Source organism: Sus scrofa, chromosome 6, assembly GCF_000003025.6.
Source record: "Sus scrofa isolate TJ Tabasco breed Duroc chromosome 6, Sscrofa11.1, whole genome shotgun sequence".
Taxonomy (NCBI): domain Eukaryota; kingdom Metazoa; phylum Chordata; class Mammalia; order Artiodactyla; family Suidae; genus Sus; species Sus scrofa.
In genome coordinates, this window is record NC_010448.4 from 58,842,020 (window position 1) to 58,894,232 (window position 52,213).

The 52,213-nt window shown below is 56.9% G+C and overlaps 4 protein-coding genes across 12 annotated transcripts; 2 read left to right on the forward strand and 2 right to left on the reverse strand.

Annotated features, from left to right (window-relative positions):
- CDC42EP5 (CDC42 effector protein 5) lies at nt 10,407-15,603 on the forward strand. The gene is made up of 3 exons (XM_021094975.1): nt 10,407-10,942; nt 11,185-11,341; nt 15,071-15,603. Exon 3 carries the CDS (start codon nt 15,071-15,073, stop codon nt 15,530-15,532), a length of 462 nt encoding a protein of 153 aa, XP_020950634.1. The 5' UTR covers nt 10,407-10,942; nt 11,185-11,341; the 3' UTR covers nt 15,533-15,603.
- LENG9 (leukocyte receptor cluster member 9) lies at nt 15,606-18,452 on the forward strand. Of its 2 annotated transcripts, none has more exons than XM_013998767.2 (2): nt 15,606-16,282; nt 16,378-18,452. In XM_013998767.2, exon 2 carries the CDS (start codon nt 16,499-16,501, stop codon nt 18,095-18,097), a length of 1,599 nt encoding a protein of 532 aa, XP_013854221.2. In that variant the 5' UTR covers nt 15,606-16,282; nt 16,378-16,498; the 3' UTR covers nt 18,098-18,452. The 2 variants fall into 2 exon arrangements, with proteins under 2 accessions (XP_013854221.2, XP_003127477.2); XM_003127429.5 differs by having other exon boundaries at nt 16,440-18,452.
- LENG8 (leukocyte receptor cluster member 8) lies at nt 18,174-29,119 on the reverse strand. 5 transcript variants are annotated; one of them, XM_021094969.1, is made up of 16 exons: nt 28,774-29,119; nt 27,071-27,163; nt 26,281-26,455; nt 25,943-26,044; nt 25,237-25,347; nt 24,200-24,452; nt 23,896-24,034; nt 23,533-23,721; nt 22,909-23,187; nt 22,682-22,822; nt 22,277-22,562; nt 21,681-21,782; nt 21,511-21,579; nt 21,234-21,363; nt 20,943-21,150; nt 18,174-19,441 (listed from the first exon to the last, which is right to left on the reverse strand). In XM_021094969.1, the coding sequence occupies exons 2-16, from the start codon at nt 27,106-27,108 to the stop codon at nt 19,279-19,281; spliced, it is 2,385 nt and encodes a 794-aa protein (XP_020950628.1). In that variant the 5' UTR covers nt 27,109-27,163; nt 28,774-29,119; the 3' UTR covers nt 18,174-19,278. The 5 variants fall into 5 exon arrangements, with proteins under 5 accessions (XP_020950628.1, XP_020950627.1, XP_020950626.1 ...); XM_021094968.1 differs by having other exon boundaries at nt 23,896-24,037; XM_021094967.1 differs by having other exon boundaries at nt 18,174-21,150.
- TTYH1 (tweety family member 1) lies at nt 28,773-49,581 on the reverse strand. 4 transcript variants are annotated; one of them, XM_005664828.3, is made up of 14 exons: nt 49,304-49,527; nt 46,305-46,483; nt 44,293-44,404; nt 43,333-43,553; nt 40,071-40,166; nt 38,531-38,603; nt 38,080-38,155; nt 37,525-37,580; nt 37,264-37,356; nt 36,944-37,036; nt 35,077-35,219; nt 34,903-34,948; nt 34,208-34,288; nt 28,773-31,260 (listed from the first exon to the last, which is right to left on the reverse strand). In XM_005664828.3, exons 1-13 carry the CDS (start codon nt 49,427-49,429, stop codon nt 34,250-34,252), a joined length of 1,353 nt encoding a protein of 450 aa, XP_005664885.1. In that variant the 5' UTR covers nt 49,430-49,527; the 3' UTR covers nt 28,773-31,260; nt 34,208-34,249. The 4 variants fall into 4 exon arrangements, with proteins under 4 accessions (XP_005664885.1, XP_020950630.1, XP_005664884.1 ...); XM_005664827.3 differs by lacking the exon at nt 28,773-31,260 and adding an exon at nt 33,726-34,064 and having other exon boundaries at nt 49,304-49,523; XM_021094971.1 differs by having other exon boundaries at nt 34,903-35,219; nt 49,304-49,581.

Here is a 52,213-nt window from a genome sequence, read left to right on the forward strand (position 1 = left end):
AGGCTCCATTATGAAGAATTCACCGCACAACACAAATCACTCCTGTTATTGTCTCCGTTCATTATTTTGTTTGTTTAGGAAATTTGCCAAGTTGTGCAGCCTTTACCACAATCCAATTTTAAAGCGTTTCCACCATCCTCCCCAAACCCCCCCACACCCATTCCACCGAGTCAGTTCCCTTCCCTGCAGCTATGTTCCCACTTGACTTAAGGACCCGAGACTTGGTCCCAGCTTGCTCCGTGTGACACTGGGGGTCAGAGCAGGCTGCGGCCCCCAGGGCATGTCTGTTTCAGGGGCAGCTCCCCCACTGCCCAGGCCACTCTGGGGGGACAGCAGGGGCTGGGAGGGAGGCCCAGGCTGGGAATGACCCCGTCACTCTGGGGACAAGGAGAGCAGGAGTGTGTGTGGGCAGGACTGCTCCGGGCTGGTCTGAAGGCAGCTGCGAGTCCCCCTGGGATTGTATGGGGTGAGGGGTGCACGTGCAGAGCTGCAGTGGAGGTGAGGGCTGAGGGGGAGCTGGGGCCCAGAGCCCAGCAGGGGAGGGTCCCATTGTCCAGGGCGAGTCCTCCATGAAGCAGTCCTCCCTGGGTTTCTGTGTATTTCCACCTTCATCCCTGCTCATTTCCTTTTCTTGGGGACGGAGGCCCTGGAAACCCCATCTGTCTCATCTAGGCTGGGGGCAGGGGAGAGGGCTTGCTGCCTTGAAAGGGGATGTTGGCCTCCCCTTCAGCAAGACGCCCCTAGAGGCAGGGCACTGTCAGAGCTCACTTGTTTGTTGTCATTTTCTTTATCTGGAGGTTAAATATGGTTTGAGGAGATGCATAGAGCCATCAAGTAGACAAGGTGGGCTTGTGATGGTTAATTCTATGTGTCACCTTGGCTGGGCCATGGTCAGATATGTTGTCAAACATTCTGGATGTTGGTGCTAGGGTGTTTTTGGGTGATACTAACATTAAATCAGTGGATTTAAAAAGGTTTTTTTTAATATATAGTTGATTTACAATGTCCTGCCAATATCTGCTGTACAGCAAAGTGACCCAGTTTTTATGTATATACACATATATATGTATATATATGTATATTCTTTTTCTTATATTATCATATGTTCCAAAAATCACTGGATTTTGAGTAAAGAAAAATGCCCTCTGTGATGTGGATGGGCTTTATCCAGTCAGCTGATGGCCTGAATTGAATGAAAGAATGACCTCTCCTGATCAAGAAGAGATTCTGCCAGTCAACTCCCTTGGATTTGAACTGCAGCATCAGCTCACCTCATCAGCAGTCTGCAGCCCACCCTTCAGATTTTGGACTTGCAAGCCTCCATAAGTGTGTGAGGCCAATTCCGTAACAGAAATTTCTTCCCACATATGTATACACGTGCTGTTGGTTCTGTTTCTGTGACAAACCCTGACCACACAGTGGGTGCGGTGCTTCCTTTGGGGGTGATGAAAATATCTTGGGACTAGTTGACGGTGATGGCTGCACAGATTGTGAAGGCACCCATTCCTGCTGAATTATACACTTTCCAATGGCTAATGGTCAGTTTTATGTGAATTTTACTGCAATAGGAAAAAGAAGTAACATCTGTAAAGTGGGCAGCATAGACCTGACATTTCATGAGTACCTAAAATATACCTATCTATAAAAGACAATATTCTGATCAAGCCAAGTCTAGGGTGTTTCCACTTTTTAAAAAAAGTTATTGAAGTACCTTTTTTCCCCCTAACTACAGCAGTTTATTTAACTTTGTTTTTCAACGCTAAGATTTTCCTTTTTTCTTTCTTCTTTAATTTTTAAAAAATTTTATATATAATTTTTTTCCATTATGGCTGGTTTACAGTGTTCTGTCAGTTTTCTACTGTACAGCACATAATTGATCAACAATGCTGTGGTAATTTCTGCTGTATAGCAATGTGATTCATTTACACACACACACACAAACACACACACATACTTTTCATATTCTTTTCCACATAGCTTATTATGGAATATGGAATATAGTTCCTGGGCTATACAGTTGAACCTTGCTGTTTATCCATTCTATGGATAATAGTTTGCACCTGCTAGTCCCAAACTCCCAATCCATCCTCCTTCTTTGGCAACCACAATTCTGTTCTTAATGTTTGTGTGTCTGTTTCTGTTTCATAAATAAGTTCATTTGTGTCATATTTTAGATTCCACATATAAGTGGTATCATGTGGTATTTGTCTTTCTCTTTCTGACTTCACTTAGTATAAGAATCTCTAGATCCATCCATGTTGCTGCAAATGGCATTATTTCATTGGTTTTTATGGCTGAGTAGTATTCCATTGTGTATATATACCACATCTTTTTAATCTATTCATCTGTCAAAGGATATTTAGGTTGTTTCCACGTCTTGGCTGTTGTGAATAGTGCTGCACTGAACATAGGGCATGTATCTTTTCAAATTACAGGTTTTTTCCTGGTTATATGCCCTGGAGTAGGATTGCTGGATCATACGGTGGTTATATTTTTAGTCTTTTGAGGAACCTCAAAGTGGCTGAATCAGCTTACATCCCAGGGGTGCTTCCATTTTTGCTGTCTCTCTGCTTCCATCAGTGTAGAATAGAAAAGACATTGTCTTCTCCAAATTACAACTGGTCCGTCTGATCCTCATCTGTATATTAAGCTTCCCTGCCTCCTGAGCAATTGTGGCTCCTTCTCTGGGTGGCCTCAACACCCCTGGTCCTGTACCTAACACCCTCCCTGTTTCACTCATCAGGACCCAACCCCAGGAAGGTGGGTTCCAAGGTTGCTGTCCACGGTGCTGATTGTGACTTCACAGTTGGCTCTGGTTTCAGCACCATGGTCAGAGTCTATGGGGGCAACACAGCCTCCACCACTTTCTGATATCTTAGTTGCTAAGTTTGTGTCCGTCCAGCTCCCGTGTTTGGTCTTCCTAGTCAAATGAAAGATACTTAGAGCCTGAAGGTCGACAGGAAAATTACAGGGGATGGCAGTAGTTGACAGTGATTCAAACTCCCTTCACAAGCTGTGCATCCTGAATAGAAATAAAATTCAGAAGCTCAGCTGTGAGCTGTGGTGTAGGTCACAGACACAGCTTGGATCCCGCATTGCTGTGGCTGTGGTGTAGGCTGGCAGCTGTGGTTCTGATTCGACCCCTAGCCTAGGAACTTCCATATGCCTTGGGTGCAGTCCTAAGAAGACAAAAGACAAAAAAATTCAGAAGCTCAGGATGTTGGCTCCACAGTCAGCATCACAACCACTGGAGCAACCTGTCTAGATTTAGGGGGCTAAATTGGTGCTGTAGCCACTGACCTACACCACAGCCACAGCAATGACAGATCCAAGCCGTATCTTCAAACTACACCACAGCTCACAGCAACACTGGATCCTTAATCCACTGAGTGAGATTAGGGACTGAACCTGCATCCTCGTGGATACCAGTCAGATTTGTTTCCCCTGAGCCATGACAGGAACTCCTCAAAATCCTCTTGGTTGTTGGAAATTCTTCCTGATGGCAAAGCCTGAACCCTGGGTCCCTGCCACTCCCCACCTCCATCAGCATCCTCTGCTTGTACCCCTGAGCTCCTGGGAAAATTCCCACAGCTCAGTGCACAGGGTACCCTGCTTAGGACCACGACTTGCTGTGGCCTTGGGCCCTGCCATGTGGACTCAGTTTCCTCATCTGCTCATGGGGCAGAATAACAGCACCTACCTCAGTGGTTGACACAAGGGCTAAATGAGATAATATGTGAGAAGTGCCCTGAACAAGGTCTGCACACGGCAAGTGCTCAGTAGCCCTTGTCCTGCAGTCCATCTGGGGCTCAGATCTGAACCAGCTTCCCCTTCCTTCCCAGCATGGCTGAGCCAGGGCTTCACCTCCTGCACCCCCGCCTCTACCTTCCCCAGATCCAGGCCGGGGGGTGAGCCTCACAGCCCCCACCCTCTTGTACACCAGCTCAAGCTGTGGTCACCCCTCCACCAGCTCTCTGGATCCTTCAAGAGGCAGCACTCCCCCGCCCAGGCCAAACCCTCCTCCAGTGCTCTAAACCTCAACTTCCCAACACCTGGACCACTGGCCCCCAGTGGCTATTTCCACGTCGAATGGATTAACATTAAGTTCAATAAAAAATTTAGTTTCTCCACAGTTTGGGTGGTGGTGGGATGCGCTGGAGGTGTGGGATGGAAATCCTATAAAATTGGATTATGGTGATCATTGTACAACTAGAAATGTAATAAATTCGTTGAGTAAAAAAAAATTCTAAAAAAAAATTTAGTTTCTCCAAAAAAAAAAAGGGAGTTCCTGTTGTGGTACAGCGGAAATGAATCTGACTAGGAATCATGAGGTTGCGGGTTTGATCCCTGGCCTCACTCAGTGAGTTAGGGATCCGGCATTGCAGACGCGGTGTAGGTTGCAGATGCGGCTCGGGTCGGGCATTGCTGTGGCTGTGGTGTAGGTTGGCAGCTGTAGCTTCAATTAGACCCCCAGCCTGGGAACTTCTGTACGCCGCAGGTGCAGCCCTAGAAATTAAAAAAAAAAAATTAGATTATCAGCCCCACCCCCTAGTTACATGTCAGGGGCTGCTGGACAGTCACAGCCACATGTGATTACTGTACCAGACATTCCCATCTTTCCAGAAAATTCTGTTGGATGGATCTTTGCCTTCCCTGCCCCTGGGGGATCCTGTCCACCATAGAACGTACCCCTGTATTGTCCATCTCTCCTCTGTCAGGGTCGGCCTGCTTGAGTTCACATCCCACCTGCACAACTTTATAGCTGCATTAGCTAAGTTACCAAAAAATTTAAAATCGACCCCCCCCAAAAACCCCACCCCCTCTGTGCCTCAGTTTCTCCATCTGCAACATGGGACTGATAATAACAACTCCCCCATCCGTAGATTTATTCCAAGTATTAAATGAGGTTACATATGGAATGAGCTTAGAGCAAGTCCCAGAGGATTCTAAGCACTGGATAAATATGAGATGCTATTACTATTTTTTTCTTTTTCTTTTTTCCTTTTTATGCTCTCACCTACAACATAAGAAAGTTCCCAGGCTAGGGGTTGAATTGGAGCTATAGCTGTGGGCCTACACAACAGCCACAAGAATTCCAGATCCAAACTGCATCTGCAACCTGCAGCCTACACTGCAGCTTGTGGCAACACTGAATCCTTAACCCACCAAGCAAGGTCATAGATCGAACCCGCATCCTCATGGAGACTATGTCAGGTTCCTAAACCCACTGAGCCACCTTGGGAACTCCCACAAGCCTCCTTTTTTCTTTTCTTTCTTTCTTTCTTTCTTTTTTTTTTGGGGGGGGTTGTCTTTTTAGGGCCATACCCACAGCACGTGGAAGTTCCCAGGCTAGGGGTCGAATCAGAGCTACAGCTACCAGCCTACACCGCAGCCACAGCCACATAGGATCCGAGCCACATCTGCAAAATACACCACAGCTCAGGGCAACATGGGATCCTTAACCCACTGAGCGAGGCCAGGGATCAAACCCTCATCCTCATGGATACTAGTCAGCTCTGTTTCCGCTGAGCCACGACGGGACCTCCCAAGCCTCCTTTCTAAATCTGTGCATAGTAACAATGAATGATCCTTAAAAGAAACTAAGTGGGGAAAAGAGGTAGCCCAAAATCATCCAGTAAAAATTCATTTGTATGTTTGAAATGTGTTTTCTTAGAGTACTGCCTAGATCAGCTCTTAACCAGTGGCAACATCCCCCCCTACAGGGGACATCTTGGAAATATTGTTGCTTGTCTAAACCCCAGGTTGGGGTGGTATGCTCCTGGCATCCAGCGGGTGAAGCCTTGGGGCACAGGACAGCCCCCCACCACGACGATCTAGCCTCAAAAGGCAATAGCTCTGAGGTGCAGCAACGCTGGTCTCTGCATTTGGAAGAGCCCAGCCCAGTTGGAAGGTGTGCACCCCAGACCAACTTCCCGGGGACTGAATTGGCCAAGGTCATCAAAACGTTTTTAGGTAGAATTTTCCCCCCTCTCTTCACTAGCAGGATGGGTTTAGGTATCCCCGATGTAACTAAAAACTACTTCCTCAAAAAAGAAACAAAATAGCAGTGAATGTACCCAAACCAAGCAAAGAAATAAACTCCTTCTCTGACCACCCCCCCAATCTCTCCCTCCAGGTAACCTGTCTTTCCTTCCCTTCCCAGTTGACTCCTGAGTTCTCTGCACTTTCTCACCTCCTCACTTTCTCCCTGGCCGCCTCCCACTGCAATCTGGCTCTGCCCAGCCAGGAGGCAGTTCTCTCTCAGGACTTCCATGGTGCTTGGCTTGTTTTAAATCTGGTGGATTTGGGGAATGAAAATTGGTACATGGAGTTCCCGTCATGGTGCAGTGGTTAACGAATCCGACTAGGAACCATGAGGTTGCAGGTTCGATCCCTGCCCTTGCTCAGTGGATTAAGGATCCGGCGTTGCCGTGAGCTGTGGTGTAGGTTGCAGATGCGGCTCGGATCCCGTGTTGCTGTGGCTGTGGTGTAGGCCGGTGGCTATAGCTCCGATTAGACCCCTAGCCTGGGAACCTCCATGTGCCGCAAGAGTGGCCCTATAAAAGGCAAAAAGAAAAAAGAAAAGAAAAAAGAAAATTGGTACGACCACTACGGAATACAGTATGGAGGTTCTGAGGAAACTAAATATAGAACTACCACATGACCCAGCGGCCTCACTCCTGGGCATATATATCTGTACAAAACTTTCATTCAAAAAGATAAATGCACCTGTATGTTCATTGTAACACCAATCACAATAGCCAAGACATGGAAACAACCTAAATGTCCATTGACAGATGAGTGGATTAAGAAGATATGGTGCATATCAACAGTGGACTACTACTCAGCCATAAAAAAGAACAAAATAATGTCATTTGCCCCAACAAGGATGCACCTAGAGACTCTCGTACTAAGTGAGGTAAATCAGAAAGAGAAAGACAAATACCGTATGATATCACTGATACCTGGAATCTAATGTATGGCACACATGAACCTTTCTACAGAAGAGAAACTCATGGTCATGGAGAACAGACTTGTGGTTGTCAAGGGGGAAGGGGAGGGAGTGGGATGGACTGTGAGTTTGGGGTTAATAGATACAAACTAGTGCCTTTGGAGCAGATAAGCAATGAGATCCTGCTGTGTAGCACTGGGAACTATATCCAACCACTTGTGATGGAACATGATGGAGGATAATGTGAGAAAAAGAATATGTGTATACATATATACAGGACAGGGTCACTTTGCTGCACAGCAGAAACTGACAACTTTGTAAGTCAACTATAATACAAAAATTTTTTACAATCCAGTAGATTTTTTTTTTTTAATCAGACTTGGCCTGCTTCTGAGACTTCAGGGAGGGGACCAAGCATCCTCCCAGGGCCTCTGCACCCCATCTCTCTTCTCCTCCTCCTCCTCCTCTTTGTCTGGCTGCTGCCAGGACCTGGTCCAAGTTCCTTCCACTCTTCTCATCTCTCAATGTCACCCTTCCCAGGCATCTGCTCTTTCCACACTTCGATCCAGAACCAGCTCCATAATGTTGGGGGTGCATTACAAGTGAAAATGGGGGGTTCCTTTTTCAAAATCATCAATCATTTCAAGATAGAGCAAATCGTTACACCAAGCACAGGGCCCTTCTGAGCACAGGGACCTGAACAACTGCTGAGGTCACTCACCCATGAAGCTGGCCCTGCGGTGCTCTCCTCTGGCTTTAGTCTGCAGCATCTCTCACTTGCTGCTGCTCCTCTCAGGCTCTACAGCTTGGTGGTGCCCCCCCGCCGGCCCCCGCTCCACAGGTAGACAGAATGCACTTCTAAGAATGCCCAGGCATGAGTCCCTAAAACCTATGAATATATATCATGTAGCAAAGGGACTTTGCACGTGTGATTAAAGTTAGGCTTAAAGAGTTTCCTTGTGGTGCTGCAGGTCAAGGACCTGGTGGTGTCACGGCAGCAGCTCAGGTCACTGATGTGATGCAGCTTCGACCCCTGGCCTGGGAACTTCTGCATGCCATGGGCATGGCCAAAAATAATTTCAGGGTGTTTTTTCATAATAAAGTTAGGGGAGTTCCCACTGCAGTGCAGCAGAATCAGTGACATCTCCTCAGTGCCAGGCCACAGGTTCGATCCCTGGCCCAGTGTGTTAAAGGATCCAGCGTTGCCACAGCTGCAGTGTAGGTCACAACTGTGGCTCGTATCTGATCCTTGGCCTGGGAGCCCCATATGCCACAGGGTGGCCCAAAAAAAAAAAAAAAAAGGAAAAAATAAGTAAATAATACACTTAGGAATCTTAAGACAGAGAGGTCGTCCTGGCGTGATGGTTCATTTTACATGTCCGCTTGGCCGGGCTGTAGTACCTGGTTCTTCCACCAAACATGACTCCAGGTGTTGCCAGGGAGGTGTTATGGAGGTGTGGTTGACATCTATAACCAGCCGACTCTAAGTAAAGGAGATGACGCTGGGAATGGGGGTGGGCCTCACCTAATCCGTTGAAAGGCCTTAACTGCAAAACGGAGGTTGCCATGAGGAAGAAGAAATTCTGTCTTAAAGACCACCAGCATCAGCTCCTGCCTGATGGAGAGTTTCCAGCATGCTCTGCAGAATTCAGGCTTGCCAGCCCTTGGCATTGTAAAATCCAATTCCTTGACATAAATTAGATATATATATTTCACTTGAACTTATAATACAATATATAACATATTAGGATACTGTATACACTATTCATATGTAATAATATGTTAATATATTTTATTGCATTCTGCATTTAATATATAGTGTAAATTGGAGTTCCCGTCGTGGCTCAGTGATTAACGAATCTGACTAGGAACCATGAGGTTGCGGGTTTGATCCCTAGCCTTGCTCCGTGGGTTAACGATCTGGCGTTGCCGTGAGCTGTGGTATAGGTTGCAGACACGGCTTGGATCCTGAGCTGCTGTGGCTGTGGTGTAGGCCGGTGGCTACAGCTCCTATTAACTCCTAGCACCTGGGAACCTCCATGTGCTGTGGGAGTGGCCAGAAAAGACAAAAAGACAAAAAAAAATATATATATATATATATAGTGTAAATATATTCTAATATACTTAAATTATACATCTGAAATCTTACGTTGTAGGTAGATTTTACATTCTAAGTTATATGTTTCTATTTATACCTGCCCATATCTTTACATGCATTTCTATTGTTCATTTTACATACACACACGTGTTCTTTTTCGGATTCTTTTCCCTTATAGGTTATGACACAATATCCACTATAGTTCCCTGTTCTCTGCCATAGGTTCTTATCATTTATCTGCTTTATCTGCAGCAGTGTGTAGCCGTTGATCCCAAGCTCCTAATGTGTTATCAAGGAAGGCATTAACCCACATCTATTACCAATGTATGTACAGCTGTATCACCTCTATTATCCAGATGGGGCCTGATCTAGTCCCATGAGCCCTAGAAGCAGCGGACCTTCTCCGGCTGGAGGCAGGAGGAAGTGCCACAGGCCTGCAAACCGGGGAGATGTGCAGCATGAGGAGGGGCTCAGCCCACCGCTGCCAGAGGAGAGACACATGGAAAGTAGCAGGAGGATGCAGGCGGCATCTCGGAGCCAGTTAGCCCCCAGCTGGCAGCTTAAGGGGCACAAGATTTCCTTTTGAGGTAATGAAAGTGGTTTGGAATTAGATAGAGGCCGTGGGTACACAACGTTGTGGCTGTACTAAATGCCACTTTAAAATGATTAAAGTGGGGAGTTCCCTTGTGGAGTAGCAGGTTCAGGAGCTGGTGGTGGCACCGCAGCAGCTTGGTTGGTTGCCGCTGCGGCGTGGGTTGGACCGCTGGCCTATGAACTTTCGCCTGCCGTGGGTGTGGTAAAAACAAAAAACTACCTTGGTGACCAAGTTTAGGGTGATTATTCCCCCACCTTCCCTTTTGCCTTGTATGTGAGTCCCAGGCTTAGTCCAGTCTGGCTCCTGACTGGATCCTGGAAGGAACCCTTTACCACTCAGACCTGACTCTGTTATTCCTGCTCAGTACCCTGCCCTCACCAAAGAACAAACCCCAAGCTCCCCGTGGCTTTCCGGCTGAACTCTCCAGGCACACCAAGCCCCATGCCATGCCTTAGTGCCCTCCGCTCCACCCTGAAGCCCAGCCTGCTCTGGATAGACTTCCTCACCTCCTCAGCCCCGGGAACTCCCACTCCTCCTTGGGGATTCAGTTCAGGGTTTAAGCCACACTTCCTGGTTATCAGTTAAACTCTCTCACCGTCCCAGCAGCAGCTCACAGCCGAGCCAGCCTCCTTCTGGGGACCCAGCTCTCTAAGGTCAGGACCCCCCCACCCTGGCCCCCAAGAGATCCTCCTAACACTCTAGTCTGACTCTGCTTGTCACTGCCAGGCACACTCGGTGATGGAATGACCTTTCTAGGGATGAGGCACTCCAGGCAAGGACTTCCATCTCGGGAGCTCTGCAAAGCAGTGGGGAGGCGGCCCCTCTTAGTTCACCTCCGTCCTTTGGCTGGTCTCACTGCCCGACCTCAGGCTCTCTCTATCTCCAGCTGGCTCTCTATCCGCCCCCACACTCCCCCAACAGCTGCAATCTGGAAGAAATTACTCTTCAAAACAGCCAGACTTCCCCAGTTTCAGGAAATTCCAAGCTGGCAGGGGGAGGGGCCGGGCTGGGGGGCCGCCCTCCCCGTCCATCCCCCACCCCCTCGGCCTGATCTCCCAGTCCCAGCCTCTTCCGGCCCCCACACTCAGCCAGGAGGGGCCTCAGTGCTTCCACAGCTGCTCTCTGGCCCTTTAAATCCTAGAAGCAAACTTTTGGGGGAAAAGGACGGCTGGGAGGGGCCTGCACCTTAACCCTCCCTGCCCAGGGCGGACGGAGCTGGACGGAGCGGTAACTCTGCTCCGGTTTGGGCTCCTACCATGGCCCCCGAGAGGGGCTGACACTTCCGTTCCTGGTGCAGGTAGAGGAGGGACTCGATGCCAGGGTCTGCCAGGGGTGGGTCTTAGACCTCTGGGTCTGTGGGCGGAGGGACGGGGACCTGGACTCCTAGGTCCGGCGAGGGAGGGGGGCTAGGACCCCTGACTTCTGGAGCTAGGACTCCAGCAAGCTCAGAGGGGGGAGGCCTGAGGAGGTGGCACTGTGGTCCCGGACACCTGGGTCCTGGATCCCCCGCCCGGTTCCGCATGGCACTTCCTCTGCCAGGTGAGATCCCCGCCCGGAGGAAGAAGGAAGGCGCCGACCTGGGACCAGGAGGCGGAGGCAGGCTCCGAACCAAGGAGAGGTGGCCGGGGTTGGGGGGTGGTCTCGGCTTGAGCCTGAGCCTGAGCGCACGCCTGCCCGCTTCAGCAAGGACTGCGAGGTAAGGGGCAGTGGTGGCTTAGGGTCCCTGGTCAGGTCCGGAGGAAAACGGTACAGACGGCCAAAGGGGCTGCGGCCGCTGAAATCCAGGCCTCAGCCACGTGGCCTCAGGAAGCACGCACTGGAGCCCCAAAGGGATCTGGGGAGTCCCCCCGCCCCGTCGGGGCCCCAGCCACCCAGTCGCCTCTTCCAAAGGGCTGAGAACCAGTCCGGCTGGATCTGGAGGGGTTGTTCTGTCTAGGCGGGGCAGCGGTGGGCCAGCTGTGCCCCCCACCTCTGCAGCTGGAGCCTGGGCAGGAAAGGGGCGGGGGGCGGATGGAGGCGGGAGGAGGGCAGCTTGGGGCGGGGGGGGGGGGGGGGGGGGCGGTGCACGCGCAATCGCCGGGTCCCGGTCCCATCCTCGCGCCTGCTCTCTGCTTCCTTTATGTTTGTCGCAAACAACAGCCCCTCTGTACGGAGCTTGGCCCTGTTATGGACTTTTTCCAAGCATGACCTCATTGCATGGAGCACACGCAAGGGAGATTAGAAGCGTCTATTTAAGAGGTCACGGAGGCTCGCAGGAGGGGAGTGACGGGCTCCGATGGATTTCCAAACCATGTCTAACTTATTGTTCTCATCTGGCATGGAAAAAAAAAAATGTGAAGCAAACACAGTCAAGGATGTAGGAAATCCCTGGCCTTGATGTCAAAACATGATTTTTTTTCCCAGAGGTCTGCCCACCTTGTCCTCTGGGGGCTGTGAGCAATATAATAGTATCCCTTGACTGGAGTTGGTCCGCCTGGGTTCCAACATTTGCTGCTGTGTGACCCAGGGCAAGTTCCTTCACCTCTCTGTGCCTCAGGCGCCACCTACGTGTATAAGACAGACATGGTAATGACGGTCTTGTGTCACTGGGTCGTTTCAAGGAGGAGATGAGTGTGTTCATTTGTGTGAAGAAGCACTGGGGTCCCTGCCTAGCCCAGAACAAGTGCTTAAAAAAAATAAAATGTCAGCCTCATGAGTGTATTCTAAAGACACCCCCCCCCCGTTTTATTGTCTTTTGAGGGCTGCACCCGCGGCATATGGAGGTTCCCAGGCTAGGGGTCGAATCGGAGCTATAGCTGCTGGCCTGCACCATAGCCACGCAGGGTCCGAGCTGCATCTGCAACCTACACCACAGCTCACAGAATCGCCAGATCCTTAACCCACGGAGCAAGGCCAGGAATCGAACCCGTGTCCTCATGGATCCTAGTTGGGTTCATTAACTGCTGAGCCATGATGGGACCCCTGCAAAGAGGCATCCCAATTCGTGTTTTTTGGAGGAGTGGACTGAGGGTTAAGGTTGAGGAAGTTCGGGGTCCCACAGAAAGGAAATGGCAGCCCTGGTGTGTTCGATGTAGGAAACCAGCATCTTAAGGTGCTGCTAAGCGCTGGAAGTTGGCAGTGATGTCATCGTGGGCAGGATGTGGGACAAGGACGGGGGCAGGTGGGCGGGTGGGGAGGAGAGGCAGGAGCCGAGAGCTGTCCAGGTAGGCGCCAGTTCAGTGGCAGCAGGCAATGGAAATGATAACTCTGGGCTCTGGAGTCTGCAGAGCTTGCTTTGTGACCTTGGGCAAGTCACACACCCTCTCTGAGGGTCCATTTCCTTCTCTGGAATGTGGGAGAATGACCCACGGTAGGACTCCACTGAGCATTTATTGAGCATCTGCTGTGTGCCTGGTACTGTGCTAAGACTTTGCCTGGGCAACATCTCGCCAGTTGTTGCCAAGAGACAATGAATTATTAGATGGGCATCATTTCAGTGTAGAGATGAGGAAGTGAGGTCAGAAAGGTTAAGGCATTTGCCCAAAGCCATACAGCAGTGGGCACAGACAGATCCAAATCTGGGCAGTGGCTTTCTGAGTTCTGCGTGTTTCACCTATAATTCACTGCTGAGGGAGACGGGATTTTTTTTTTTTTTTTAAATCATGGATTGAGATTGACTAATGAGCAGAGGTCACAGCATTTAAAAAGTAATAAGAATAAAATAATGTTGAAACTGTTCAAGGGTCTAGCATGTGATTAGAGTAGGTCTAAATTCCTAAGGTGTTTTGTTTTCTTCATGCAGGGTGTGAGGGCAGGGGTGGGGAAGGCATGGTGGTTGGGTGCCAGATTGCAATGAAATATGATTTATTCATCTAGGTTGCGGTCAGAGACGTTTGAGAAACACTAAAGGTGGTAAATCAAGACTAGTTTCATTTTCCTGGAGAAATAAATGTAAAGAGAGAGAGAGTGTGTGTGTGTTTTTGTGTGTGTGTGTGTGTGTAGGGGAGGGGACAGCCCCCAGAATACATCCGGCATTGGTAATTATTTCAAGAGCTTGTGGCTTTAATTTTTCTCCACATTATCACTGATGCTTCCCAGGGTGCCAGTTACTCAAAGGACAATACTGGCTGCTTTGCCTGCCCCATGGCATTTCATCAAATCTAAATTTTATTCCACAGCTTTCTTTGGGGACACATTCCCACCCCCCCACCCCCAAAGTAGCACTATCAACTGGCTGGCATTGTTTCAGCGCTTTCTTTGAGTGTTTCTCTGTGCCCTGCAAGGAAGGTAGTGTTATTTTATCCATTTCCCAAAGAGAAAACAGAGATATGACATAATTTCTCCAGTTCAGAGAGTGGGGCTTCAATTCTAATAGAAAGGTGTTTTTTCCATTATAATAACAGTGACTGTTCAAACAAAAAATATGAGGTTATCAAAGTCCCTCCCAGAACTTCCATGGAAACAGCCAGGTTCCAGGATATGGGCAAAGGTTGGCAGGCATATTTATTTACCATAGAGTCTGGTGCAGTCGTGTGACTAAAGGGTGCCTAGGTTACAGTTTATGAACCATCAGCTTAGAATTTATGCCATTCTTGCCATGTTTTAACATAGGGAAAGTTGCATTCTTCTTCTTATTATCATCATTATTTTTTCAAGAAGTGATACCTGATGTTGTTTCTTTCAAAATCAGATAATTCAAATTGTATAGTTTTAAATTTTTTAATTCGTTGGCCATGTCTGTGGCACGCGGAGGTTCCCAGGCCAGGGATCGAACCTGTGCCGGGACGGTGGCAATGCTGGATCCTTAACTGCTAGGCTACCAGGGAACTCCTTTTTAAATTTTTTAAATTTTAAAAAATGTTTCGTCAAAATATAAAATGCTGTGCACGTGTACAGATTTCCCAGGCCTGCCCCAAACCTCTTGAATTAGAATCTTCAGGCCAGCCTACATTATGGCCTTTGTGTGTCCTAGGCAAAGCTTTCATGGAGATAATTTTGTATATAATTATATTTTGTGGCTGCTTTGGTATAAGGACAAACATAACCCAGACATTTTAAATTCAAGCATGCGAACGTGTGAGGGCCTCTCAAAGTATGGTGGGCCCCGGGCACTGTGTCTGCTGCCTCTAAAGGGACAGGCTGGACAGGCTGAAGTTTCTGTCCCGTCTGGGAAGCAGTCTGAAGTCTGGGTGAAGCATGCTGGCTCTTAGTGGAATCAGCCTAGTGTGATGTTCAAGGGCAGACCTAAACTTGAGTCTGAGATTGCAGTCAAGCAGCTGGGACCTTGGGCCTCTGGGAGCCTGTTTCCCCACCTGCAAAGTGAGAAGAATCCCACCACCATCATCCTGTTTGAAGGGCGGGCTCGGCCCAGGGCTGGGAACTCCGCGTGCCAGGGGAGCGTCCTCCCGGGAGAGGGCGCTCTAATCTGCCCCCTTCTGCCCCTAAGATGCCGGTGCTGAAGCAGCTGGGCCCCGCGCAGCCCAAGAAGCGGCCAGAGCGCGGCGCCCTGTCCATCTCCGCGCCCCTCGGCGACTTCCGACACACTCTGCACGTGGGACGCGGTGGCGACGCCTTCGGGGACACGTCGTTCCTGAGCCGCCACGGCGGCGGGCCGCCCCCTGAGCCCCGGGCACCACCTGCGGGGGCCCCGCGCTCCGCTCCGCCGCCCTCCGTGCCGCAGCCGCCGCCACCCGCCCTCCGCGCGCCTGCTCCTGCCGACCCGCTGCTGTCCTTCCACCTGGATTTGGGCCCTTCCATGCTGGACGCGGTGCTGGGCGTCATGGACGCAGAACGCCCGGGCGCCGCTGCCGCCAAGCCCGACGTGGACCCCGGCTCAGGGGCGCAGCACCCCAGGGCCCGCTGCCTCCCCAATGCGGACCTCGAGCTGGACGACGTCATCGGCCTGTAGGCTCCCCCATTCCCTGCGCCTTTACTGTCCAGCGCCCCACGTCTTTATACATAAACCGACAAGGTCTGTGCCGTTTTGTCTCTTTACTTTGCACATGGGAAGGGGGTGCAGGCTGGGGCGATGAGCCGGGTGTGTCACGTGGAGTTCTGGTCTCAGCCAGGTGGAGGGCAAAGGATTGGCCCGGTGTAGTGGAATGCGGCCCCTTTAAGAGAGCCGGGGGCGGAGTCCCGACCTGCGCCGGCTCCCACAGACTCGTTGGTTTCGGCAAAGCTGGCGGCGCAGCGCTGCCTGCCTGACCCAGTCCCCCGGCCTGGACTGACTCACTCCGCATCCCCAGTGGGCCCGCCCAGGCGGGCTGCCCTTTACCCTGGGAGCGGCCTACGGGAAAGTGGCCGGGAAGAGGCGTGGTCCCCGTAGAGAAGGGACGCCCCCAAGATGTAACAGCCCGAGGGCTAAGGCGGCGTCCCAAGTCCGGGTTACGAAGTTCAGTCTGAGCCTGCAGGCGTCCGGTTGTCCAGCGGAGGGCGCAGCCCAGCCAGGGTCCGGAGGGGCGTGGCGGTACTTGCAAATCATTAGGCGGGGGCGGAGCCAAGCTCGCCTGCGGCCCGGAGAGGGCGGGGCGGCACCTTGAAAGATTTTAACTAGAGGCGGTGCCGGGTTCTCTAAGGCGCTCGCGAAAGGCTCGCGAAAGGCCCAGAAGAGGCGGGGCCGCACGTGTACGGTGTTTCGGCTGGGGGAGGGGCCGTGCCGGTAAGTTGTTTGGGCTGGGGGCGGGGACACAGGTATAAGTCTCGGGCTGCGGGACCGCGTCGTGGAGGTTTTCCTACTCGCGGTGTGTTTTTCAGGTCCGGGCGTAGCCCGAGCTCGCCAGGGACGTCACAGCGGGGCCTGGTCTCTGTCCCTCCAGGGCTGACCCCGGTCGGAACGGCCTGAGCCGGGCGAGCGCGACAGCAGCACCCCACTCCCATGGCGGCGACCGGAGAGTCGGAGCTGCCAGCGGGGGCCGCAGTCGCGGAGCCCGCGCCGTCGCCGGCCTGCCGCTTTTTCTTGGAAGGTCGCTGCCGCTTCGGTGCCCGCTGCCGCCAGCCCCACCCCGGGGCGCCGGCGCCATCGCAGCCTAGAGGCGAGGCTGAAGCCGAGGGCAGGGCCAAGAAGCCGCCGCTGCGCACGGCTGCGGCCGTCATCCAGCGCATCCGCTGGGACCCGCGCCTCGACCCGGCCGACTTCTCCGTGGGCTACATCGACCGCTTCCTGGGTGTGCGCGAGGAGCCCTTCCTTTCCTTCTGCTGGGACGAACCTCTGGCGGCGCTCGGGCCAGGCGTCCTGGCGGTACCGCAGCACCGGGTGCGCTACTTCCGCTTCCGCGGCAGTCTGGTGTGGGACCGCGCCTCGCGTACCGACCTCGTCTTTGGCTCCGGCTTGGCGACGGGCCGCGGGCCCACCATCCTGGACGCGCTTGACGGCGGGGACGCGCACGAGACTGGGTGTGCGAACGGCGGCGAGAACGCTCACGAGGCCGGAGGCGAGAGCGACGGCGGGGGCGCGCACAGGACTGGGTGTGCGAACGGCGGCGAGGACGCGCACGGGGGCAGAGGTGAGAGCGACGGCGGGGGCGCGCACGACGACAGAGACTGGGCCGGGGACGCAAGTGACGGCAAGAATGCACATGGAATTTTAGACGCGCTCCGCGATAGGGACGTGGACCGGGAGGGAGATAAGCTGGACGGCGCTGCCGTGACTCATCTTGGCACTGTTACAGGAAAGCGCGTACAGTCAGTCTGCACGGGACTCCAGGACGGTGGAGGCCCTGAAGCTGGGCGCCTGGCGCTGGAGGGGGAATTAGCAGCGAGAGCCCAGGAGCAAGAGTTGAGTGAGGAGCTGCCCTTTGTGGCAGCCCCCGGAAAGCCTTCGGAGGAAGGCCTCGTTAAGACGCAGGTGGAGTGGGGTCTTGGGGTCTGGCCCGCGGACAGCGGATTGGCCAGGGCCCTGGGCCCTCGCCAGCCCCGCCCCACGCACTTTGTGGCCCTCATGGTGTCAGAGCCTGAGTTGCAGGCCGGGGTGGCCGAGGCCCAGGAGGAACTGGTACGAGCTGCACCGAATTGCGCGGCATTCGCAGTGCCTTCTCAGGCCCTGCACCTGACGCTGGCCCTCCTGAGGCTGGCGGGCCCCGGGGAGGAAGCGGCAGCCGTCCACACCCTCAGAAGCGCCCTCGCGGCCCCCGGGCTTCAGGTCCCTCCAACGTTGAGGTTTAGGCACCTGGTGCTCTTGGGCCCCCACGTGCTCTGTGCCCCCCCCACCCCCTCCTTGGATAGCATGGCCCAAGAGCTGAGCCAGAGGCTGGAGGACGAGGGGCTGAGGCTGGTGCAGCCCCTTGGGGGCCTACACCCGCACCTCACGCTGCTCAAGGTGCCCCAGGGTTCCCAGGTCTGCCTCCCCAAGCCCGGCTTCAGCCCAAGGCAGGAGCTGGGGAGCCAGCCCCTGAGGCACCTCTGCCTGTGCCGTGTGGGGAGGGCAGGGGCCGCCTACCAGACTGTGGCTGAGATCCCTCTGGGATCTCAACCCTGAAAGAAAAAGGGGCCAGGACCTGATCCGCCCAAGGAGATCTAGTGCAAGGGGCAAGAACCAAGCGTGCACGCCCGCACTCGCTCTCTCTCTTTAATTTTGGGTCTCAAGCTTCCAAATGGCGCTCAGTGCTCCAAGGAAAGAGTGAAGGAAGGAAAGGGGAGGGGAGAGGAGGGGAGGGGAGGCAGAGGAGGAACATCTGGAAAAAAAGCAGCCTGACAGTCCAGCTGTTCGCAAACTCATTGCACATCCTCCAGTTACATGGCAGAAGAGGGAGGGAGGACGGAAAAGAAAAGGGGAGGAAGAAAAAAAATAACTTAAATAAACACACACAAAAAGAAAAGAGGAGGAAACATGACGTGAGCTGGTGATCCATGAGGCAGGGCGGGAGGGTAACCGTTTTACCTGTGCTGAACCAAGGGAGGAGCAGGGGAGGAGGGGGAGGGAGGGAAAAAAAAACCAGAGAAACATTGGGGGTAGAGGGAGAAGGGGACACGGAGACAACTCAATACAACTGCAGACGAGGCGGCCCGGCCGTCAGGTCCCGCGATGGCCTCCGGAGTCCTCAGTGCAGCATGGTGGCGTGGATCTGGTGGTGGAGAGGTGTTGGCATTTCTGGGGTCGGGGGCCGAGGGCAGGGCACAGTCTCTACGCGGCTCCCCTCGCCCCAAACACTGAGGCCCCGGAGGGCTGGGCAACAAGAGTCTGTGGTGAGGCAGATGGGGCGGCGGGCGGCGGGCTGGTGTGCTGGTGCCCCCGCCGCAGGCGGGCACGGGCGGAGCGGCCTGTCCTCTTCCACTGGCCCCCCCGGCATGGGATGGGCCAGGGTGCCGGGTCGGTACCGGAGTACAAGCTCGAGAGAGAGAGAGAAAAAACACTGAGACAGCATTAGTGGAGGTGCAAGGCGGACACAGAGCAGCCCACAGACCCTGCCCCCAGCCCTCCGCTGCCCCCCCAAATCCCATCCCATCCCATCCCATCCCTCTGAGGCAAAAAATAAAAATGTAGAAAACATCTCTGTACAGACTCCCCGGTGGGAAAACGGGGGCAGGGGTGGTGGCTCGTCCTGGAGCCCAATCCCCACAAATTAATTTACAACCCAAGTCCATGGCTCAAAAACAAAATGTGCCAAGGCGGTGCTGGGGGGCTGCAGCCCTGCCCCCCGCCCCCGTCGGCGCTGGTGCTCAGAAGGCTGACAGCTGCGCCAGGCTGAGGCGGCAGTCGATGCTGGAGTTGTCCGGGCCCGTGTAGGCCAGGCCTAGGGGCTCTAGGAAGGCCCGGCAGGCGGCCTCGCCCTCGAAGGCCAGCTCGGCCTGCAGGTAGGAGACTGGCAGCGCAGGGCGGAAGCTACGGAGACAAGAGGAGAATGCGATGAGGCGGGCGGCGGACTGGGGAGCGCCCCACGAGCAGGGAGTGGGTGCCCCCCCATTCAGGTACCCAAAAGGTTTCCTCAGCACGTTACCTGCTGACCCCACCACCAGCCCACAGCCTCCCCACCTCGGGCTCGGGGGGGCCCGGGGTGGGGTTGGGAGCCCCAGCCCCGGCTGCGCCCCCCCTCGCCCTCACTTACCTGTGCAGGGGTGGGGGGACCGGGAGGAGGGACTAGGAGGGAAGGGCCCCGCCAGCTCTTCTGCTGGCTGGGGCCTGGGCAGACCCTCAGAAGAAGGCCCACTGTGACCGAGGGGCAGGGGACAGGCACGGGGCGGCAGGGCTGACGGCTACCCTGGGGGACCTGGCTGGTCGGAGGCCCAGCCGGCGCCGGGAATGAGCTCTTCCAGGTGCCGCAGCATGAACTCCCTCCCCACCTCCCTAAGCTGTGCGGTCCTACCTTTACAGACCCGAGAACAAAGCCACTTGGCCAGTGTCGCCTGGGCAGTAACTGGCAGAAAGTATTTGAACCAGTCTTGCCTCAAGCCTAAAAACACTGTTGCCACCCTGGATGTCCCTCCCGGGGGGGCATAGGAGAGGCTGCAGCCCACCCTGCACCCCCAACTCCGAAGCTGGCCCAGGCCCAACCGGCTCTGCCCAGGAGAAGTGGCACCACCTTCAGTGGCGGGAGGAAGAAGAACACAAGGCCAAGGGCGTGAAAAACAAGGAGAAATGGTAACCTGTCCGCTATGGCCCCGGGAGCAGCACTCGGGGCAGCCAGGGTCCCCTCCTGGGTCCTCGGCTGGAAAGCAGGTCCCATACACCCTACCCCCTGTTTGTGCCCCACTCCTTCCCCTCCACTGCCTGGGCCCCACTCTCCCTTCAACATTCAAGGCCCCTGGGGGAGGCCAGGCGCACCCGGGCTGTGACGCGGGACGCTGTGTGCTGCCATCACCTTACCCCGGGGCGCCTCCCTCCCACCATAACAGTGAGCCCACCCCTTGTGGTGAACGGAGGGCACCCTGCTGAGTGCTGTCCGGGCCTAGCTTGCCCCACGTCACGCCTGCTCTCGGAGGAGCTCAAGGGGACCGGGTCCTTGACCCTCTGACCACAGCTGCCGAGGGTAGGGCCAGCTCTGCTGGTTGTCCCCAGAGAGCAGGGCCCAGTGACCGGAGAGGAAAGCGGGAGGGGAGGCCGGAGCAAGGAGACAACTGGGGTCCAGGTGATGCGAGCAGGGGGACCCACGAGCCCTGAGCGAGAGAGTGACGGAGGGAGGGACACAGAGGAGGGCGGTGTGCAGAAGAGCAGGAGGCCTGGCGAGAACGGCAGAGTGTGGGAAGGTGACCCGGGGAGCGAGACCGGGGAGGGGAGCTGGAGGCCTGGTGACCCCTGAGGGCAGAGCAGGGGAGAGAGGGAGGGGGAACGAGGGCGGCGGCTGCCGCAGAGCAGAGGGACAGCAGGGAAGCTCGGCTTCACATACGTTTTGATCATAGCCTTGAGGGCAGCCTTGCGCTCCCGGTCTGCAAACTTGTCCACGAGGTAGCCAGACATACAGGGCGCGTGGGAGTAGAGCCGGAAGAAGCGGTGGTAGTTGCCCAGAGCCCAGGCGGCCCGGAGTGCCAAGGCGTGGGCCACACAAGGGTCCGCTTTCAGTTCCCGCGTCAGGTAGGCCAGCTCCGTGGTGATGTCTGCGGCCACAACAAGGCGGGGGTCAGCCGGGCCGGACTCGGGGGGCCTGTGGCCGCCTGACCTGCCGGACTGTGCCTCTCACCTCCTGAGTTCTTGGTGAAGATGTAGTAGAGGATGCGGTAGGCAGTGAACTCGCCCACGTTGCCCGGCAAGTTCTCGGCGTACAGGGACTTGAGCTGCGTCTGGCACTGGTTGAACTCTTCGTGGTCTCCCTGTGGGCGGGCGAGGGGGGGAGCAGTGGGGTGAGGGGGAACGGGGCGAGGGGGGAAGCAGCGTGGTGGTGGGGTGGGGGGCGAGGGGGGAGCAGAGCAGCACGAGGCCAGCAGGGCGGGGGAGCCGGGCCGCGCCAGCCCACTCACCTTCTCCAAGGCGATGCGGGCATGTGTCTCGTACACCTCCACCGTGAACTCAGTTCGCACACCTTGCACCTGAGGGCAGGCCAGCGGCCGTCACAACCGAGCGGGGGGCGGGGGGGGGACGGGGGGGAATCCACCGAGCGGCCTCCGGCCCCTCCCGGCACCCGCCTCACCGTCAGGTCCTGCCGGATGGACTTCATCTGCTCACAGGCAAAGGCGTAGTCCTGCTTCTCCTTCCAGTGGGACTTGACCATGCACAGCGACTTCTTCAAAACCTGGAAGCAGGTGAACACAGGCTCTGTGTGACTTTGCCACAAGGACAAGGACCTGCTCCAGTTCCTTCCATGCACTCGTTCTAAGAGGAGGGCTGCGACATCAAACCTGATGCTCACAAGAACCCAGAACAGACGCATCAACAGCCCCAGGCCTTGGTCTCCACGTCAACACGTGGCCGTGTGTGGGCCTGGGGACGCCGGGCGTGCATGTTCCAGGGTCTCACAGGCCCTGGCCTGGGAAAGTGACATCGCCCTCCCCACCTTGTTCGCAGGAGGAAGGCTCAGAGGCCAGCCAAGCCTCCCGAGAGGGCCACATGCCCTCGCCGTGGCTCCAAAGCCTGAGTCCTGGGGTCCAGTTCCCCTCGAGTCCCTGTCAGCCACAGCCCCCCACACCCCGCACAGAGCTTGGGGTCTCCCCCAGGCCGGCCTGCCTGCACCTCCTCCGCCTCTGCTGACCTCGCTGGGCCCCAGCCTGCCTGCCAGGGGGCACTTACGGACACGGGGCGCACAGTGGACGGGTCTGGGGCGCAGGTGAGACGCAGGTAGTGCTTGGTGATGTCAGGGCAGGTGCCCACGATCTGCAGCTCCTGCCAGTCGGGGTCGGCCCCGCTGTTCTCCAGGCTGCCCATCTGCAGCACCAGGGGCTCCAGGCGCAGGCGGCGGGAATGGCCGTGCTGGAAGCGCGCCGCCCGCTTCTGCTTCTTCAGCTCGCGCTCAGGGTCCTCGCACTCCAGGGCCGCCATCTTCTTGCGGCTGCGCTTGGTGGGCGCTAGATCATGCCTGGGGAGGGACGAGGGGTCCTGGGCTGGGGGAGGTGGCACAGCGCCCGCCAGCCTCAGCCCCCGGCCGCGCCAGTGCTCCCACGAGATGCAGCCTCCTCCCTGGTCCCCCAGGCTCACCTCTTCCCACGCTGCGCCCTGCCTCGGCCCCGGTCCATGTGGGCCCCCCGGCCTCCCCGGCCCTTAGGGGGAGGGTTTCTGCGCCCCACGGGGTGACACTCATTCCCTGAGTAGGAACTGTCGGAATCCGAGTGGGAGTCACTGCAGGGAGGAGCAAAAAGGTGAGGCCTGAACTGGCGCCCCTGATGCCCAGACCCCGCCCCCCCCAGCCCCGGGAGCCTTGGCACCTGCGGCGGAAGTGGCGGGTCGGGGACCGGGAGGAGGAGCGGGAACGCGAGTCCGTGCTGGAGGAGGAGCTGTGGTCCTTCATGAAGACATTGCGGTTGCCGAACTTGGCGAAGCTGCTGCCCCGGGCTCGGCCAGCACCCCCAGCCCCGGGCGTCCCTCGCTGGGACTGGGCACCCCCGCCCCTGGTTGCTGAGCCTGCCCCCCTCGGAGAGTGGAGGCTGCTAGGGGCCTCCCACCGCTTCTTCTTGGGGCTTTCAGCCACAGGCTCCCGAGTCAGCCTGAGGATATAGCAGGGCAGGACATCACCAACCCGGGGCCCTCAACGTCCCCAACACCTGCCCCTGCCCCTGCCCTGGGGACGCACGAGCTCAGAAAGGAGGCACTTACCCCGGCAACTCAGCTAATGTGATGACGAAATGGGAGGCAACCCAAGGTTTTCTGGGCCTAGAGCGCACTCTCAGCTGCGGCGTGACTTGCCTCCCAGCCTCCACAGCTCTCATCCCCCCCGGATCCCATCCCTGGGCAACCCTGGGGCCTCGGCTCCAGCCTCCCAGCCTCCAGCACCCAGGCCGGCTGCGGCCCCCGGCTCCCCGCACCTGCCTCTGGCCCCCGCCCTGACTCACCCTGGCAGGGGCTCCCGGCTCCAGTCGATGGTGTAGGCCGAGCCGTCCTGGAGCCGGGCCTGCAGCACCTCCTTGAGCAGCTTCTCGGTCCGGTCCTTATCCTCCTCCGACTCGCAGGCCGTGAAGCAGCGCTCCACATACTCCTTCATGTCCTGCGGCCAGTCGTCAGGCTTCCCAGACAGGTGCCCCCTGGGGGAGGCCGGGTGTGCATGTGGGTGGGGGAAGCACCCGACAGCGCTCGGAGCCGGCCCCCACCACCCCTCCTGTGCCCTCGGGATGAACGCCGAGCCGCAGCGTGGTCCCGTGGGAAGAACCACTGTCCCCTTCCCCAGGGGCTGGGGCGGGACAGGGGGTGGCCCTCACCTGTGGTTCTGGGCTTTCTCGGGGTTGGGCTGGGGGCCGAAGCCGCCGTGCTGGCCCTCCGCGGTGGAGCTGAAGGTTTGGCTTGTGACAGCAAAAGGCCGTTTCTGAATGTTGAACTTGAGACCACCGGTCCCAGGGGCTGCTGTGAGGGCAGCGACGGCTGGGGTTAGGCCCCTCGCCCGGAACAGGAGCATGAGCTCCAGAGAAGGGCTCTGGCCCCGGAACAGCCAACACGGCCGCGTGAGGTCCCAAGCCCCAGCGCCAGGCTGCCCACCTGCCGCCCGCGCTGCCCCAGGCCACTCACGTTTCATGCGGTTCCACAGCTGCTGGCCCTTCTTGGGCTTGGCGGGCTCCGTGTAGGTGTGCTGCCCATAGGCCTGGCCCGACGCGGGCCCTGCCTGGCTGTGCTGAGTGGCGGGGGCTGTGCCCGGCTGGGGCCCGCTGCTCAGAGGATGGGCCCCATGCGGCGGGTTTGAGGGCTGAGGGGGCTGGGCCGTCGGCAGCTGCTGGGGGGGGGCCTGGTAGGACAGGCCTTCATCCATGCCCGGGACCGGGGGCTGCGGGAGGAAGCGGGCGCTGAGGGCAGGAGCAGGGCGCAGCGCTCCAGCAGGCCCTCGGGGTTCTCCTGAGCAGGCCGCTCAGTGCCGAGACCTTCACATGTCTTAGCATCTCGAAGCTGGAGTGACCCAAGCTGTGGACGCACCCTAATCACAGCCCCCCTTTCACAGCGGAGGAGACACTGGGCTGCTTGGCCGTGGCTCCCCGCTGCTGAGCAGCAGCTGCCGGCCTTTAAACCGTCATGGACATTTGTCTCCAGTGAGAGCTGCCTGGGTAGCACAGTCACCCCAGCCTCCCCCTCGGGTCATGGTCTGAGCCCGTATCACATGCCTGTCAAGACAGGGGTGGCACGCACACTCCCGGAAGCCCTGTAATAAAGTGACAGCACCAGCTGACGTCCCGAAGAGCATATGACCTGTAATTTTGCCACCTCCTAAGGTGGCTGGGATTCAAACTGCACCTCCCTGGCTCTACCCCTCCTCCTCCAAGCTGCACATGAAACGCGAGCTGAGGCTGACTGTGTGTGCGCACGCGAGCACATACGCACACTGAGGGCAGACACCGAAAAGGCTGCCACACCACCAAGAGCTCCCACCATCACCCCCCTCAGACCCTGGCCTGCCCAAGCCCTAACCCTACCCTGTTTTCAAAGACCATGCTTGGCCCTCTCATTCCCAGACCAAGAAATGCTTGGCAGGAGCAGTTCAAACAGGGCAGGTGCCCCCACTGCCAGCCCACCAGAGCCCCTGCTTGGACACGACAGGGCGCTGCCTGGGGCATTACCTGGTTCAGGGTCCCTTGGTGCTGGGGTGCAGATGGCTGCTGGGGCGTGGCTGAGCCATAGGAGCCAGCCATCCCGTACTGGGAGGGGGAGCCATAGCTCTGGTACATGCTCTGCCGAGAACACGGGAGGAAACAGGTCAGCGGCAGGCCCAGACCCTCCGCTGCGATCTAGACGCATCCCTCTCCCAGCTTCCCATGCTCTGGGAGCCGCCTCTCATCTTTCGCCCCTCCTGCCACCACAGAACGCCCCCCATTCGCTTACACTAAAAACCACAGAACAAAACGAAAACTCCATCCTCCACACTCCAATCAACAGCTCTTCACTGACTGCCGCCCCGCCCCGTTCAACACTCAGCAACCAACGTGAAAACCCCACCCCCAACCGCTCAGGAACACGCGGCTGCAGACACGCGACACAGCCAGCAGAGGGCACAGGCGGCAGAGCGGGGAAGCTGGGGGTCAGGTGAGTGGTGGGGACGCCACCGCCACTTTAAAGAAAGCCTGTCGGCGGAGAGGGTTCCTGGGAGGTACCACTGGGGCGGGGAGGAGGCAGTGTGGGAGCTCAGGAAGGAGGGGCGCAGAGCAAGGCAGGAGGGGGCCAAGCGGGAGGCATCCCTGCAGTGTGGTCGGGGGAGGGTGGCCACACAGGGGCCTTGCGCGCGGGTCTCTCGGGGCTCTCAGCAGGGGTTGCCGCCCAGGCACTCACCATGGGATAGTAGTAGCTGTACGGGTAGGCATAGTTGTACTGCTGGTACCACTGGTAGTACTGCTGCTGCTGCAGAGCTGAGGCTTCTGCCTGGGACACGTACTGTGGAGACAGAGGACCACGTGCGTCACTGCTAGCAGCAGGAGCCCATGGGCTCAGGTCTCTCTAGCAAGCCACCACCTCTCCCTCCTCAGGCTGGACTGCCAAGTGCCCTAGACTCCTCCAGCCCCGGCCCTGAGTCTTCAGAGCGAGCACCCTGCCCAGGTGACCCCAGAGGACACCATGGGTGGGTATTCCCAACCACACTCAGGGTACCCAGGTCCCCTGTGGACTCTCACTTGTGCACTGGCCACAGGCCCGTTGCTGCTGGCCTTGGCGGAGCTGCCGGCGGCTCCCGCTTTGCTGATGCTGGCCAAGGCCTGGCGGGCCTTCTCCCACTCCGGGTTCTCGTGCATGGGGGTCTCCATGCCGTTCTCTCTGCCTGCCCCGGCCACCATGCTGTACTGAGAGGACCTGCAGAGAGGGGACAGACAGCACTGTCCAGTCTGTTCTCCCACCACACACGCAGGGTCAGCGGCAGGATGGACGCAGGCAAACACCAGGGCCCGACTCTCAGATCTCCCCCTCACTGCCTCTTGGAGCCTCAGTGTTCTCATCTGTGACCGGTGACACTTCTTAATGCTGACAGCCTGTTTCTGCTTCTTAGTTTTCTGGAAGCCATAAACGCGCTGACCTACCTAAACTACTTTTCCAGGTGCCTGGTACACACGGTTGTTAAAAATCCACAAAAATACCAGTGCCCACAAAACTTAATGTAGGATCTGGTGCCCAGTAGATCTAAATGTTTTATGAAGCTGCAAATTCTGCCTAGTATCAGAAAGTGATTCTCATGCTGTTTTGGGCAAAGCCATGAAACAACAAAAACCTCATGACTCAGGCGTAAGTACTGGAGACTGCCCCTTAATCACAGTTCACTTAATGAATCATCACAATTTCATAAAACGAGGACTGCACTGTGACAAACAAAAGCCCAGAAAAGTCCCCCCCCCACTCCTCCCCCATCCAGGACCCCCTGGGTCTTGCTCCCTCCTGCCCTCCCCTCCAGCCTGTCCCTTGAGCCCCACTAACCAATCTGTGCTACGCTGGTCACCCACGTTGGCCGCCATCTGGACCCTGGGGTGTAAGGGGTGGACTTCGGGAGCCAGACTGCTTTTTCACTGTCTGCAAGAAAGAGAATGAAAGACGACGACTCAAGAAAGAGCAAGAAACATGTCACCAAGTACGAAAGAGAAGGAGATGGGCTCACAAGAAGCCAGGGAAAAAAGGAGAGTCTGAGAAAGAAAGAGCTGCTGGAGTAAAACAATCTGGAAAGAATTCTGGGTGTGGAATAAAAGGTACAGCACCAGGGAAAACCCTGGACTCCCTGCAGTGCTCTGGGTGGAACACGAAGGATCTGAAAACAGGGAAGCCTAAAGGAATTTCCCAAAGAGAAAGAGAAGGATCTGAAGCCCAAATGAAAAGGGGAAAAGGTTCAAGGGAAATCCTGAGACGGTGTAGGGGGTGGGGGACCCTCAGTCAAGAAGACAGCTTCAGAGAAGAAGCACACTAATGAGCAAAATCTAAGTGAACCTGAAAGCTGGGAGCCTTGGAAAGACTTCTGAGAAGTCTGTAAGGTGGGAAGCATTTGAGGGAGCCTTGAGAGGAGAAAACACAGGAGAACAGAGAAAGAAACCTGGGTGGGAAGGGAGATTTCTGGAAATTATTCCTAGAAGCAGGGAGAAGTTGAGGGTGCCAGAGAGGAACCCTGGAAGCAACACAATTAAGTTCTTAGAACGCTCTTAAGAGACTAATTTCCGGAAGTTCCACTAAAGACAGACACCCACATGTGAGGTTCCTAGAAGCAGGGCTAGGCCTGGGAGAGACGAGGCAAGCCCCTCCATTGGAGGTCTGGGGAGATCCGAAAATCAAGAGTGAGGAACTCAAGAGTGAGGATGGTGAGGACCGCAGGAAAGTGAAGGCAAGTTTTGGGAGCAAGGAATGGGGGGAGCCTAGATTCGAGGGAGTAAGTGGGAAGTACGCAAGAGCTCAAAAGCGAGTCCTGCTGGACAACCCGAAAGCCCTACAAGAAGTGGGGGGATAGAAACAGGTGTCTGGAGCTGGCCAAAGACCTAAAAAGGAAAAGCCTTAAAGAAAAGACAGAAGAGAGTTCACCGGGGGTGGGGGTGGGGGGGTTCGGAGGGAGGTCACGAGTGGGGATAGTGGGGGGAGGGCCGAAAAAGGAAGGAGATTGAAGGTACGGTCTGGGGAAGCCTGGTGGGACGTTCCCGGGCGAGTCTGAAGGGCGAAGAATGGAACAAGTCGCGAGGGACACCTAGCCGTCCCCTAGACCCAGGGAAGGCACAGGAGGGCGCCGGGGGGAGGAAAAAGCCCGCCCGGACCCTCGCCGCCCGACCCGGAGCCACCGCCCCGGCCACGTCGCGCGTGCGCACCACGTCCCTGGGGGGTAGGAAGACGGCGCAAGGGCCGCCCATCACCCGGGGCAACGTCGACCTCCCAGTGGAACCTCCGAGTCAAAGACGGCTGAAGAGGGCCGCCGCAGCCCTGGAATTCCAAGGGGTGAGCGGAATCCGACGGCGCAGGCGCGAGAGTTCGAAGCCGCGCTCTTCACCCCTCGTGCGCAGGCGCAATGCCCCGTGCCCGGCCACACCCGGCCGTCGCTCGCGGTCGGCGTCCGTTGGTGCGACGGCCGCCAAGGCCTCGGGTCCGCGCGTACGGCCAAAAGGAAATGTCTCCACCCGCCCGCCCACCCCGCCGCCGCTCTCAACACCCACCTCGGCCGTACACCCCCGGGGCTCGCCAGCAGTGGCTCTAAACGACGGCAGCACGGCTGCGGACGACGGAACTTCTCGCGACCCGGCTGGCTCTTTTCTTCCTTGGGCTTTGACGTCCCGACGGCGGCGTCTTGACGTCACGCTGAGGCCTCGCCACGCCTCCCTCCGCCCCGGGCAGCCAATAGACGCCGCGAGCTTGACTTAGGCCTGCCCTCCCGCCCACGCAATGACGCAATGGACACTTTAACACAAGCCGGAACACTAGGTGGGGACGGTGGCCCCGAGGGGACACAGGCAGCAGAGCGCGCTTCCCCTGCGCAGGTGCGCGCAACCTTGTTTTGGTCCGGTTGGTGGCAGCCATTATTATTTATAGGCATAAATTAGCGTCCTGAGAATTCTAAGACTCCCCACCGTGCGGTGATGCGGAGGCCTAAGGATGGACTCGAGGAAGGGGTGAGAAAAGCGTGCAGCCGGAAAGGGGAGCTTCCGTAGTAAATAGACTGGAAGAGCGCACCTGGCAGAGGGAACAGCGTGCGCAGAGGCAGGAAACGAGATTGCGGGGTGCAGGTGGCTGTGGCAGAAGTGTGCAAGGTCCTAGGAAGAGATAGGTCTGTGGAGGTAATCAAGTAACCGATCCGGAAAGGCCATTGATGTCCGGCTGAGGAATTGGGATCATCTCTGTAAATAGGCTTTTCTTTCAATCCTTGCATGTAACCTGTTGAGTATGCCAGCTCTTTCCACGACTCTGATAAAATTATCCAGTCCAGTTCAGGGACCTGTCACTGTAAGTGATACTTGAGAAGTTGCAATTTCCTTCCCATAGTCTATTGTAAACTTTTCTGTTGATAACCCCACGTCATTCTGTTACTTTCAGCAGAGGTAATCTTTTTTTAATTAAACATTTTGTTTTAGAGTAATTTTAGGTTTACAGAAATATTGCAAAGATATTTCAGAGTCCTACCAATCCTGTACCAAAGCCCCTAACACCATCGCCTCACATTACTGTAGTGTGTTTCTTAAAACTGAGGCACCAAAATTGGCACATTACTATTAACTGCAGACTTTATTTGAATTTCACCGCGGTAAGGTCTCCTTTATGTGCCACAGTACAATTGCGGGTACCCCACTGTGTTGAGCATTCTTTACTTTCAAAGGGATGGGTTTCTTGCAGATAGCATATAGTTAGAGCTTTTCTTTTTACCCCAGCATACAATCTCTCTGCCTTTTAAAAGAGCTGTTTATAACTGTGTTAATACTAATGAGGTTATAATTTAAATCTATCGTCTTGCTATTTAGACTTTATTGTATAGAGCACTTGTTAGGAGGCCCTCTGCCTCAGTTCCCCTCCCCCACCCTGTGGTCTGAAACTCAAGACAATGGGCTGTAGGGATTTCAGGGTCACCTTGTAACCCAGCTAGTGCCCTCTGGGGCTCCTAGGCACTAAAAGACTTTCTCTGCCCTCCACTTCTTGTTATTAGGGGATAAGCTTCAGCCTCCATGGTGTTTGCTGAGTTCCAAAGGGCAGTAGCTAATCAGGGAAGGGAGGGGATGCAGAGACCAGGGAGGAGCCGACCAGAGACCCTAGTGCAGCCTTGGAGCAGAGTCCTGGTTCCTCCTCATGGGATACACATAACAATAGCTTAGAGCCTTTCTGCAGAACTAAAACCCCCTACAAATGGAAGAACTGTTGAAGCATTCTTCATTCCTGGAAGAAGGAGGACCACCAGAACCAGTCCTGGGTCCACTAAACACCAATTTCGAGAAACAATGCACGCTTGCCTCTCCTCTGATCCTTATCTGCGGCCCTATTTTCCACTCCCCAAACTAGAAAACCACCTCCTAATCTCTCCCAAGGTGGGGACAGTCTTTAACACATGAGCCTGCTGTGCCCCCCTTTGCGTGGCAAAACCATAAAGCTATCTTTTTCTCCTTCACCCCAAACTCCGTCTCTGTGTTCCTATTCCGCAGCGTCGGGCAGAGGCTGAGTTTCGGCAACAACCTCGATGTTTTCCATCTTAGGGATCACCCTTCCCCCTCCTTCCCTGCTGTCAAGCCTGGAGCACTATTTCACATATTTTGCCCGGCGTTTGGGTTGTTTCAGCAGGGCGAGCAAATCCCGTCCGTTACACCATCATGTTTCACAAGTGGAGGTCCTCGTATGCAGCATTTTAAAATAAAAGTACATTTCGTGAAGGTTAGGCAAAATGTTCATTCTTCTTGGTTAGGGTTTCCTGAGTGAAGATCACTCCCAGGCCCCTTGGCGGGAAATCAGGCGGCCTGAATTTCAGGCTGCTTTGTGAATTTCCCACACCTCCGGGAGCGCCAGTTTCTGGACTTGGACCCTAGAGGGCAGCATCGAGCCAGAGCGCTCACCACCAGAACTTAGGCAGTGCAGGTGGGCCCCGGTGCCCCTCACGGGAGACGGTGGTCCATTTCTTTTCCCCAGCTTCAGGCCCACCCACTGAAGGGCTCCTCGAACATTCCTTGCTGTGCACAAGATGGAAACGATTAGCAAGCATGGAGCAGATCCCCCGACGCAGGTCCTACATCCCACACCTGACATCTGGCCTCCTGGGCCAGCAAGCCCTGACCTGAAACCCTTGGGGCCATTTGTTGATGTGTTTTGGGATCCAGGATTTTTCCGACTTTCATGGTTTGGATTCCACAGAGGACACCGCGCCCTCAGTAACCTGTCCAGCACACGGTAACCCCATCGGTGTTTCTGCAGAGAAGCAGGTGGACTTTCAACGAGGCAGGGAAATTCTAAGTAACCTCATGCCAGGGCAGTGTGTTGGGGCAAGACTTTGAGGCTAACAGAACTTTCTGCATTTCGGACTCACAGAGGAGCGTCTGGGGAGCTGTACTTGACACCCAGATGATGGATGAGGCATCCAAGGTCCAGCAATTCCAGTAACTGCCCACATCCATGTGGTTGTCGGGAGCAGACCGGGGCTGAGCCCCGGCCTCGTCTGCCTGTGTCCACTCTGGTGCTTCTATCACACACACCTCAAATCTCTCCTCTCTCAGGCTTTCTCCTAAAGTTCCAAACCCAGCCAAGCACTGTGTCATCGTCTGGAGAGCCCTGCTATTAACTTACTTATTGAACTTGTCCTCTTTCTGTGGACTTTAGTTTCCAGAATTTAGCCAGTTGAAGTGCTGTTGCAGCAAACAGCCCCTGATATACATCCTTCGCGGCCCCTGCTTTATTGCCATAAATTGATGCCCCAAAGAAGGACTGTCAGATCAAAGGGTATGCCTTTGATTTTATCCCATGCGAGCAGATTCTTTTTTTCCACTGGATTGCAGCTCCTGCCTAAGGAGCAGTGCCTTAGAGGTTCCTCCACATCCTTTCCAGCCCAGAATATAAAGCACGCCTTTAATTTTTTTTTTTTTTTTTTTTTTTTTTTTTGCCTTTTCTAGGGCCACTCCCATGGCATATGGAGGTTCCCAGGCTAGGGGTCGAATAGGAGCTGTAGCTGCCGGCCTATGCCAGAGCCACAGCAAAGCGGGACCTGAGCCGTGTCCCTCGACCTACACCACAGCTCACGGCAACGCCGGATCCTTAACCCACGGAGCTAGGCCAGGGACCGAACCCACAACCTCATGGTTCCTAGTCGGATTCGTTAACCACTGCGCCACGATGGGAACTCCATGCACGCCTTTAAGTTAATGATACCCAGGAGGTGAAGAAAAATGTTTCTGGTTGTTTCAACATGGACTTCCTAATTATTAGGCTTTGCCTTTTGGTCTGTTGACTGGCATGGGGATTTTCACTCCATCGAATGTTCAAATGTTCACCTTAGTTGCTTAAGTTGGGTCGTCTTTTTCTTAGTTTGTGGAAGCTTTGTAGATTACACAAATGTATAATCTGGAGTTCCTGTTGTGGCTCAGCGGGTTAACAACCCAACATAGCATCTGTGAGGATGCAGGTTCAATTCATGGCCTCGCTCAGTGGGTTAAGGATCTGGCTTTGCTGCAAGCTTTGGTGTAGGTCAGAGATGCAGGCTCAGATCCAGTGTTGCAGGCAGCTGCAGCTCCAATGCAACCCCAGGCTTGGGAACTTCCATATGCCACAGGCACAGCTGAAAAAAAAAAAAAAATTACCTATTTCTCTGTAATATGTGTTTTCAAAAGGTTTTCCCCAGACTTTTTTTTTTTGTCTTTTTAGGGCTGTACCCATGGCATATGGAAGTTCCCAGGCTAGAGGTCAAATTGGAACTACAGCTGTCAGCCTATACCACAGCAAACAGTAACACCGGATCTGACCTTGGACCTCTGCCACAGCTCATGGCAACGCCGAGCCTTAACCCAATGAGTGAGGCCAGGGATTGAACCCGCTTCCTCGTGGATACTAGTCCGGTTTGTTACCGCTGAGCCATGACAGGAACTCCCTTTGCCAGACTCTCCATTTGCTTTTTTTGTGGTATTATTTTTTTTCATTCCACAATTTGTCAAAAGTTATCTTTTCCGGATACCGTGCTTAAATTCTCTGCCCCCAACCGAGATGACACTTCCTCTTGAAATACTTGTGTCCCTTTGTCTACGTGTAGGTTTTTTTCCCACCCATGTAGACTGCTTCTTCCAGATGGAGAGCGAGTCACATCAACCTTGCTTCGAAACCAGTCCTTTTCACCCCGACTTGAAATCTGCCTTGCGTCACATGTACACACACAGCGAGCTCTATTTCTAGGCTGTCTCTTCTGTGCCAGGGGTATCTGACTCTTCCTGCGTCAGGACATGTGTGCTGCTTTTAGAGCAGGCGGGGGAAGGGTTGTTTTTTTTTTTTTCTTTTTTAAAAGAACAGTCCCTTTGGAGCCACAGAGGAGCCTGGATGGGAGCAGAAACACCTGGCAGCCAGGAGGCTGGCGAGGAGGAGGGGAAGGGCTCTCTGTCCCCCAACCACGAGGCCAGATGGGGGGGTGGGAGGGTGGGGGGAATAAGGACCCCGCTGCTGGTAAAATAAAGTCTTCCCTTTTATTTCAAATCAACCCATTCCCAAGGTGGTGCAGTGAGCAGAGATCAGGGCCCTGCGCCCACTGGGGGCCACTCATGTCCCTGCGGGGATGGGCCCTGCGAAGGGGAGAGGGGTGCGGGGCTGGCTGGCTGCCCCCTCCCTCCCTGGCGACCCGGGCCCTGGCCTGCGGCCCCAGCTTCCTCCCTGGGCTAAGGACGCGGAGAGGGCAGGGCAGGGGGCCAGTGCTGTTGTTTAAGGTGTCCATGGCCAGGGCAGTGTTAGTGGGGGGGCCCAGCAGCTGGGTTAGCGGGGTCTTCTCTGGCAGCCAGGGAAGACACTGCGGAGAGAGGCAAAGGCAAGACCAGGGCTGGCGGAGGGTGGGGGCGGCCACAGAGCCCTCAGGGGGAGGAGGAGGAGGGGGAGGAGGAGGGGGGGAGGAGGGATGGCTTTGGGAGCTGGGGTGTCACTCTAGATGCTCACCGGAGATGGGGAACAGACGCCCGTCTGGCCTGGAGGAGGGGCTCAGATAGATGACTGCCACTGCACGAAGCGCTTGGATTCCTGCCAGGAGATAGGGGACGAGAGGAGGGTGTGACTAGGGAACCTAGCTTCGGAGTGTGGGCCCTCAGACCAGGAGTCCAGCGGCCAACCCCTCCTCCCTCGGACCCAGGGGTCCAGCCCCCCAGACCCTCCTGCTTGAGACCCAGGATCCAGCCCCCGGCCCCTCCTCCCTGAGACCCAGGAGCCTGGAATCCCAGCCCCTCCTCCCTGAGACCCAGGGGTCCAGCCCCCAGCCCCTCCTCCCTCAGACCCCAGAGTCCAGCCCCAGCCCCAGCCCCCTCAGACTCAGGGGTCCAGCTCCCACCCCAATCCCCTCAGATTCAGGGGTCCATCCCCCAGCCCCTCCTCCCTCAGGCCCCAGAGTCCAGCCCCCAGCCCCTTCTCCCTCAGACTCAAGGGTCCAGGCCCCTCCTCCCTCAGATTCAGGGGTCCAGACCCCCAGACCCTCCTGCTTCAGACCCAGGATCCAGCCCCCAGCCCCTCCTCCCCGATGACCCAGGGGTCCTGCCCCCAGCCCCTCCTCCCCGATGACCCAGGGGTCCTGCCCCCAGCCCCTCCTCCCTCAGACCCCAGAGTCCAGCCCCCAGCCCCTCCTCCCTCCGACCCGGGGGTACCTGAGGGCTGAAAGGGTCGTCATCATCTGTGTCGTCATAGTCATCACTGGGGTGCAGTGTGGGGAGTGGTAGAGAAGCAGGATGGAGGATCCGTCAGGAGGCTGCCCCCTAGCAGTGGCTCCAGGTACGCCCCCATCCCCTTCCCCAGGGCTCTGCCCCCTCTCCCCTCCTGACCTGGGTGGGAAGAGGGCCCAGGCACGGGGCAGGCTGCAGAGGGCAGTGGCCAGGGCCCCCGCAGACAGGAGAGAGAAGAGCAGCAGGAAGAGCAGCCCTTCCAGAGCATCTTCGCACAGGCCCCGCAGGGCTGTGCCATAGTCCTGGGGTGGGAGGGAGGGGTGGGCGTCAGTGTGTCATGCCCAGGGCTCGGACCATCCCGCCTGGCTGTGCGGTGCTGAACAAGTCACTCTGCCTCTCTGTGCTCAGCTTCCTCCCATCATACATTCAGCACCGGGCCTGACACACAGGAAGCGCTCAGCGCACAGGAGGTGCTATGGCTGCCGTCACTGTCACACCCACACGCCTAAACCCAAGTCCTGGCTTCTCTCCATCACCGAGAACCCTCTATCCCAGGCCTCCAGGCACCGCAGCAGCTTGACCTCGATCCAGTGCAGGGCTTCTCAACCTGGATGCTACTGACACTGGGGCTAGATCACTCTGCACATGTGAAGCGGGGGCAGCCCGTGCACCGTAGGACATGGAGTGGCACCCCTGGCCTCCACCTACTCGATGCCAGGAGTGCCCTCCCCCCAGCTGGGACACCCAAACACGTCTACATATTACCAAATGTCCTCTGGGGTAAAATCCCTAGCTCAGAACGGCACCGAGAAAGCGGCTTAGAAGCACCACAGGCTTCGAACTGCAACCTGCCCGTGAGGCAGACTCAGCGAACACTGGCTGACATCACGACATCCCTGGAAATCCGCAGACGCGCCGTTTCCTAGATGCCCAGCTCTAACTCATTCAACAGGGGTTGGCGGAGGGCCTGCTATGTGCCAGGCATTGCTCCAAGTACTGGGGAAACTTCAGTAACCCAGCCCCAGAAGGTCAATTCAGACCACAATGAGCTGATGAGAAAAGAGATCCAGAAAGCAGACCTGGGCCCCGATCGGCAGAGATGACACCAGCAGGAAGGCACCTGGCCAGTGGGAGGCTGGGGTACACCTTCTGAGAGAGGCCCCTGGGCTGCTGTGGCCAGGGGGTGCGGGAGGGTGTGCAAAGGCCTGAGGCTGGAAACCAGCCAGAGCCAACCACACGGGTCCCCAGGGGTCAGGCGAGAGGCCAGGACTTTAATCCCCAGGAGGGTTTTAAGCAGAGGAAGAAGTTGATCTGATTGTGTTTAAAAGGCTCACTGGGCTGCTGGCAGCTGGAAAGAGGACAGATGGCGGCAGGCAAGGAGCAGACAGGGAAAAGGCTCTGTGGCCACTGGACAGAGGGCAAGGGCCAGGGTGGCCGTGGTGACAGCGTGAGCTGTGCGCTTGGGGTCTAGATGGGCTTCAGAAGAAGGGCCAGCAGCACTCGCTGGTGGAATGGTTGTGGAGGGTAAAGGCGGGAAGCAAAAAGGATATCCCTAGGCTTCTGTAAAATACGCCAGAAGTCAGGTGCCGGCGAGGAATCATAAGGGGAAGTCTGTGCTTCTCTTTTCAACCCTCACAACCCTCCAGGGACGCAGGCAGCATCTTCCTGCTGGGCAGCGCCATGCAGACACTGCACGTGAACTCACCCTTGGAACCCTGGTTGTGCGAGTGAGGAGACTGAGGCACAGACAAGTCAGGGGACTTGCCTAAGCTAGGCCTGGAACCCAGGCGGCCTTGCTCCGGAATTCACTAAACTGCACAGCCTCTGGGACGGAAGGCGGAAGGAGGAGGGCGGGAGGAAAGGACAGATGATAGATGGGGAGCTAGGTAGAGAAGAGATGCTGAATGATGCAGGGGCGGTAGAGAGAGAGATTTCTCAGGGGCAAATGGAAAGACTGAGGGTCTGAGGAGAAGGTGAGGCAGAGGTTCCCTGGGGAGAGGAATTTAGGGAGGGGGACAGGGGTCACCTTGTGCAGGCCGCGACAGTGCAGGAGCGCCACCAACTGATGGAGGTTTCCTTCTGTCGTATTCAGCGTCTCCTCCAAGGACAGCAGAGGCTTCTGTGGGGGGTAGGGGGTCGTTATCCCACAAAGGCTTCAGGCCCCGCCCATTCTCCTCCGGGACATGCCCACATCCGCTGGCCCGCCCCCTTCCGCGGGCCACGCCCACACCCGCAGGCACTGCCCTTTCAGTGGGCCCCGCCCACTCCCAATGACCCGCCCCTTTCCCAGGCTCCGCCCAGAACCCACCCCGCTCTCCTTCCCATGGGAGCGCTCGGCCCACCCACCTGCGCAGACGGGAACTGGGGGACAGCTTCCCGCTCCAGGCCCTGCAGCTGGGAGTGGATGTTGGCCAGAGCTCGCTGGGACAGAGTCAGCCTCTGAGCGAAGAGAAGGAGGGACGAGGCCCCAGTGGTTGACGCTCTCAGCGCACTCTCCTCTCGGGGGTCACAGGACTGGGGCCCCCGGCGCCTTCATCCTCCCCCAGGACCCCTACGTCTAGGCCCCAGCCCAGCCCCCCACCCGGTTCCCTTGCCCGCAGCCCTAACCTGTTGAAAGGGGTTGGAGACCTCCTGGTTGCAGAGGAAATAATAGTTCAGGATGTCTGAAGCGGGAGGGGAAGAGGGGAAGAGGGGGAGGCTGTGAGCCCGAGCCCCCGGGGGCCTCCCTGGGGAAGGGTGGGAGGGGGCAAGGCCACACTTTCCACCCCTCCCAGCTCAGGACCCTCCAGCGGTCCCAGGGGCCTCGCATCCTGAGACGGGTCCCTAATCCCTTCTGCTCCAGCTTCACAGCCCAAAGCGGGCTCAACTACACTCTCCGGAGGAGCCCCTGCTTCTGCCTTCCTCCCCTTGACCAACTGCACGCCCGCATTTTCTCCAAGCAGCCAGATCCTCCCTCCCTTCAGGGACAGCTCACCCTTCTCCCTGACCCCACTCCAACATCTGCGTCCCTCTCTTCTCCAGCCCTCCCGGGGGTGGTGAAAGCTTCTGCAGAACTGGGCAGGGCCTGGCTTTGGGCCGGGCACCCCCGCCCCACCCTGGACAGGACTAAGCAGAGAGGCCTGAGGACCCAGGGAATGTGGCCCAAGATGGAGATGCAGTCACCTGAGCCAAGCCCCGTCTCCTCCTGGGTCAAGTTCAGGATATACATGTCGGGACTGGAGCAGAAGTCACTGAGGCCCTGAGAGGCACAGCAAGAAGGGGGCTTAGAATCTGCCCCAATTCCATACTCCTACAGAATTCAGTGCCCCCCCCCCAGCCCAACCCCCTCAGACCCAGGATCCAGCCCTCAGCCCCTCCTGCCTCAGACCCAGGATCCAGCCCCCAGCCCCTCCTGCCTCAGACCCAGGGGTCCAGGCCCCCAGCCCCTCCTCCCTCAGATCCAGGGGCCCAGGGCTCCATCTTCCAACCCTCAGGACCTAGGAAACCAGCTCCAAACTTCAGAACCTGTGCTCCTGGCCCCCAAGTCTTTGCTCTCAGTATTTAAGGCACTGGATGCCATCCTGGCCCAGGATCCAGGAGTTAGGGGCCTCAAGGGCCTGTCCCCGGCACTCACCACGGCTGTGGCTGCCTCCAGGCCCATGGAGCCCCAGCTCAGGACAAGAACCAGGAGACCCATCACTGTCATCCTACAGTGGGGGAGGAGGGACTAGACTCAGGGTTCTGGGGGTTCTTGATCTCGCCTCTTCCCTCCTCACCCAATCCCATGATAGCCCATCCCCCATCCCCACCAACCTCTGGAGCCAAAGAATGACAAGCAGGGGCAGAGGAGTTGCTGGAGGTGTGAATGGACCTGTGCTTGTTGACTTTGAAATGAACACCTGGCCCTGCTGGGTGCTGAGGGGTGGGGTGGGGGCCCATGCTGTGAAGGGGGATGGCGGACTAATGAGAGGGCTTGGGCTGGCTGGGTCTGGCCCAGGTATGCCCCCCTCTTACGGTGGGAGGGTAACTCTCCACCTCCGGGCCCCATTTCCCTGCTTTGGGTTCCACAGGAGGTTCCCCCATAGCTTGGTCAGCCTCCAGCCCAGCCCAGGCTCCTCCTCCCAGGAGCAAAGACAGCTCTGGGGCCCAAACTGCCTCCCAGTTTTTCTCTGGGGATGGGGGAGTCAGCACTGGAGGGCAGGCAGCCAGCAAGAAGGGTACCTGGGATGGGAGTGGGGCACATGGGAGGCCTGGCCTCAAGTCCCAGACCTGGCCTGCTGGCCATGCTTTACCGTCTCCAAGCTGCAGGGGGGCTGGATGGCAGGGCAGGACCTCTCACCTCCGGGGTAGTTTGCAGGTGCGGGTGGGCACCAGCATGCCTCCCCCTCCCCCCAGGGCCAGGGAGGATTCAAGGGGCTCTTCTAAGTGGGATCAGCCAGCCTGGCTGGAATCCCAGCTCTAGTGCTTCCTGGCTGTGCAGCCCTGGGCTAGTAGCCTAACCTCTCTGAGCACTAGTCTCCCTTTCTGTTAAATGGGGAGACCTCGTTGGATCGGTGTGAAGGTTCCAGGAGAGCACCGGGCATAAGAATGAGCCTTTATGAAGGAGCGTGGCCCTGGATTCCACCACAGAATAGCCATGGCCACGCAATGGCTAAGTGGCCTCCAACGTGTCACCTTCTGTCTCAGAGCCTTCCAAAGCTGCCAGTTAGGCCTCTGACAGGCACCTCCGGCACAGGGTTGTCATGGCAACTGAAGGGTTCAGCATCAGACCAGCCCCACCCTCAGTGAAAGCATCACTATTACTGCTTTTTCTTTTTCTTTTTCTTTTTTTTTTTTTTTTTTTTTGTCTTTTTAGGACCACACCCGTGGCATATGGAGGTTCCCAGGCTAGGGGTCCAATTGAAGCTGTAGCCGCCGGCCTATACCACAGCCATAGCAACGTCAGATCCGAGCCGCGTCTGCGACCTACACCACAGCTCCTGGCAACACCGGATCCTTAACCCACTGAGCGAGGCCAGGGATCGAACCGGCGTCCTTATGGATGCTAGTCAGATTCATTTCCACTGAGCCACGATAGGGACCCCACTCTTACTGCTTTTCTAGGAGTTGGGAGCACTTTCCGCTATGAAGACAGCCTGTTTCCTGCCCCTGCCACGAAGGCCACCCAGACTTACACAATCACCAGCCACTTGCTCTGCTTTGCCAGGCCCAGGAGGGTGAAGAGGCAGACCAGGAGCTCCAGGAGCAGCAGGAGAACATAGGCCAACCACCTGGGAGGAGGTGACAGGGGTGAGGCTCAAGCAGCAAATCCAGCCTTCGGGCACGGGGGCTCCCAGACCGGGACTCAGCAGAGGGTGACAGCACCTGCACGTTCAGCTGGCACTGCTTGGCCATGTGACCACCCTGATGCCCAGTCCTCAGGCTCATCTGTGAAATGGGTGCATTGGGAGGCGAGACCACCAGGGCCATTGAGAGAGAGCACAGGTCCTGGCATGCAGCACCTGGGACCATGCCTGTGACCGGACCGTGCATGAGCCCTGTGGCTGCGCCTCTCAGAGCCTCCTGGAGATGGAGGGATCCATTCCCAGGAGGGTGCCCAGGGTCACGGTGCACCACCTCAGGGCACAGTGTCTGGAGCCTACTGCCTGGGTCGCAATGCCAGCCCCTCCGCTTCCTGCCTGCTAGGCCATTGTCTCAGTAACCTTGCCTTCTGTGCCTCGGTTTCCCCACCAGTAACTCGGGAGAACAGCACTGCCTACTTCCTAAGGAGGCGAGAGAGTGAGGACCCAGAAAACACCTAGAAGAGTGCCGAGCACACAGACCCACGTGGATGTGAGTTTGAACACGACTCGGGGTCTGTACGTGTTATTTAAGAATTCAGTATTCGTGGAGTTCTCATCGTGGCTTAGCAGTAATGAACCTGATTAGTATTGACGAGGACACAGGTTCGATCCCTGGCCTCGCTCAGTGGGTTAAGGACCCCGCGTTGCTGTAAGCTGTGGTGTAGATTGCAGATGCGGGTTAGATCTGGTGTGGCTGTGACACAGGCCAGCAGCTATAGCTCTGATTCAAGCCCTAGCCTGGGAACCTCCATATGCCACAGGTGTGGCCCTAAAAAGATGAAAAAAAAAAAAGTTTTTGTTTTTTGTTTGTCTTTTTGTCTTTTTAGGGCCGCACCCACGGCATATGGAGGTTCCCAGGCTAGGGGTCTAATCGGAGCTGTAGCCTCCGGCCTATGCCAGAGCCACAGCAACAGCAGATCTGAGCCGCATCTGTGACCTATACCACAGCTCAGAGCAACGCCAGATCCTTAACCCACTGAGTGAGGCCAGGGATCGAACCCGCAACCTCATGGTTCCGAGTCAGATTCGTTAACCACTGAGCCACGACGGGAACTCTGAATTCAGTATTTGTTAATGATCGGTTCACTCTGATTGGAGAGGAGGAGACATGTAAGGCCAGGTCCTGGCATGTAGTAAACACACAAAAAACAGCATTGGTCTCAGTGGTCCCCGTGTCACCTGAGTGGCAAGGGAACTGCCACACCCCTTGGATCCTTGTGGGAACTGGTGGTGCCCTCATTTCCCGGTCTGTTGAGGGGCCAGGCTCTACCTAGGAAGGAGAAGCTGGGCTCAGTGGCTCCAGTTGACCTCTGGACCTCTGCTCCCCAAGTCCCCACGGCCACCTCACATGCCGCAGTTGCACCCCCTTGCATCAGGAGCCAGTGGCACTTCTTCCTGAGGCTCCATGATCTCCTCCCAGCAGAGCTGTCTCCCTGGGAGGTCCCCTGATTTCCTTCCACGAAACTGGCCACCTGCCTTAAAGGACTCCCAAGAGCCAGGCACTCTTGCACTAGTGCATCCAGAAGAGCTTTCCTGTTGATGGCAGGTCTCCCTCCCCCAGCTGCAGTCTTCCCGGGTAGGGAGTTGAGGCCTTGAACTTGGCCACAACCCCCAGAACCTGGACTGAGACCTAGGCTGGCCTGATACCCTGCAGGGGCGCCCTCATTGCCCTGGTCTGCCTCCTCCTGGGAGCACAGAATCCAGAGCCAAGGCTTCCCTGTCCCTGCCCTCGTGCCTGGTGGGGGCCCTCAGGTGTCAGACCAGCAAAAGAAATACTTTTGGATTTTTGTCCAAAAAAGCAATGAGGACTCCTACATGTGGGCTGCTGGCCCGGCTGGCTGTCCCAGGTGTTCAAATAACTTGTTCCTTCCCTTACTTCAGATGTCACTTCCTCAGTGTGGCCTTCCTGGATTATGCCCCCCCCCACACACCCATGCCCCAAACTGCCAGCCTCTGTCCCCAGCCCATACCCTCCCCGTTCCCCTCTCCTGCCTCATTGTCTCCGGAGCTCTTACGACCACTCACCACCTTACAGACAACACTTTACTCATGCATTTCTTTCCTTTTTTTCTGTTTAGGGCCATTTCTGCAGCACATGGAAGTTCCCAGGCTCGGGGTGGGGGTGGGGTGGGGGGAATCAGAGCTGCAACTGCTGGCCTACACCACAGCCACAGCATCGTGGGAACCAAGCCAGGTCTGTGACCTACACCGCAGCTCATGGCATTGCCGGATCCTTAACCCACTGAGCGGGGCCAGGGATCGAACCCGCAACCTCATGGTTCCGAGTCAGATTCGTTAACCACTGCACCACGACGGGAACTCCCCTGCACTTCTTTCTCATTGGTCCTTCTGCTACATGATGGACAGGAATCGCCATCCGTCTGTCCACTGCTCTAGCTTATAAAGTCCACATCCCGAAGACACCTGCATGACGTGTGTTAGTCACTATTGCAAGCCCTTAACAGAACTGACTCAACAGATCCTTCAAAATCCAACAAGCTTTGGGATAATCACTTCCCATTATTCCCATAGGGATCGGCTGGGGACACCGACGCTCCAAGCTGGCTTATAACTCCTTTAAGCTCACGTGGTTAGGGAATGGCCTGCTGGCTTTAGAGCTCACCCCTAAGCCCTGAGCCCTGAGCCCTAGAGCCCTAGGGCATGCCTCTCTCACCAAAAAGTGTAAATACATATCTGCTGAATGCATACACCTGTCAGATGGACTGCCGAGGCAGTGAACTAGTTAGTGGGGGGGGGAATGAATGAAGTGCAAGAGTGAATTAATGGCTGAGTCAAGGATGAGTGAGTGAATGAATTGAGGGAGTGAGTGGATGGCTGAGTACGGGGGTGGGGGGGAGCAGTGGTGCAAGATCGCTCGGTCCGTCTCTCTAGGGCAGGGTTTCTGCACTTGTGACTTACTGACGTTTAGAACAAATAATCTTCTGCTGTGGGGGCTGTGCTGTGCATCACAGGATGTTCAGTAACCTCTCTGGTCTCTACTCACCGGGTGTCAGTAGCCCTCCCTTTTCCAGATGTGACATCCACCAGTGTCCCCTGGGGGCACAATCCCCAAGCAGGGAGAGCGGTCACCCACCTGTACTCCTCCACATAGGACACATCTTCGGCCACTTGCACGGGGCTCAGGGGCACTCCCCGCCAGAAAGCCAGGCCCTGGAGCTGCTGGGCCACGGCTTCTGCCTGCCGCCGGGCCCCCCGGGCGGCCGCCACCAGCTCCGTGCGCTGTGTGAGCACCTCCTCCAGAGTGGTCAGCTCAGTCCTCACAGCCTCGCCCAGCCTCTCCACCATCTCCAGCACCTGGGCACAGCAGTGGGTCTGGAGTCAGGGCAGGGCATTCTCCAGGGTTGCCAGGGTAAAATAGGAGTGAGCAGGGGCAGGTGTCGGAGATCCAGGCGCTAGGGCATCTGAGAGTTGAGGGAGGGGGCTCTGAGGTCCAGATCATGAAGTTCTGTGGCTTCGATCAGGAGCTTGGGGGGGTCAGTGGCTTGAGCCGCAGGAATGGAGACCCTAGGTCAGCTGTTTGCATCTGCCTTCCTGAGTCTGGGGTCTAGGTCCAGGGTCTGCAACTGGACAGGAAATCTAAGTTCTGAGGTCAGGCTGGGTCTCAGCCTCAGGTCTGGAACCCTGGGGCTGGGGATCAGAGTGAGGCCCGTTGTCTCAGTCCTGGGTCTCTGGCCCTGGATCTGACCTGTGGGAGGGGCTTGGGTTTTGGTGTTTGGTCTCTGAATGGTTTGGCCTGTAAGTTGAAGTCCAGGGCTGGGGCCTTGTGTGAGGGTGGGGTCTGGGTTTGAGCCCTGAATCCCAGATCTGGACTAAGGTTCCAAGGGTGCCATGTATGAGGCCCTGATTTGCAGTCAGGGTTGAGGGTTGGGTGCATAGATGGAGGTCTGCATGTTTGAACCTGAACCTTGAGTCTGGGGTCTTAAGATCTGAATTTAGATCCCATTTCCCAAGGAGCAGGCCCTCTGCCTTGTGTGGGGTGGGGGGAACCAGTCTGGATGTGGGTCTGGGGTCTGGCCAGTTCCTGGCCCCTCACCAGGTGGTCAATGGCCTTGAGTGTGTGGTTGGCATGCAGCAGTGCAGAGCTGAGCTGGGACACCCCATCACTGGTCTCGCTGTTGCCATAGAAACCGATGCCAATGCCAGCGCTGAGAGGAGGAGGAGGGAAGGGAAATCACGACCAGTCCTGGGACCCTGGGGGCCACCCCCCATCTCCTCAAATACCCAATCCCATCTCCAACCCCCATCCCATTGGTCCAGCCCCATCGTGGGAAAGGAACCGCTCCAGCCCGGCCCCCACTGGTTGCCAAGGTAACGGGAAGGTCTCACTCCCCCGGCCCAGGGACGTCATTGTGATGCTAATGGTGGGTGGAGTGGCGAAGGGGAGGGGGGCCCGAGATTTAACTCGCACCTCCCCAAAATGAACCCCAGTCGTGCCCAGCCCCAGGATGGGAAGTCATCCTCACCCCCCCACCCCACGGCCTGTGACTACCAGCCCACACCTCCCCCCTCCATCCTTTCCCCAGGCATCCAGGGCTCCCTGCACCTGTCCCTTTGGGATCCAGCCGTCCCCTCCACCACCTCCTGGCGGTTCCTAGGAGCGGAGGCCTTCAGCCACCTCCCAGGGTGGGGGGGACCCCGAGCCTGGAGCTCCCAGCCTTCCCCCACCTCGGGACCCAAGCGTCTGGACAGCTGGGAGGGAAGCACGGGGAATGTGGGCTGATGGGCCAGAAGCCGGGCGCCCCCGCCCCTCAGTTGCCAGCAGACCGAGCTCCATTGTGGGGCCTGAATACGGGCCCTATCCCCGCCGCCCCCCCCCCACCCCAACACACTGTGTCCCTCCGCGGAGGGGGCCAGGCCTGGACTGGGGTGGAGGACGCCCCGGACGCCCTAGCAGTTCCCAGCCTCGGCTACGGGGGCCCCCACGGGGCCCCCACCCCCAGCCCTGGGATCGACGCTGGCTCCAGCGCCCCTACCCATTGTTCCCAGTCCCACAAAGCTGCTCTTGTTCCCAGGCTCCGGGGGCCGGCCGTGTCTCTCCGCCTTTGTCCGCCTCCCCCGTCCACCCCCACTCAGGAGAGCCCGGAGAGGGAGCGTCTTGGATGCAGGACTCCCAGCCTCCCTCCGCCACAGATATGCGCTCCGACGCACACACTGGTGGGGGCTAGGGGCGGGAAGGGGGGATGACAACGGCTTCCCCGCCACTCTCTCCCCCCCCACCCCCGCGCCACCCCGACTCTGGTCTGCCCTGAGTGGTGGGTGCTGCCTGGCCAGGGAGGGGGCCGCCCTGAGTGGTTCTGAGTCAACTGCGTGTCCTCACGTACCCTGCGCCTTGCCCCGTCGGGGCTCCTGGGGCGGGGGTTCAGATCTGAAGCTCCACTCTGCCGCTTGGCTCACACGGCCTTGAAAAGTCACCTCTCCCCAAAAGCCTTCCTCTGACAAAACTGGGCGGGACAACCCTGATCAAGCCAGGTTCCAGCAGGAAGGAGTTGAGACCAGCTCAGGTCTGCTCCTGGATTGTCAGTTTCCCCTTATTGTTTCTCTTCCCGATCCAGATCAGCTCCCTGGGGACAGGGAGCTTGCTGGCTTGGTCAGTATCTCCTGGCACATAGTAGGTGCTCAGGAAAGAGGTTGAGTTCATGGGTGACATCACTCAACATTTCATGGAGCAGAACTGTGAACCAGGCGCTGTAGGTTGCATTTAACCTCACCACAACTAGGAGGTGGGTGTGGCTATGCTGTCCATTTCAGAGATGTGGAAACAGAGACCCAGAGAAACTAAACTGTAGGTCCCACAGCTATTCCATGGCAGAGCCACCAAACCCAGGCAGGGTGACTGCCCAGCCCTTAACCCCTTCTCCACCCTGCCAGGCCAGGCTGGCCTTCAGAAGCCACTCCTCCCCTGGGACCTCAGTTTTTCCATCCGTCAAGTGGGAGCAATTCTCCCTGCCGTGAAGCTGAAGGGGATTCTGGGGTACCACCAGGAAGGCTGACAGAGAGCTTGGGGAGCCCTGTCCCCACGCCCCACCCACCCTGGGGCCCCATTACCAGCCGACGAGAAGGGCAGCAATGCAGCTCCAGGTGACACAGCCTCCACCGGGTGGGGGACTCTTGGCCCCAGGGGGCTCTGGGGGGCGGCAGCAGCAGAAGCGGATGAGGTAGACAGCAATGAAAATGAGGCTCAGGCCCAAGCCCAGGCCTGCCAAGGCCGCCACCAGCAACAGGGCCTGGGGAAGGGGGTGACATCAGGTCTCAGAGGGGCTCTGTGCTCCCCCTTCCTGCGTGGTTGGAGTCTCTGGGTCCCAGATCTCAGAGGGGGGTGGCATCCCTCATTAGCTGGGGGGCCAAGCCCAACCTGTGGTTTGTGAGGCAAGCTCAAGTCCCCAGTCCCTCCCAGGCTGGCAGCTGGGGTGCTTGGACTTGGTGCTGGGGGTGGGACCAAGTCTTGGGTCTGCTCTGCCCTCCCAAGGCTGTGTGACTCTGGCAGGGGCCTTGCCCTCTCTGAGCCTCAGTCTCCTCCTCGCTGAAACCAGGTAGTTGGAACAAAGCACCTGCAAGGACATGCCAAGACCTGGAACCCGGGACTGTGTGGGGTCCAGGGGTGTCGGGGGCACCTGTTCTGGGCGACATGTGTGAGGTTGGGGGTGGCAGGCTTCTTTGTCCCTCCTCCACGCTGGTCCTCCCCTCTCACTGCTTGATCACTCTCCACTGATGCTGAGCTCTGCACACCCACCGCAGGGTGAGTCTGTCCCCTGGGGACTCATGGGGAGGGGACGTGACAGCCTCCGTGACAGTGTGTGTGTGTGTGAGAGAGAGAGACTCAGAGATGGGAACTGGGAGGTTGAGAGTGAAGAGGGGAAAAAGGGAGGGAGTTGGGGCGGGAGAGGGGACTCACAGAGAGAGAAAAGTAGCGACTCAGAGAAAAGAGAGAGACGAGATGGAACCAAAGGCCGGGAGGACAGAGGCAGGGAAAGAAAACATGTCTGTAGCTGGAAATGCCTCACAGGATAATGGGGCTCCCCATACGGCAGGATTTTACAGCGGACACTGCGCGGTCCTGGCCATTTCACAGATGCCCAGAGTGGGGCAGGGGTTTACCCTCAGCCACACAGCATGTTAGGGACGACTGCGAGAGCAGAATCCGACCTCTGGATTCACCAGCGCCAAGTCCCCTAAACCACAGGGTCTGCACTTTGTCCTCGCACCAAGGTGTGTGTGCAGGTGTGTCTCTGAGAGCACCTGCATCTGCAGGTGTGAGAGTGAGCTGTGCCTATTTGTGTGGTTCTTTGATTCCTTCAGTCTGTAAATGGTTTCCGGTTGGTTGATGTGTGAGAAATAGTGTGTGAGTGTATACGTGAATATGAACACATGAGTGTGTGAGTGACATGTGTGAGCATGTGTACATGAGTGGGTGTAAAGGTGTGGGTGTGTCTACGTGTGAGTATATATGGGAGTGAGTGTGTGCGTGTGTGTGTAGATGTGTCTGTGTGAGCACATATGTGTGAGAGTGTGTGCAAGTGTGTGTGTGCGTGTGGACGAATGTGTGTGAGTGTGAGCACATAGGTGTGTGTGTACACGCGCGTGCAAGCGTGACTATGTGTGACCATCTATGTCTGATTGTGTATGAGTGTGTCACCCCAAGCACAGGGGTGGCACCCAGTCCCTGATTATTTTCCTAGCTATCCCCAGAGGGGTGACCTCCCTAGGGGACAATGTCCCCTCTTGAGGCATGTGTCTCTGTGCCTGTGTGCCAGCGCTATCACCCTGTCCATGATGGGGGCAGAGCGAGTCTTCCTGAGTGCCCCTGGTGGTGGTTGGGGCTGGGGACCCTGCATGTGGCATCCGTGTGGGAAGGTCGCCTTGGCCGTGAGCAGGTGTTCGGGGACGGTGCTGGAGGCTGGGATTGTGTAATGGGGAGGCTGTAGGCGACGGGATGGCAGGGCAGTCCCCGTTTGGTGGGGAGAGGGCGGCGTGGAGTAGGCAGGGAGGAGCTGCTTACGGCTGGCACAGCCCAGCCATGACCCAAATAGCTCAGGATACAGCACACGTCCGGCCTCCGCTTTCCTGGGACCCCCCCCTCCTAAGCTTGCCAATCCCTAGCCCCTGGTCCCGAGGGTTCCCCAGGACAGATCCCAGGGGTTTAGACATTACAGGCAGGGCCCAGGACCCATCGCAGGGCTCCACATCCTCCCCACCCCCCCACTCGGTCCCCGGCTCAGCCACGCCATGCTCATTAATCTCAAAGTCAAGGACTTGAATTAACTGGGTCAGGGGACAGTTCTTTTGCCCCTCTTGGAGCTGACCCAGGCCGGGCCCCCTTCCCCAGGGGCCTCGGCTTCCCGAAAGGTTCCCACCCAGCCCCCCCTCTGGCCCCATTTCGGTCATCCTAACCTCCCCAAATCAAACCTCGTCTCCTCCCCACCCCCACCCCGGCCCCCTCCTGCGCGGCCAGCCCCTCGGTCCTGGGACAGGCTGGTAGCATCCTTCGCCCGCACCTCCACCTGGTTTTCCCAGCTCCCGCCCCCAAACCCCTCACCCCCTTTCCCGTGTCAGGTCTCAATCCCCTCCCAGAAGCGGGGCATCTCCCAGCCTTCCTCCTCCCCACCGCGTCTGCCCCACGTCTGCCCCTCAGTCTCCTGGGTCCCACCTTAACTGGGACGCGTTTAACTGGACTATCCCGAGCCTAGAGGGGAGGGAAGGGTCATCTTTTCGGATGCAGATGGACCTTTCCCCCTGGCAACCCTGGACGCCAGCTTCCCAGGCAGCTCTCGAAGACCTGGGAATCCGAAGGCCCCCAGTCCCCTCCCTCCTCTGGGACTCTGGGCTCCAGGCTCCAGCGCTCCCCTATTTAAGAAGCTAAGGGTCGCCAGCACCCGTCCCAGGGGAACCTCTGGTAAGGGAACCGCAAGCGCCTGCTCCCTCAAGACGCCAAAGTCCAGCCCGGCTCCCACCCGCAGCGAACACGGGAATCTGTCACCCAGCCCCTTCTCCCGTGGGAGAAGCTCTGGCCCCCGGACCCCACCCCAAGCCCCCGTGCCCGCTCCCACCTGCTGGTATTCTTGTTCTTGGGGCGCGAAACCGCTGGGCACCGGGCGAAGCTGGAAGTCAGCGCGGGGCAGCTGGTGGAGCAGATGCACCCAAGCCGAGGGTCGGTAGCCCGGGGGCGCCCCCATGGCCCCCGGGGCGGGCGCAGCGGGGCCGACACTGGGGCTGCGGGAGCCTGGGAGCCGAGCGGGGCGCGGGTGGAGCGGGGTCTGGCGGGGCTCAGGGGAGCGAGCAAGGGGGAGGGAGAGGATGGGGGGCGGAGATTGGGGGAAGAGGGGGGAGGCGCAGGCCGGGCGGGGACGGTGCTGCCCCTGGCGGCTGCGGGGGGAACTGCGGTACCATCGCAAGTCGGCCGACCGCAGGCCGCCCGCGCCTCAGGGTGGCTCCCACCTGCGGCCCGCACAGGTATCGCGCTGCTCCCATTGGTGGCACCGACAGAGTTGGGATTGTATCCCCCTAGAGCATAAGGATTCCTTTCTCTTTAGGAAGAATCTTCATGTCTGTGCAGAGGCCGCTAGTATTTGCACAGTGTTGTACAATAATGGTCACTTAAAATAATGGTCAGTTGCATCAATAAAAAACCCCTCACTTCTGTGTGCAAGCTACTCTCACTTGGACACCTCCCTGGGTTAAAAGCCTTCTCCTAGGTTAAAAAAAAATCTGTATAAGGACACAGCTTCTCTACACAAACCTCCCCGTTGTGCATAGACCACCCAGAATGCATACCCGTTTATCCGTGTTAAGGACCCCTTGCATGTGCATAGGGATGCTTCCAAGGCAAAAAACCTCGCTCATCTATTTGGGGACCCCTCCCATCGTTATAAGGATGCCGCCCATGTGTTAAAGAACCTCTCTGAACTGATCAAGAATTTCTTCGATGTATACAAAGACCCTCTACCCTTTGTCCCTAATTTTAGAGTTTACAAAGTATTTTTCCAGCTGCTACCTCTTTGAGTCTCTCAGGAACCCACTGATGCCACCTGATAAGAGGAGGAAGTAGAGGGGACCCGGCCACCCAGCCACCACCCAACCAGTCACTGCCGGGGTTAAAACTAAAGTTCCCAGAAATCTGCCCCAGGGGTTCCCCTACCCCTGCGGGCTGGGCTAGACTTTGCCACCCAGGGTCCCCACACATGGCCTCCCTTGATGGGGAATGAGATGGGGAGGGTGAAGAAAGGGGAGGGAGAGCTCTACCTATTTCGTCCTAATATTTTGCACCAGATTGCTGAAAAAGGGCTGGGGGGGTAGCTGCCCCTCTCATAACTAGGGATAAAAATAAGGGTGGTGGTCAGAGTGGTGGTCCTGGGGATTATGATGGTAATGACAATGATTCTGGTACTGCTGATGGTGATGGTGATGTGATGATGGTGATGGTGGTGACAAAGATGCTGGTGATGGTGATAATAGTGATTATGTTGATGAAGGTGATGGTGAGGATGGTGATGGTGAAGATGATGAGGATGGTGAGGATGGTGATGGTGAAGATGATGAGGATGGTGAGGATGGTGATGAGGAGGAGGATGATCAGGATGGTGATGGTGAAGATGATGAAGATGGTGAGGATGGTGAGGATGGTGATGGTGAAGATGAGGATGGTGATGGTGAGGATGGTGAGGATGGTGATGAGGAGGAGGATGATCAGGATGGTGATGGTGAAGATGATGAGGATGGTGAGGATGGTGATGGTGAGAATGGTGAGGATGGTGATGGTGAAGGTGGTGATAGTAGTAGTGGGGGTGCTGATGATACAGGGGAGAGTGAGCTAGTTGGTGTGCACACACACACACACACAGAGTCATCATCCCTACCTTATGTCTTCTCTGGCCTAGATCCCGTTCTGGCTGAGTCGTATCTTCCACCATCCTCAACCAGATGGACATGGGACATCAGGAGATAAGGAAGATCCTGAGATGAGCAGCCATGAGTCTTGCTAGGTAACCCCAGGTAAGTGGTTTCCCATCTTGAAGTCTGTTTCCCAATCTGTAAAGTGAGGGGAAAGGCAGTGGGATTAGTCTGTCCTAAAAGCCCTAGGTTGGATAATATTCTGCATCATGTCCACAGTCAGTGGTTGTTGAACCACACAACTTGCCAAGGAGGAAAATTCCAAATGCCATGTGTGTGGTTGGATGCGTGTATATGTGGGTGGGGGACGGTCTGAGGTCCTCACGGTGACTCTACCACTCAAGAGTACTCAATGGCTCCCTATTGCCTATGGTTTCAAGTCAAACCCTCTCAGTCCTGGCTTTATGCCTTCCACCATCCATCCTCAGGACAACTCCACACAGATCACATCTGCAGGTGATGGGTTTCCAACTGTAGGACCGCAACCCTCAGTGAGAAGTGCATATTACATGATCTGGCGCAAACACACCCAAAGTAAAAAGATTCGTGAGACAAAAGCTGACCTTCCCTGAGTGCAGTGTTGTCTGATGTTTTCCATTGTGCATTTCTTCTAGCTAATAAATCAAAATCTGATCAGGACCCCATACATTTTTCATGATTGGGCTCATGGATCTGGACTTGCCATCTGAAAAACACTGATTTTTGAATTCTGGAGAATACCTGTATGGGTGTTAGAAAAGGGCAACTCCTACTAAGTAGGAGGAGATTATACTGCTTCCAGGGGGAGCTCAACGGTCTACTTCTGAGCTGCCTCCAGTGCGCCGGCGCACGCACACATGCACACTCCCTTCCGTTCCACTCAGAAAAAGGTTCGAATCAACCAGATCTCCCCCATCCCTCCCTCCTCCCCCTTCCTCTCCCCCCCCCACCTCCATCCCCGTCTCTCTCACCCTATGGTTTGGGTCAGAAAGCTTGCACGCTACCTCTTTAGAGAAGGGCTTTAGCTGCTGCGGATGGAGCCCAAGGCATCCCTCCTGGTAACAGGAGACCCGAGATGCTGTCGGACAGAG

Bases quoted from the DNA above. Each gene is read 5' to 3' on its own strand.
- CDC42EP5 (XM_021094975.1), top strand. From the start codon at position 15,071: ATGCCGGTGCTGAAGCAGCTGGGCCCCGCGCAGCCCAAGAAGCGGCCA.
- LENG9 (XM_013998767.2), top strand. From the start codon at position 16,499: ATGGCGGCGACCGGAGAGTCGGAGCTGCCAGCGGGGGCCGCAGTCGCG.
- LENG8 (XM_021094965.1), bottom strand. From the start codon at position 27,108: ATGGCGGCCAACGTGGGTGACCAGCGTAGCACAGATTG. The intron at 26,045-26,280 runs GTGAGAGTCCAC...CTGTCTCCACAG, and splicing joins GGCCTGTGGCCAGTGCACAA to TACGTGTCCCAGGCAGAAGC. The intron at 25,348-25,942 runs GTGAGTGCCTGG...TGTTCTCGGCAG, and splicing joins ACAGCTACTACTATCCCATG to AGCATGTACCAGAGCTATGG.
- TTYH1 (XM_021094971.1), bottom strand. From the start codon at position 49,429: ATGGGGGCGCCCCCGGGCTACCGACCCTCGGCTTGGGTGCATCTGCTC. The intron at 35,220-36,943 runs GTGACCCCTGTC...CTCCCACCCCAG, and splicing joins ACTGTCGCGGCCTGCACAAG to GACTATGGCACAGCCCTGCG. The intron at 34,289-34,902 runs GTACCCCCGGGT...ATCTCCTGGCAG, and splicing joins ACGACCCTTTCAGCCCTCAG to GAATCCAAGCGCTTCGTGCA.